This window comes from Arachis hypogaea, chromosome 15 (genome assembly GCF_003086295.3).
Source record: "Arachis hypogaea cultivar Tifrunner chromosome 15, arahy.Tifrunner.gnm2.J5K5, whole genome shotgun sequence".
Taxonomy (NCBI): domain Eukaryota; kingdom Viridiplantae; phylum Streptophyta; class Magnoliopsida; order Fabales; family Fabaceae; genus Arachis; species Arachis hypogaea.
Genome location: NC_092050.1, coordinates 52412020 through 52484108, shown reverse-complemented (window position 1 = coordinate 52484108; position 72089 = coordinate 52412020).

Here is a 72089-nt window from a genome sequence, read left to right as displayed (position 1 = left end):
CTTCAGTTTAGGAGTAGTACCACTCTCTCTCATTTCCCTCAAGAGAAAACGGGAAGGCAGTTAACAGAATAGAAGTTTCATTTGCACCTTGACGCCTAACAGTAGAACAGGCTGTCTGAAAATCCCTGAGGTGCTTAATGGGATCCTGAGCAGGTAAGCCATGAAACTTGGGCATCAAGTTGATTAATGCAGTCTTCAGTTCAAAATCTGCAGCCAGAGTTGGATGATTTACTTGATACGGCTGCATTGTAAAATCTGGGGCTCCAACTTCCTAGAGAGTAATCCTCCTAGGTGCTGCCATTCTATCTGCACGTGTATCAACTAAATCAGTAGTAAAGGAGATTGTTTCGCTCTCAGATGGTGGTTCAGATTCGCCCTCAGATGAGACTGGTGAATCGATAACAATCATTTCACCATCCTCAGAGGCTAACCGACATTGAGCTCACCTAATACGTGAAATAGTTCTTTCAATTTCAGGATCAAATGTGGCTAAACTCGGATCAGACAGTGAACGCGTCATTCAATGAGAGAAATGTATAGCTCATGGTAATAAAATAAAAATAAAATATGCAAATAAAAATAAAAATACGCACACCAATTAATAATTTAGCACACAATTGCAACTCCTCGGCAACGGCGCCAAAAACTGGTGCGTGGCAGAAGTTAGGCCAATTAAGAGATTGTAATGTAAGAACAATGTTGCGAGTATAGCTCTTAACCAGCTAAAATCCGCGTCACCAATTTAGAAAGGCGTCACAAAAATTAAGAATAAAAAAAATACTGGGAGTATGAGTCCCAGGTCGTCTCCCAATGAGTTGCAAGAAAGGATGCTATTTTATTAATTATGAATTTCCAAGAGAGTTTGAGTTTGGTTGATAAGCAATTAAATACTTGTAAATTAAAGCAATAAAAACTAAGGATGATTATTAATATTCTAGATAAAAAGCCTTGACTGGGGGAATGATTAATTGGAAGTTCTATCCTTGTTGGGATCTCTTAAGTGTAGTATTAAAAAGGTTTGTTGTTTTCACTTAGTTAACCCTTACTAAATAAAGGAAAGTCAAGTGATTGAGCTAACTTTTATTCGCAAATCCTAGTCCACTCCCTTGGGAAGGTCTAGCATTAGTAAATATAGAACTAGCCAATAACTTCCAGTTTAATCAGCACTTAAGACTTCTAACTCAGGTGTCTCCTTTTAATCAACCCCATGTCAAGTATGGAGTTTACTCCATTCACATGAATAAAACGCTCATAAAAATATAAGAAGAAAACATGATAAATTAAATAAGATGGGGCTTTAAAATTAATTAAAAGTAAAAGTAATCCTTTGCATTAACAATCCATGAAAATAATCCAATTACTACTCTAAACAAGAATTAAGAATATGGAATAAATAAAAGAGTAAGTAAGGAAACAAACTAGAATAGTGTCTTCAACGGAGGTAATGACTCTTCAATATCCAAAAGCAAAACTAATAAACTATGAATGCAAAAGAGAACCTAGAGGGAAAGCAATCCTCTCTAAATTCATATCTAAAAACCTAAAAAACTATCCTAATGAGAATATGTCAATGTGTATCTCTCTGTGTGTTGAGTCACTTCTTCTTCCCTGGCTTTATTCTGTATTTTTGGGCTGAAAACTGGGTCAAAACGCAGCCCGAAATCACCCCCATCATTTTCTGTTATTTCTGCAGATTGCGCAGGTCACGCATGCGCGTCATTCGGCGATTTTCCTTGTCACGCATACGTGTCGTCCACGCGTGCGCGTCATTCGTGCAGACTCCAATCCGCGCGTACGCGTCAGGCATGCGCACGCGTCGCTGCGAATTTCTCCATGTCGCGCGCACGCGTGAGCCATGCGTGCGCTTCGATGCTTGCTGGTCATCTCCTTAATTTCTTGTGTTCCTTCCATTTTTTGCAAGCTTCCTCTCCATTCTCTAAGCCATTCCTGCCTTATAAAGCCTGAAACACTTAACACATGGATCACGGCATCGAATGGTATAAAGGAGAATTTAAAATACACAAATTAAAGATCTTTAGGACACAAGTTTTGAACCATAGAACAAAACTAGGAAGGAATTATAAAATCATGCAATTAGTATGAATAAGTGGGTGAAGACTTGATGAAACCACTCAATTAAATACCAGATAAATCATAAAATAGTCATTTATCACGCGTGCGTATTCCCAAGAAAGTAACCCCCTCGAGAAACAAATGCAACAATAAAGGAGCGAAAGTAAAAAAAACCTTCGCATTTAAATACAACTCGCGAACAGAAGAACAGATGGGACCAAGATGCTTGAGCACGACTTCCCCAAAGAGATTGAAACTCAGAAAGCACAATCTCACGAAAAGGTCCGAGCTCAGGCAGGGGCACTGTTCATACCCTGGGTCGAGCTATGCGATCCGGTTGGATGAAGACCAGAACGACCGACCTCTTATAAGGTTGGCTCGTCACCGACCTCTTCCTAAAGAGCTCGGCCAAATATCCATGGAGGCCCAAGCAGGCCCAAAGCAGAGGATTACAGCCCACCCGTAGGTGGCTGACCAAAAGATAAGTGATATCACCCACAAAAGATAAAATAAAGGTAATTAACTTATCTCAAGGTAGGTCACTCAACACTACTATAAATACACTGGAGCACCCAAGTATAACTCACACTATAATTCTACACAAAAACCTACCTAAAGCCCGTGCTAACTTAAGCATCGAAGTCTCTTCCAGGTACCATCACCCTCTGGTGACCAAGGATCAGCAGCATCTCAAGATCCAGCAAGTCGGACCCAACAGCTCCGATCAAACCCGAAGATCTCATCCAAGATCGACCTTCAGTTTCAGGTAACCCTCGGAACACTGAGGCTCAAGTTATGATTCGTAAAAGGTCACCAAAAATTCATTTTTACCAAAATTGTACAAGTTCTCAATTTCCCAATTTCACAACCAACATTAAACCACCATCTCATCAACTCCCAAAACACACCAGGTTTCACACTTTCCATACCTCAATTCACCACTCCACCTTATGAAAACATCAATTCCCATTATAAAATACATAACAATACATTCATGTTTCAACCAACACATTAATCAAACATCATTCCACCATTACCAACAATCATCAGAATCAATTTCAACCTCAATCTTCAATACCATACTATCAACATCAACATTTTAATTCATCAACAACCCAAATCATCAATTCAACATATGTCATTATACAACAATTTCAATAATCAATTTAGTTCAATCCTATCCTATTGGGTCACTAGCCTAAGTGTCCAAAAATATTATATACTACATAGAGAAAACCAAAATCATACCTTGGCCAATTTCCAATATGCACAAAAACCCAAATTGAGTGCAAACCAAGCTTCCGACCACAACCAAGTCACCAACCAACTTCAACAAGCATCAACAATCATTCCAAAGCTCCAATAATGCCAACAATAACAATCTCAATCTATATACACATAATTTACAACAATTCAACCTAGGGTTCATCAAATTCACAAAACCACAAGAGATTTGAATTACTCACCTTACCCAATGATGATTGGGGCAAAACCCAATAGTAATCAAGTGCTAGAGTGTACCTAAACACCCAAAATCATAAAATTTCACTCAACACAAAACCCAAAAACTCAAAATTCTTAGGGCAGGAAACTGGATAGAGGATTTCGATAAACTTGCCATAAGGCTCAGCTAGAAGTAACGGGCTCGGCAAGAGCTTCGTGTAGCCACTAACGGCACGCAAATCGGAGCACCGTAGCTTGAGATACAAGCGAAAGAAGTTGTATGTAAATAGTGCTCTCTCTCTTCTCCTTCTCCTCTGAATGCAGCTGTGTTTTGTGTTTGTGGGGGAGTGAATGAGTGCTGATGAGTTCATTTAAGCTTATATATATGTTGGGCTTGGGCCCAACTTGGGCCCAGTCCAACCTGTTAGCGTTTTTAGACCGTTTGGCCCAACTTTGGGCCAAATCTTTAAAATTTACACCCGGTTTTCAATTTTTGATATTTTCCTAAGGTTTTCAACTGTTTTTAATTTGTTCTCGCACTGTACCGGACAAACATAAATCGGTTCGACCGGTTTGGCTGCCGGTTCGCAGTTTTACTTGGTTTTTCACAGAAAATATATTTTGTAACTCAGAAAAATCTACTGAGTCCAAAAATCATATTTATATCCTCTAATTCTCATTCTAAATTTTTGAATCCTATTTTGGAAAATACTAATTATTTACTTAGACGATTAATTACTCTCGGTTCTTACATGAAGTATGTCAAACATGACATCTCTAAGTACTTGCAGGCGCTGATTCTCCAACTAAAGCATGTGAACCCTTATCGTGGAAGCCATTCCATATTTACGTGTGTTCCCGTACAATCATTCACATACAAAGCCCAATCCTTTGGCACCATAACCAAACTATCGTCACCCTCTCGTGACCTCATAATCACACGTGCCGATTTACCTTTAATTCAGTCTTTTGATTATCAACATAAATAAATCAAATTATCTTCACACTATTCTCTCATCCTTTACTAAATATCTTATAGAAAAGAATCATAAGGTTCTTTAATTAAGTCGGTGTTCTGTAAGGCTTTAAGATTACTCTGTTATTTATTGAATTATATTCCGACTTAACTCAGCAACCTTTGTCTGAGTTTGACTTCTAATGCCATAACCTTTGTAAGCAACCTCTGTGTTACAGGTGCGACTCTCTTGAGCCGATGTACACAAACATAATATCCGTAAGCAACCTCGATCTTACAGGTGAGGCTCTCTCTGGCCAACGTACGTATTGATAACCTCTGTAAGAAACCTCTGTCTTACAGGTGTGACTCTCTTGAGCCGATGTACGCAAACAAAACCTCTGTAAGAAACCTCGATCTTAGAGGTGAGGCTCTCTCTGGCCAATGTATATACTGATAACCTCTGTAAGCAACCTCTGTCTTATAAGTGCAACCATCTCCTGGATTGGCCGATGTATCTCTAGAAAGCAAATCTCGGTGGACTCACCACTATATCTCTGCTTATCTCGTTTTCTTTTCGTTCTTTCATTCTTTTCTTTCTTATCATTCCACAATATAAATTATCTTTGCAATATTCCCTCGTCTTTCCCTATGTGTTTTGTGGAAAAAGAATCGAGGATTCTTAATTTAGATTTGTCTTTCTAAATCTTTTAGGACAGTTCTTTGCATACCCTTTTAGTATATCATAAGTATAATAATATCTTTTAAATAAAATACTAATATATAATATATTTCATAAATACATTGATAATAATCTTAATAAATTAATAACAATAATAATGATTTTTTTTGTGACCTAAAAACTTATTAACTTGAATTTTATTATTAATCTTTTATAAATTATTCTGTATCTTTGAGCTTTCTAAAATATTTATATTTTTTACCCTAAAATATTTTATAATTTATTAAAATATTCTTACATATAATATAATTACTAAAATAATCTTGCATCTTTTATAAAATACCTATTTCATTCATGAACTTCTTAATTATTACCCAAAATGCCCTAAAAGGTATATAATTATAAAACTAACTTCAGGTTTTTATTAAATTACTATTTCAATATCAAATATAAGTTTTGTTTCCATGATTATAGCTTTACCAAAGGACCGAACCCCATTTCCAAAATTCTTCAAGTTTTCTTCTTGATTTTTAAGTCTACTTTTAAGCTTTACAGTTTTGTCCAAAACATCTATAGGTAAGGTGAGGAACTTCTATCCCTTGTGAATATTTTAATTTTATAAGGTTAGGTATTGAAATTGTGGCAATGTATGAAATTATGTGGTGTTAGATTGAATTTTTATGAAATTATAGTAAAAATGGTGAACTAGAACAAAGTTGTGGTGGATGCAAGCTGGTTAAGTTGATGTGAAGACCTTGAGGCTTGTAGAGAAGAGAATTTGTGGCGTTTGTGGATTAGGGAGGAATCAGCCAAGCTATGATTTTGGTTTCTCGTAGTTAATTTATAATGTTACGTGAAAACTTAGGTTAGTTATCTTAGGATAGTATTGAATGTTTGAATGGTTGAATTTATTGGGATTAATGTATGTGTATGTATGAAATGAGTATGATGCTGAATTTCATAGTGAAGTGGTTAAATTTAATGCCATTGTTGTTTATGCACATATATACGATGATTTTGATGTTGAGTTGATAATGAAATATTGGTATCCTTGGGTAACAAAATAATTGAGAATTTATGGAATAGTGTTTGGCGATCATGAGAAGGCTTGAGATGGATTTGGTTAAGATTTGGTTGGTTGTTAAATTGAAATGTTTGGAAAACTTGAGGTTTGAGTTTTTGGTAAAAATATAATTTTTACCAACTTCGGTGGGCCAAAACACAGCTTCCAGACCCCCAAATTTTGTGAAACTTAGTTTGAATGAAAATTATATCCGTGAAGTTTTATAATGTTCGAAGAATGAACTAAAAACAATTTAACAAAAAAGTTATGCGCGTTTAAAGTTTGGATTTAAAAACACAATTTTGCAGAAAACCAAAATTTCTGGTTGCGTGTGTACGCACATTGTTGTGCACATGCAAAGACCAGAGCGCTGATGAGACACGTGCATACGCATGAGGGGGTATGCGTATGCACATCTTGGGGATTTTGTAAGTTATACGTACGTACACTATGATGCGTATGCACACGAAAGGAAGTTCGTCTGGTGCGTGCGTACGCACGGCGCCCTATTTTTACTAAAACCTTATTTTTAACTGTTCGACCTTCCCAGCAAGCTTGTAACCCTCCGAAACCACCGTTTTGTTACAAATTCACAATTTTTGAACTATCAACCATTCTTCTGATTTTTCCAAAGCTCTGAAATTCTGTTTAAGGTCCAATAACCAGGTTTTAGGCTACAGAGTAAGGGTAAGTATGTTAAGGAAGGTAGGATTGGTATTGAAGGAGATTTGAGAAGTGAATGATTAACATGATAAGATATTAAAAGTGATGAATGAGACAAAATTGAGAATGATGAGGTTTGATTTGTGACTGTGAATGGAAAGTTTATTGATTGCCTAGCAAGAATGGTGGCATAGTTTTGCTTGCTCAATGCGTGATAGATATGGGAAAGGTGGAAAGACACACTCCTTTGTATTATTTTTTTCCACATTTTTCTCTGATTGCAAGGTAGAAAGGCATACTCCTTCGATGTGGAAAGGCACATTCCTTCGTGATATCTCCAGGAGAAGGTGGAAAGGCACTCTCCTTTGATTATGATTCTCTGGGGGATGTATAACCTAGAGACAATATCCGAGTTAGCTATTAGGTGTGTTGGGTTCTGGCAGTTTAACCAACACGTAAGCTCATAGCTGGTAGGATTAGGCACTTCTCTTATGCATTTGAATGTTTTGTATGAGTTTGCCTCTATTTTGGCTTGCCTAATTGCTTATCTGTAGTTAATTGCTATCTGATCTATTTGTAGTAACTGCTATTTATTCTTGTGCTTTCTTTGTCTATTTTGTATGTGTTTATTTTCTGAGAGACCCCTCATGTGGTGGAGGTGTGATGAGGGTTGTTTTATATATAGTGGTTGTGAGATTTAAAGGCAACGGGAAGTGAATAGTTAGATTAGAGTTAGAATTCCTTAGATAGAATATCGAGATTTCTGGTTTAGAATAAATTTTAGGTTTGATTTATGTGTCGGAGTTCTAGAAATGCCTTTGACTTTCTTGGGACCTTATATATTATCTTTGTAGGCACCTTTACTATGCCGAGAACCCCCGGTTCTCATTCCATACATATTCTACTATTTTTAAGATGTAGGTCGAGAGGCACCTTGTTGAGGATTCTGGAATATCTTGGAAGCGAAGAACTCGGTTAGGGCGGCTAAAGAGTTAGAGCTGATGCAACCGAAGCAAGGCTCAATGACTGTAGCTGAAAGCATCAACAAGTTTCAGGAGCTATGTCAATTTTCGAGAGTTTGCCAAGGTGTTCTAGAAGGCTATGAGGAGTAAAAATGTATCAAATATGAGGGTGGACTCCGAGATGACATTATGAGCTTTGTGGTCCTAATGTAGAATAGAAGCTTTCCTGAGCTAGTTAACAAGAGCTGACTAGTAGAGGAGTGCTCGAGAAAGATTGTGATAGCAAGGAATGATCGTTTGGAATTCCGTGAGAAAGATCAAGGCAAAACTTTAGCACCAAGGGGACAGAACTTCAAGAGAAATGGGAGCTACTATGCTGATAAGCAGCACAAGAACGGACTAGGTTTGTGTTACCGGTGTAGGTTACCAGGGCATCTGGTTAGGGACTATCCCAGTCCATGTGGAAGGAATCAGGATAAAGATCGATCGCAACAATAGGGTTGAGGTAATTATAGTATATGATTTTGGAACACTGCATTTATTCTTAGTTAATGACAAGAATAACAATTTAAGACTGAAAACGTCAAGCTTAGTGTTAAACTTAGAACCAAACTGAATTGTGCCGAGTAGGGTATTATCGTTAGAGCATGCAGAGTTTAAGGAGATTTAAGTTGGTGTGGGGCAAATAATCAAATTCTTAACAAAAAATGAACCAAAGTGCGGCAGTGAAAGCGCGGTGATTGTGAAGACATTAGGACTACTACGATGAGGAGGAGGAGCGCGGGATACAAGGTGTTGTGGAGATTGGCAAAAGGTTGGGGAAACTGTGAGTTGAGTTAAAAGAGAACCACTCTCATCTACTTTTGTGGGGATTGATATTTTCGATGGTGAAAATTTTTATTAGGTTGGTAGAATATATACTTCGGTAATTAATATTTAAAATATGAATCTTGACACTAATTTTAAGGATTTTGGTCCAAAATCAGGCCAACAGGCCGAACCAATTAAATTGGGCCTATATTGGGCCCAAGGCCTAACATATATAAGGCAAAAAAAGCCTTCTTCTCCTTCATTTCCTTTGTTTCATGCTGAGAAGAAGAGAGATTGTGGGGGGGGGGGGGGGAGAACCCTAGCCAACTCCACTTCCAAATTCAACCCATCATAACTTTCAATCTGCAACTCCAATTGACAAGCCATCAACGACCACGCGTTTGTCTCAGAATTCTCTTCAAAACCATCTAAACAAAGTGGTAAGAAATTGACAATTTTTCACCCAGCCTTCTTCTATTTTCAATTTTGAAAATTTTAGATTTTGGTATTGAGGAATTATGTAAATTTGATCATTTCGGTGAACTCTAGCAGCGCGTAATCACCGGATTTTATCCCAAACGTCCATAGGTAAGCTGAGGAACTTATATCCTTTGTGAATTTTTGATTTTATAAGGTTAGGTAATGAAATTGTGGCTATGTATGAAATTGTGTGGTGTTAGATTAAATTCATATGAAATTAGAGTCAAAGTGGTGAACTGGAACAAAGTTGTGGTGGATGCAAGCTGGTTGAGTTGATGTGAAGAACTTAAGGTTTGTGGAGAAGAGAATTTATGGCATTTGTGGCTTAGAGAGGAATCGGCCAAGGTATGTGTTCATACCCTGGGTCGAGCTATCCGACCCAGGCTGACTGAAGATAAAGCGACCGACCTCTTCAGGTCAGGTCCTCCGACCTCTTCTTTAAAGAGTTTAGCCAAATCGCCATAAGAAGCCCAAGCAGGCCCAAACGAAGGGACACAGCCCAATCTAAAGGCAGCTAAAGCCTAGAAAGATAAAGGCGGTTCCCCTTAGAGATAAGATGACTTCACTTAAAGATAAGATAAGATAATTAACTTATCTTATCTAGAAAGGTCAGTCCACACTACAATAAATACACTTGAGCACCCAGGTATAACTTATACTCTAAGTTTATACAAAATACCTGCTAAAAGCCAGTTACATCAGGTCAGACACGTCAGCTCTGGCCACCATAGCAGATCTCATCCGAGATCGACCTTCAGTTTTAGGTAACCATCAGAATATTGGCGCCATTGCCGGGGAACCTTGACAACGACCACGACTCTGATTTGGAAAATAGAATGCTGCATAAGAACGCGAACATCACACTAAAAGATACGTCTCAACCAAACGGAGATAAGCATTGACTAAATACAGAAATTCTGGATGCCCTACAAGCTTAACAGGAACGTCTCAAACAGCACAAAAAAGAAGTCGAACACCAGCGCAAAGCCGAAAGGAACCTCCGGAGAGAAACTAGACGACGCCGAGAGCTGGAAGACAAGCTCCTAAAGCTCGAGGCTAAACTCAAAGCTAAAACAGTTCAATCCAATCGCGATGACAACTCCCACAGAGATCAAGACCCATTAACCAAAGAAATCATGAAAGCTAAAATTCCAAAGGACTTCAAAGCTCCTGATATGATCTTATACGATGGCACATCGGACCTAAGCCATCATCTCAGCAACTTCAGAAGCAGAATGTACCTCACTGACGCCTCGGATGCCATTCGATGCATGGCCTTCCTGACTACTGAAGAGACAAACTTTTGCGTGGTCTAGATTTCAGAATAAATTCCCGTTGCAAGTATAGGTTCTAAACCAACAAAAGTCCTTTCTTACAAACGTTTTGGTTGTCACAAGTAACAAACTCCTTTTAAATTGATAACCGAAGTATTTAAACCTCGGGTCGTCTTTTCAAGGAACTGCAGGGAGGTATGTTCTTATTATTGGTTATGAGTTTTGTAAATTTGGGGTTTTGAAAGTAAAGAACAAGTAATTTAAATGACAAATAAAATAAATAAATAACTATAAAATAAACTCTTGGCAAGGTATGAGAAATTGGAAGTCCTATCCTAGTTATCCTTATCAATAGTGATGAGAATTGAGTTTTAATCCCACTTAGTTAGCCTTTACTAAAGCAAAGGAAGGTCAAGTGGATCAATTAGTTTGATCCTCAGGTCCCAGTCAATTCCTAAGAAAGGACTGGAATTATTGAAGTTCAATTCAATTAGCAAAGACAACAATTATCAATCACGTTGAGTTTGATAACTCATGAGTTACCAATTACTTAACCAAGGCCAAAAGGGAAGAAGTAAACTTACTTGAATAAAAATATCTGTAGATTGGAAGCAACAGTAACATAAATAAAAGAAAGCAATCATAAACTAAAATACCTCAAATAACATTAATTAAGAGAATCATATGTAACATGGAAGAGTTCATAAATTAAATTGTCAAAGCAATTAAAAAAGAACATTGTACCTGATAAAGAGTTGCAATACTAACTTGAAATAATAAGATATCCTAATCCTAAAACCTAAGAGATAGGAGAGAACCTCTCTCGCTAAAAACTACATCTAAACTATGAAAAGTGAATAATTGGAGACCGCCCTCCTGAATGGATGCATTCCCCCACTTTATAACCTCTAATCTGTGCCTTCTGGACTTGGATCTAGGCCAAAAAAGGTTTTAGAAATCGCTGGAAGCATTTTCTGTATTTTTTGGTGCGTGGCGTCTGTCACGCGTCCGCGTGGGTCACGCGGTCGCGTCATCTGTGTTCTGCTCATGGCGCGCGTCCGCGTCAGTCACGCATTTGCGTCGCTGCCTTTTCGCGTTGGGCATGCGACCGCGTCGTCCATGCGTTTGCATCGATGCCAGTTTCTTCAAAAACTCCATTTTGTGCTTTCCTTCCATTTTTGTATGTTTCCTTTCCATCCTTTAAGTCATTTCTGCCTTAGAAGATCTGAAACTACTCAACACACAAATCACGGCATCGAATGGTAATAAAAGGTAATTAAAATAAATAATTTCAAAGCATAGGAAACATGTATTTCACATATATCACATAATAAGGAAGGGAAAGTAAAACCATGCAATTTACATGGATAAGTGGGTGAAGGGTTAAAAAAATCACTTAAATTGAGCACAATATATATCATAAAACATGGGTTTATCAACCTCCCCACACTTAAACAGTAGCATGTCCTCATGCTAAATCCAAGATAAAGAATAAGGTAAGGTTAAAGTGGTGGAATCTCATGCAATGCAATCTATTCTAAATGCAACTACCTAAATGAATCATGCAATTCTAATTGTTATTCACTTGTATATAAAACTTACATGTAGTTAAATTAGTTCACATTCTCAAGGAATCATATATACATAGCCAAACCCTAGATAATGTTAAAGCACTTTTACAATTGATATGGGTAAAAATATTTTTCAAACTTGCAAGACAATTAACAATTCAAGCATAGATATATGGTGATGAGCTATTGAACCCTCACTGGATTTTGTGTTTACTCTATAGTCACTCAGTGTTTATTGGGTTAATCACTTTATTTTTCTTTTTATCCTTACTTTCTATAACTTTGTTCTTAATCTAACCAATCAACAATTATAGAATATAGGCATACAAAAATCATGAGGTCTTTTTCAAGGTTGCAATGGGGCTAAGGTAAAGGCAAGTGTATATGTATAAGGCTAAGTGAGCTAATAAGTGAATCCTTGATTAGTCAAATGATGGCCTCAATCATCTCTTAGTATGTATCTATACTCCATAATTGGACATATAAATTAAAACAAAGCAAAGAACATCAGAATAAAAAGAAGGGCGAAACACACAGGAATGAAATTTATCGTTTGAATGTAACCATACAATTAAGCTCAAAACTCACAGGCTGTGTGTTCTCTAGCTCAAAAATCATATATCAGTTATACATGTCATGCAAGTAGAAATTAAGAGTTCCCATTATTCTCAATGTAAATTTTTTTTGGGTGGCTTTAAAGTTTTAGTGTTCCTCCTTGATGAAATGTTGTTAACTAACTAACATGTTATGCTATATATACAAGGTGTGTGGATTGTTTTTTATTATGTTAAAGTCTCTAGTTTACTTCCTTTTTATTTTCAATTTAAACCAAACTATCATATGCTAAAAGGGTAAACTATACTAATTAATCCACATATTCTATAACTAATAAATTTAGAATTGCAACTAAACTAAATGGCTAAATTATGAACTAAGGTGCAAAATGCAGAAATAGAGTAAAAATACATGAAAAGAACAATGTATAAGTACTGAAAAATAAAAATAAAGATAAAAGTACAAAAAAATAAATAAAATAAGATAGAAAGAGTCTGTAGTGGTTCACCAAAAAGAAATACGACAGGGATGGCAAGCTCCCCACACTTAAAATAAAGCATCGTCCGAGATGCTCACTCAAGCTGGGTGTGAAGGAGTGTCATCACTGGAAGGATGGGCTGCTGGAGTCTCGGTGGCGGCCTGAGGATTTGCAGACTGGATGAGGGTAGGAGGATCTGTCTGCTGTAGTGGAGGCTCTGACTGGATAGGAATCTCTGGATCTGCGGCCTAGATCTGATGTGGCTCCTCCTGCTGTGGCGCAGCCTGCTCCGGGGCTGCTTGCTCAGCCTGGGCATGTGTCTCCTCCTCATGAGCGCTTGCCTCTGCCTCAGATGTATCAGAAGGGGTGTCAGGCTCGGAGGGGATGTCACCGCCGGATCGGATCATCAACTTAAGGTGCTCATAGCGTCGCTTGTTGCGACACTCCACACAGTCCAAGTGGGCGAAGAGCTGATGCACCAAATGGTAAATAGGCTCAGGAGTAGGTTAAGGTACAGTGGGTGGGGCTGGTGCAGCAGTGGAAGAAGAGAGGGCAGCTGAAAGTGTGGCTGTCTCAGTAGAAGCGGTGAGGAATTGAGGTGTATAGCCTAAATCCGGAAACTTCCTGCTGTGAGGGATAATCTTCCTGCAGTCCGTAGCAGGTGGCTTCTCATCAGCATCCTCCCAAGGCATGTCAGCTCGACGGCCGAGCTGGGTAACCAGGTAAGGAAAAGGAAGGGTGCCTCTGATATGGACCCTGGCCATAAAGTGCCGGATGAATCGTGGCAAATACAGGTCCTTACTCTCCATAACGCACCAGAGAAGTGTGATCATAGTGGTAGGCAGCTCCGTCTCATGAGTGCTCGGCATAACAAAGTTGCTCAGGATCTGGTGCCAGAGCCGAGCCTCATCATTCAGATACATAAGCTTGATTCCTTTAGGCATTGTGGTGTTCGTACCCATGACCCATGGGACAGTAGGGTCAAGGGCTATCCTCTCCTTGACAGTATCCCAGTCGAATCTCAGAAACCTCATATCCTCTTCAGCCTTTTGGTAACTGTCAGGCTGATCTGACTTAGGCTGAAGGTGCAGAATATCCTCAATGGCCTCTTCAGTGACCAGTATCTATTTCCCTTGGAGGTGCACTGCATCTAGGGAAGTCTTGAAATAATTGCAGTAAAACTCTCTTACCTAGGAAGCATTGACCTCAGTCAGGTTTCTCTCCAAAAAGAACCAGTCTCTCTGTTTGATGTGATCGGAGGTGTATTGCTGTAGTTCTTCTGGAATTTTTAGAGTCCTCTCCAGGTACAGATTTCTAGAGGTAGCAAACACTGGATACTTTAGCTCACAGTAGCGGTTAGCAAACTTAATTGGATCATTGGCAGGGAGGAGCTGGTCAGCCTTCTCCTGCGGGGTAAAGTGCTTTTTCCGCTAGGAGTCATCATGCATAATCTCCAGGATAGACATAGAGGATTCACCTCTTTTCTGTTTGCCAATTGTTGCCTTTCCTTTTCCCTTTCTTTGAGGGTCAGACATTCTGAAAAACAGAAATCTAAGATACAATAAAAGTAGGAAAATAGGTAGCAGATAACAAGATAAGCACAAAGTGGCAAAGGAGGAGTAGAATTATGAAATGAGTTAAAGAAATGTATATTTTGGATTGTTTCGGAGGTAAAAATCTTAGATGAGAAATCACAAGCCAAAATATTTTATGAGTGGAATACTTGTTAAGTAGGAGCAACAATAATTATGCCATGAGTTAAAAAGTTGAAAGAGTTAGTCAGGAAGCAGAGGGGGAAGTTAGGAAGATAAAAGTGGGTAAAATTGAAAAAGAGGTTAGAAAGTGAAAATCAGTGAGTTAGTAAAAAGAAAGTCAGAGTAAGTGGCATGATGATTGGTTTCTAGGTAACAAGAATTTCACAATTTAAAGCAACAGTCAACTCATATTCAAAAAATAGCAGGTTGTTGATGATTCATATAGATATAGAAATAGCGAAAGGTGAAATCTAATCATCAATAATGTGATTTATTAACTGGGAAAACAGAGGAATAAGAATGCTGGCCCGTGCATTCATGAATTGGTTTGGTAAAAGCTGAGGAGTGCCAAATTCAAATTGCCAAAACCAAAACATGAATGAATATCAAATAAAATTTACAGAAATTTGGGCAGCATTCCGGCTAAAATTGGATGGTCCCGGGTGATGAGATATTTTGGAGGAAAATTAAATCTCACCCAAAACACACAAATCTAACCGGCAAGTGTACCGGGTCGTATCAAGTAATAAAAACTCACGGGAGTGAGGTCGATCCCACAGGGATTGAAGGATTGAGCAATTTTAGCTTAGTGGTTGATTTAGTCAAGCGAATCAAGATTTGGTTGATGGTTTTGTGACTTGCAGAATTAAATTGCATTAAAGTAAAAAGAACAAGAAATAAATTGCTGAAACATAAAGGACAAGAAATTAAATAGCAGAAACTTAAAGTGCAAGAAATGTAAATTACGGAATCTTAAAGTGCAAGAAATGTAAACAGCTGGAATTGTAAAGGGAATTGGGGAATGGATTTGCAGAATTTAAACAAAGAAAAGTTGAATTGCATTAAACAGAAGAGGGAAAGGGAATTGGGATTGAACCGGATATGAAGCAGAAAAGTAAATGAACATAGAAAGGAAAGAAACAGAATGTAAATTGGGGATTTGGATCTCAGGGCCCAGAGACTAGAAAACCAAGTCTAGATCTCAATGCCTTCCTAGATCCAACAAGAACAATTGCAAGGAAAATGTAAATTGCAAAGAAAAGAGATGAAGAGCAATTAACCGGAAATGAAATTCAATTAGCAGTAAAGAAACAGAGATCCAAGATTGAGATTGAAACAGAATTTCTTCAATTCTCCAATCCAGGATCCAAGACAAGTGTAAAATGAAATTGAAAGCAATGAAAGCAAAGAAATTAAAGTTCACTAAAGCTCTCCGAAAACTATTATGAAAATTCCAAAAAGAAAGCTCCTCGAAGAACTTGAATTCTATCCTATTTATACACTTTCTTCAAATGATCTTCAAGCCTTGAGTTGGGCCTTTGCTCTTGGTGGAATTGGGTTGAAAGAGGCCTTGGTTGATTGCTCTTGAAGTTTGGAGAAGAACCGAAGTGAACCAATTGAACCGGTTTTGAGGTTAGCAAAAGTTGGACCAAAAGTTTGAGCCAAAGTTAACTTTGGCTCCAACTTTTCATAGCAGCAAACACATTTTTCTGGTATGCACGTTGGTGCCAACGTTAGGGGTCTAACTTTGACCCTAACGTTGGCCTTCCCTTATATGCTAGTGGCGCCAACGTTAGCCTCCAAGTTAGGGGGCTAACGTTGGCGCAAACGTTGGCCCTTCTCCCTTATGTTTTCATGTGCCAACGTTAGCCTCCAAGTTAGGGGGCTAACGTTGGCGCAAACGTTGGCCCTTCTCCCTTATGTCTTCATGTGCCAACTTTAGCCTCCAAGTTAGGGGGCTAACGTTGGCGCAAACGTTGGATGGCCAGGGAGGAATTCATGTGCCAACGTTAGCCTCCAAGTTAGGGGGCTAACGTTGGCGCAAACGTGGGATGGCCAGGGAGGAAATTTCAAGTTCCAACGTTAGCCTCCAAGTTAGGGGGCTAACGTTGGGGCTAACTTCTTGCTTCCTGGTTCAATTTCACTTATTCCATTGTCCTCTCTTCACTCGTAGCCATTTCTCTTTGCTTCAACCTTTCTCCAAGCTTTCTTCACCTATCATTAATCAACCAAACTCATCAAAGCTATGCTCAAAATCATGAGATATTCATTCTTTCATAATATGCAACAAATATAGCATAAAACCTCATGAAATGGCATAAATTCATATATGGTTAGTTCAATCAAGGGAAACATGAAAATCTACTCAATTAGCTTGCTTGTAGCTCAAGAAAGTGCATAATTCTAATGAAAACAAAAGAAAAAGACTAGTTAAAATAGGCTAGGATGACTTGTCATCACAACACCAAACTTAAAGCTTGCTTGTCCCCAAGCAAGAAATGAATTATTGAGAAGAAAGAATGAAATGGAAGAGGAAGTTCATTCTAGCAGAGTATTATTGATAGTTCATGGGGTTTTGTGTGGATATGCAAATACTCACTTCTTATTGACTCCTAGGCCTAGAAAGTCTCCTTCAAGCTTCAAGTGACATACTGCTATGACTTCTCATTATTCCTTTATCCTTGGCTATTACCTTGTTCATAAGCTTTATTTGAGTGTCATGTGTAGCAAGTTCATTTTCTTTTCTTTATACTTGAAACATTATTCACCATAGACACTTGGCTCACATTCCTTCTTAAAACATTGATGCCCAGCACCTCTTTGGGCTACTAAATGCCTTGTAGTTAGGTTGCTCTTGATAGTGGACTTTCAGCTGATGATCCCGGGTTAGTTAACCCAAGTCACCAAGTGTTGAGGCACTCCTAAGAGCTTACTAATCCAAGCAGATCCTAGTACAAAGACATCACAGGCATATATTTTAAGGTTCAAGCTATTGGTGTCCAGCTTTGTTTCTTTTTGTTTTTCTTTTGTTTTGCCACTTTTTGGCTATCTTTTTCTTCTTTCCTTCTTTTTGTTTTTCTTTCTAACCAAGGAATTTAATTCAATTGAGATTCCTAGACAGTAGGCCACTTCTTTACTTAGAAGGAGATATCCTAGCTCTTTATTCACTAAGAGTGAGCTATTATACAATCACACACTTACCACCATTTACTTTTATTCCACTTCTAACTAACATAGATTATCTTGCTTCACATTCAAACTGTTCTTTTATTGAATTTAAAGATGCAGGGGACAACACATGCTTCTTGTCAAGTGAAAATAAACACACAAGCACACACATAAACTAGCCTACTTATTTTAAAAGAAACAAACATAAATGATGCACAGATTACTACACTAACAGTTACTGTTAAAATGGGCATATTCACACTTCCAATTTAGAGCAATTCAATGCTGATGGAGTTAAGTGACAATACAACCTCTTGGTGGTTTCTTCTTCTTTCTCTCAGCTAATGGTGTATAGTCCTCCCAAGAGAGTGATTGAATTCCTGTAGTGTTAATGGAAGTTGCTTGTTTCTCAAGCCCTTAGATGACTGGTTAGTGTGCAAGACTTTCTTGTAGGCGTTTGAACTTACTTTGGTGTGTGAACACCAAACTTAGTCCCTTGCCATGTTTCTTATGCATAACTATATGAGAAAGCCTAAGTCTTTGCTAAAGATAATAAAACTAAAAACTAGAAACAGACAATGATTAAATGATTTATCAGATTACTTGGAGCTAGTAACCCTTTGAGCAGAAGGTGAGAATGTGCTTTTAAATGAGATTTTGGTGGAACGCCAAACTTAGAATCCTTTATTCTCCCTTAAATTGTTTTAGTGTGAAACACCAAACTTAGCTCCTTGCAATACATACCAATCATTTAACCTTTTTATTGAAATAACTATGAAAAGAAAACTACCTCAGGTTGGGTTGCCTCCCAACAAGCGCTCTTTTATTGTCACTAGCTTGACACCTTTCAATTCTTTTTAAGAGGGCTGTAGGTGTTGAACCTCTTTTTCCTTAACCCATTGTCCTCCCAAGTACAGCTTTGCTCTGTGACCATTGACTGTGAATTGATTCTTTGTTGCCTCATCTAATAGTTCGATATTCCCATAGGGAAAAATCTTTGTCACCAAGTATGGGCCAGTCCACTTAGACTTCAGTTTGCCAGGGAAGAGTTTAAGCCTCGAATTCTACAGGAGCACTTGTTGTCCTGGCTTGAATTCCTTCTTTGTGATCTTCTTGTCATGCCACTTCTTAGCTCTCTCCTTGTATATCTTCGCACTTTCATAAGCTTCCAGTCTAAATTCATCCAGCTCATTTAATTGTAACAACCTTTTTTCTCCTGCAGCTTGGGGATCAAGGTTGAGGAGTTTAGTAGCCCAAAAAGCTCTGTGTTCAAGCTCTACAGGGAGGTGGCAAGATTTGCCATACAATAGCTGGAAGGGTGACTTGCCAATAGGAGTTTTAAAAGCTGTTCTATACGCCCACAATGCATCCTCTAGCTTTCTAGCCCAATCTTTTCTTGTGATTCCCACTGTTTTTTCTAGGATCTTCTTTAATTCTCTATTTGCAAGTTCAGCTTGGCCATTAGTCTGAGGATGGTAAGGTGTGGCTACTTTGTGAATTACTCCATACTTGTGGAGGAGTTTCTCCATTTGTTTGTTGCAAAAGTGGCTACCGCCATCACTAATAAGACCCTTTGGCACTCCATACCTAGTGAAAATGTGTTTTTTTAGAAATTGGAGGACAATCTGTGCATCACAGGTGGTTGTGGCTATGGCTTCCACCCACTTTGAGACATACTCCACTGCTACCAAGATGTATCTAAAAGAATAAGAAGGAGGAAAAGGCCCCATGAAATCAATTCCCCATAGATCGAACAATTCTAATTCTAAGATAAAGTTTTGAGGCATCTCATTCCTTTTTGTTAATCCTCCTGCTTTCTGGCATTCATTACATTGGTGTACATATTCTCTGGCATCCTTGAAGATAGTTGGCCAATAGAAGCCACTCTGCAGTATTTTTGCAGCTGTTTTTTCTGGGCCAAAGTGTCCACCATAAGCTGAACCATGACAATGCCACAAGATGTCCCTAATTTCACTTTCGGGAACACACCTTCTGATTACTCCATCAGAGCACCTTTTGAACAAGAAGGGTTCATCCCATGAAAATTTCCTTGCTTCGTTGATCAACTTCTTCACTTGTTGCTTAGAGAACTCTTGCGGTATCTTCCTTCCCACTTTGTAATTAGCTATGTCAGCAAACCAAGGTGCTTGCTGGATTTGCAGTAGGTACTCATCTGGGAAGCTTTCATTTATGGGCTGGGATGCTCTTTGACTTGTTTCATGTGGTAATCTCGACAGATGATCAGCGACCTGATTTTCAGTGCCCTTTCTATCTCTTATCTCTATGTCAAATTCTTGTAGGAGTAGTATCCACCTGATGAGTCTTGGTTTAGCATCCTGCTTTGACATCAAATACTTAAGTGCAGCATGATCAGTGTAAACCACAACCTTGGATCCTACTAGATATGATCTAAACTTATCAAATGCATAGACTACAGCTAGCAATTCCTTTTCTGTTGTGGTGTAATTTCTTTGGGCCTCATTCAACACTTTACTTGCATAATATATGACATGATGCAAATTTCCCTTTTTTTGCCCAAGTACAGCACCAATTGCAAGATCACTTGCATCACACATGAGTTCAAAAGGTAATTCCCAATCTGGAGGTGTGATGATTGGTGCTGTTGTGAGTCTATTTTTTAAAGTTTCAAAGGCGTGCTGGCAATTTTCATCAAAAACAAAAGGGTTATCAAGCATTAACAGATTACTCAAAGGTTTGGCTATTTTTGAAAAGTCCTTGATAAACCTTTTGTAAAATCCGGCATGCCCCAAGAAACTTCTAACAGATTTCACATTAATTGGTGGAGGGAGTTTTTCTATGATCTCAACATTTGCCTTATCAACCTCTATCCCTTTTTTTGAAACTTTATGGCCAAGAACAATCCCTTCGGGTACCATGAAATGGCATTTTTCCCAGTTTAAAACCAAATTGGTTTCTTGGCACCGTTTCAAGACAAGGGTTAAATGGTTTAGGCAAGCATTGAAATTATCACCAAAAACAGAGAAGTCATCCATGAAAACTTCTAAAAATTTTTCGACCATATCAGAGAAAATGGAAAGCATACACCTTTGAAATGTGGCAGGGGCATTGCAGAGCCCAAAGGGAATCCTCTGATATGCAAAAACTCCAAATGGACATGTAAAGGCAGTTTTCTCTTGGTCCTTGGGGTCCACCACGATTTGATTGTACCCAGAATATCCGTCCAAAAAGTAGTAATAGGCATGGCCGGCTAACCTTTCCAGCATCTGATCAATGAATGGGAGAGGGAAATGATCCTTCCTGGTGGCATCATTCAATCTTCTATAGTCTATGCACATCCTCCACCCAGTCACTGTTCTAGTAGGGATCAATTCATTCTTCTCAATAGTGATGACCGTCATTCCTCCCTTCTTTGGTACAACTTGAACCGGGCTTACCCATGGGCTGTCAGATATTGGGAAGATTATCCCTGCATTCCACAACTTTATTACTTCCTTCTGGACAACTTCCTTCATTGTGGGATTTAATCTTCTTTGCGGTTGAACCACTGGTTTGGAATTATCTTCTAAGAGGATCTTATGCATACATACTGCAGGGCTGATTCCCTTCAGGTCATCAATGGTCCATCCTAAAGCATCTTTGTGAGCTTTGAGTACATCAAGAAGTTCTCCTTCTTCCTTCTTTGTCAGGGATGAATTAATGATTACTGGGAAGCTTTCCAATGTGCCAAGGAATGCATATTTGAGATGGGTGGGTAAAGGTTTCAGTTCTTGTCTTCGTACATCTTCCTTCTTATCTTGCCTTTCATCTTGCTCAGTAGAGGTCTCAGCCACTTGTTCCTCTGTTGCCCCTTGATTTCCTTCTTGCTCATGAAAATTTTCTTCCAATATTTCTTCCACCAAATTGTCTATCATATCCACTCTCACGTAATCCTCTTGCTCAGGAGCGTTTTGCATTGATTTGAACACATTTATGATCATTTGTTCATTATGGACCCTGAAGGTCATTTCTCCTTTTTCTACATCAATAATGGCCCTTGCTGTATGTAGAAATGGCCTTCCCAGAATGATTGAGTCGTTTCCTTCTTCTTCAGTGTCCAAAATTACAAAATCTGCTGGGAAAATAAACTCCCCAACCTTCACCAACAGATTTTCCACAATTCCATTAGGTGTCTTGATTGATCTGTCAGCCATGACTAGTGACATCCTGGTGGGTTTAAGTTCTTCTATGGCAAGTGTTCTCATCATTGAGAGAGGCATTAAATTGATGCTGGCACCCAGGTCACAGAGAGCCTTGTTGAGAATTATCTTGCCAATAGTGCATGAGACTACAAAGCTTCCCGGATCCTTAAGTTTTGGTGGAATACCCCGTTGAATCACAGCACTGCATTCCTCGGTGAGTAATATAGTTTCCCTTTCAACCCAACTTCTTTTCTTATTGATAAGATCCTTCAGAAACTTGGAATATAGAGGCCTTTGTTCAAGTGCTTCAGCCAAGGGAATATTGATTTCCAGCTTCTTAAAAATCTCAAGGAATTTGTGAAAATGTTGGTCTTTAATCTCTTTGTTAAACCTCTGGGGATATGGCAGTGGAGGTGTGATGATTTTTCCTATTTGCTACTGTCCCTGAGCTACTTCCTTCGGGCTGTGAGGCTTGTTATCCTTCTCTTTAGGTTTCTCAGTGCTTTTGTTTGGCATCACAACTTGCTCCTTATCCTCATCTGCCTTTGTTTGATTCTCATCCTCTGTTGGGTTTTTGATGTTCTCTGCTTGCTTCTTTGTAGAGTCATTGTTGCTTATCAATGTTCTCTCACTCCTCAATTGTATTGCCTTGCATTCCTCCTTGGGATTTGAAATTGTGTCACTGGACAGTGAGTTTGAAGGTCTCTCAACAGATACTTGCTTGGAGAGTTGCCCCATCTGTCTCTCTAGGCTCTTCATAGAGGCTTCCTGATTCTTGGCTACCATTTCTTGGTGTTTCAACATTTTGTCTATCATGGCCTCCAAGTGAGTGATTCTTTGGGCTTCAGGTGATATTTGAGGTGGGTTATGAGATGTGGGTGGTGGATGGTAGGCATTTTGGTTGGTAGGTTGGTTATTAGGTTGGTATTGGTTGAGGTTGGGGTAGTTGTTTTGAGGTTTTCTGTAGGGGTTTTGGTTAGTCTGCTGCTGGTTGTGATTTTGGTTGCTTCTTGGGTTGTGTTGGTTTGAGTTCCTCTGCCATGGTTGTTGGTTTTGGGCATGGTTATCTCCCCATCTTAGGTTTGGGTGGTTCTTCCAGGATGGATTGTATGTATCACCATACACTTCATTTGGTCCTTGGTTGTGCATATACTGTACTTGCTCTTGTTGTTGTTCTTCTTGAGTTTCTTCACTCTGTCCCCATGTGGTTGATGATTGGCTAGTGTTGACTGCTGCAACTTGGAGATTATCAATTCTCTTGGCCATTTGCTCAAATTGTTGCTGAATTTGCTGCTGCATCATCTTGTTTTGAGCTAGGATTGAATCCACTCCTTCTAGCTCCATTACTCCTCTCCTTTGTGATGGTTGGCGGCTTCTTTGATGAGCAAAGAAATATTGGTTGTTGGACACCATATCAATGAGTTCTTGAGCCTCTTCTGCAGTTTTCATGAGTTGCAAGGAACCTCCAGCTGAATGATCCAAAGCTTCCTGGGATTTCAGTGTCAAGCCTTCATAGAAGTTTTGAAGCTTCTCCCACTCATTAAACATGGCAGGGGGACATTTCCTGATCAGAGCCTTGTACCTTTCCCATGCCTCATAGATGGGTTCGGCCTCCATTTGTGTAAATGTTTGTACCTCAGCCTTTAACCTTATAATCCTCTGAGGTGGATAAAATTTGGCAAGAAACTTAGTTACCAAATCATCCCAGTTGTTGATGCTGTCCCTTGGAAAGGATTCCAACCATTGAGTGGCCTTGTCCCTGAGAGAAAATGGGAATAGCATCAGCTTGTAACTGTCAGGGGGCACTCCATTAGTTTTGACAGTGTTGCATACCCTCAAGAATGTGGATAAATGTTGGTGTGGGTCCTCAAGTGGTCCTCCACCAAAAAAGCAGTTGTTCTGAACCAAAGTTATGAGTTGTGGCTTGAGTTCAAAATTGTTAGCATTGACATTTGGAGCCAAGATGCTGCTCCCACAATGTCTAGGATTTGCAAAGGTATAGGAAGCCAAAACTCTCCTCTGGGGTGGGTTGCCATTGTTGTTGTCTTCTCCACCTGGTGGATTGGTTAAATGTTCCTCCATCTCTTGGAATTCTTCGTCTGATTCCTCTTCTCCAACAATATTTTTCCCTCTTTCAGCTCTTCTTAACCTCCTGAGAGTTCTTTCGTCTTGTTCATGAAAATTGAGTATGGTTCTTCTTGTACCTGACATACAAGCAGAGCATGAGGAATGCACAAAACTAGTGACACTTCAATTTACTGCCAGATTGAAGTGTTAGTTAGTTTAAGCAAAAAATCAAACAGTTAGTGGGTTAATCAAAATTAAAGAAAAAGTGCTTGATCTAGATTACCACCTCACTTAATCATTGTCAATCTAATCAATCCCCGGCAACGGCGCCAAAAACTTGATGAGATATTTTGGAGGAAAATTAAATCTCTCCCAAAACACACAAATCTAACCGGCAAGTGTACCGGGTCGTATCAAGTAATAAAAACTCACGGGAGTGAGGTCGATCCCACAGGGATTGGAGGATTGAGCAATTTTAGCTTAGTGGTTGATTTAGTCAAGCGAATCAAGATTTGGTTGATGGTTTTGTGACTTGCAGAATTAAATTGCATTGAAGTAAAAAGAACAAGAAATAAATTGCTGAAACATAAAGGACAAGAAATTAAATAGCAGAAACTTAAAGTGCAAGAAATGTAAATTACGGAATCTTAAAGTGCAAGAAATGTAAACAGCTGGAATTGTAAAGGGAATTGGGGAATGGATTTGCAGAATTTAAACAAAGAAAAGTTGAATTGCATTAAACAGAAGAGGGAAAGGGAATTGGGATTGAACCGGATATGAAGCAGAAAAGTAAATGAACATAGAAAGGAAAGAAACAGAATGTAAATTGGGGATTTGGATCTCAGGGCCCAGAGACTAGAAAACCAAGTCTAGATCTCAATGCCTTCCTAGATCCAACAAGAACAATTGCAAGGAAAATGTAAATTGCAAAGAAAAGAGATGAAGAGCAATTAACCGGAAATGAAATTCAATTAGCAGTAAAGAAACAGAGATCCAAGATTGAGATTGAAACAGAATTTCTTCAATTCTCCAATCCAGGATCCAAGACAAGTGTAAAATGAAATTGAAAGCAATGAAAGCAAAGAAATTAAAGTTCACTAAAGCTCTCCGAAAACTATTATGAAAATTCCAAAAAGAAAGCTCCTCGAAGAACTTGAATTCTATCCTATTTATACACTTTCTTCAAATGATCTTCAAGCCTTGAGTTGGGCCTTTGCTCTTGGTGGAATTGGGTTGAAAGAGGCCTTGGTTGATTGCTCTTGAAGTTTGGAGAAGAACCGAAGTGAACCAATTGAACCGGTTTTGAGGTTAGCAAAAGTTGGACCAAAAGTTTGAGCCAAAGTTAACTTTGGCTCCAACTTTTCATAGCAGCAAACACATTTTTCTGGTATGCACGTTGGTGCCAACGTTAGGGGTCTAACTTTGACCCTAACGTTGGCCTTCCCTTATATGCTAGTGGCGCCAACGTTAGCCTCCAAGTTAGGGGGCTAACGTTGGCGCAAACGTTGGCCCTTCTCCCTTATGTTTTCATGTGCCAACGTTAGCCTCCAAGTTAGGGGGCTAACGTTGGCGCAAACGTTGGCCCTTCTCCCTTATGTCTTCATGTGCCAACGTTAGCCTCCAAGTTAGGGGGCTAACGTTGGCGCAAACGTTGGATGGCCAGGGAGGAATTCATGTGCCAACGTTAGCCTCCAAGTTAGGGGGCTAACGTTGGCGCAAACGTGGGATGGCCAGGGAGGAAATTTCAAGTTCCAACGTTAGCCTCCAAGTTAGGGGGCTAACGTTGGGGCTAACTTCTTGCTTCCTGGTTCAATTTCACTTATTCCATTGTCCTCTCTTCACTCTTAGCCATTTCTCTTTGCTTCAACCTTTCTCCAAGCTTTCTTCACCTATCATTAATCAACCAAACTCATCAAAGCTATGCTCAAAATCATGAGATATTCATTCTTTCATAATATGCAACAAATATAGCATAAAACCTCATGAAATGGCATAAATTCATATATGGTTGGTTCAATCAAGGAAAACATGAAAATCTACTCAATTAGCTTGCTTGTAGCTCAAGAAAGTGCATAATTCTAATGAAAACAAAAGAAAAAGACTAGTTAAAATAGGCTAGGATGACTTGTCATCACCGGGTAATAAACAGCAAGCAGAATAGTTCATATAAATTACAACAAATCCGCAAATAAACATAAATAATATGAACATGAATGAGCAGTCACAATAGTAGCATGAACAGTAAGAATATCATATGAACAATACTAACATCATAGCAACAGCAGAATTGCAAAAATTATAAAACAAGTAGCAAGAACAGCGCAATTAATCAAGCCTAAATCCACTAACCACATCCTAGATACCTAACTACCTAGAATCCACTACAACATGCATCTCTAACTAGCCTAATTTGAACATAATTGGAAAAATATGCAACTAACTACGAAGGAAAGGAAAATGGCATTCGACGAAACTTGGTAGGCGTATGAACGAAGCTAGGGAACAGAGAGATGGAGGGGGTGTGGTGGTGGTGCTTGGAGGGGGCACGGCGGCGTGGTAGTGGAATAGGGCAGTGGTCGGTGGCTGTTTGTGGTGGCAGGGGGGTAGGGTTAACGGTGGAGGGGTGATTTAAGAAAATGGGGATGATGTTGGTGGTGGTGGGAGGTGCGGCGGTGATGGCGTAGTGGTAGTGGTGGTGGTTGGCCGCGATGGTGGAGGGAAGAAGAGAAGAGAAGGGGAAGAAAGGGAGGGAAGGAGGAAGGAGGAAGGAGGGGGCGGGCATCGCGGTCGTGGCTGGGTGGTTGGCGCTGGTGCGGTGGTCAGGGGTGGTTGGGGTGGTGGTGGTGGTTGTAGGTGGCGGGGGGAGGGGCAGAGAGGGAGCAGTGGGGGGGGGTTTGGGGGGAAGAATGGGGCGCGATGGGGGTAGGGTTTCGCGTCACTGGGGGTTAATGAATTTGAATCCACGCGATCGCGTGGGGCACGCGGTCGCGTGGCTAGGTTGGAATGGGGTTGACGCGATTGTGTGACGGACGCGATCGCATGGGATGGGTAAAAGGATGAATGGCGCGGTCGCATGAGGCATGCGACCGCGTCACTTGAAATTGTGTTAAACACACAATTCCAGCGTCGTTTTAGCACAACTCTCTGTCTCCTTTAGGGTGTTTTACAATCCACGCGACGCGAACGCCTCTCTTACGCTTTCGCATGGGATAGGTGTTTTGCAAGTGACGCGTTCGCGTGATGGACGCGAACGCGTGAGCCGTTTTGTGCTAAACGCACAACAGCCGCACGATTCCAGCCCAGATTTCTGGGCGTTGGATTTTTACGCCGATATCGAGATCACGTGGCCACGTGAATGACGCGGACGCGTGGGAGGTGGTTTTCGCAACTGACGCGATCGCTTTAGCGATGCGGTCGCGTCGCAAACCTCCCCTTTTTTTTTGGATATGCAATTATACAGTTATACAGTATGTAATGCCAATGCAAATACTTACGAATAATATCCAGGTTCAATGAAAATAAAACAATATAAAAATGAACAAAACGAAATAAAATGGAAACAGGAACGCTCATACCATGGTGGGTTGTCTCCCACCTAGCACTTTTAGTTAAAGTCCTTAAGTTGGATATTAGATGAGCTTCCTATTATGGTGGCTTGTGCTTAAATTCATCCAAAAATCTCCACCAATGTTTGGAATGCCAACAGCCTCCGGGGTCCCTAACTAGGCATGTGAAGCTTTTGAGCAGCTTCAAACAGGTTCTCAGGCTCCCGGGGTGATGAACATCAGAATATTTTCCAGAATCCCAAACTTTGCTTTTAAATCCGCCTTTGTTTTGATCTATATGCTTCCATCTGGGCAGTTCAGAAATTGTATTCTCACCAGGGTGACCAAACGCCTTCCGAGACCCATTCAATTGAACTTGGTACCAATCCGTGCACTTCGAATTGAAGCGTGGGACCTTATTGAATCTTGTACACTAGCTCTGAATACGAGCCATGTCCCCCTTACTCTTAAAGCCACAGAGAGCTCTAAGCTGGCCATCTGTTTCAAGCAAACCATATTCAAGTGGAAAAGTAAAGATAAAGGTTAAGGATTGTACCCACTTGAAGCTTGTATTAGGTGGTAATGGCCTTGGGATAGGTGTTTCCAGTGGTTCTGCAAGTTCTAATCCCTTGTAATCTTCTGTGAATTCCTCCACTTCTTTGCAAAATTCTTCAGCTGCAACTGTGTCCTGATCAAAGTCTTCCTCATCACTTAAGTCATATGTTGGAGGTTGAGAGAAATCTACCTCGACGTCACCTTCATATTCACTTGGGTAAGGTTCTTCAGGCTTAAGGAATTCAGTTGCAGATGTGAGTTCGTGACTAGGAGAGCTTGATTCAAGATCGTAACTGCCCATGGAATCAACTTCTTGGTCTGTTCCGTCCAAATTTTCACAAGGCATATGCTGTGGAGGTTGTGCACTGTCCTCCTTGGCATCAATTTCGGACTTCTCCGCAGAATCCTTTACGATTCTTGATTCCCATGCAGGTTCAGCATCTCCTAAATCTTCAACCACTTCCTCCTCTACAACTATCATGGCTTTCTCTACTCGTTCCAGTACAAAGCCATGCTCCTCATTGTCCACCGAGGTCTCTAGTGTCTCCTTCATGCTACGCTCTTCTTTTCATTCTCCATATGCAGCCATGGGAGTACCTTGAGTTCTCAGACATCGGGAAGCTATTAAATTTACTACCTCAGTTACGGCAGTAGTGAGTTCCAGTACGCCCTTTTCTATCTTTGCTTGCCCTTGAAGAAAAACACGAAGTTTGTCATTTACTGGAGGTTGGGGTGGGTATGAGGGTTCATTGGTTGGGGGAGAGGGTTCAAAATAAGAATGTGGTGGTTCTTGGGAGTAATTGGATTGGGATTGTAGTGGATGAGGGTCATATGGTGGTGAATGGTGAAAAGGAGCTTGTGAGTGTGGTGGTTCAAATCTACGTTGAGAGGATGGTCTATAAGCACATGGTGGGCCTTGTTGGTAATTGCAAGGTGGTCTACCATGTCTATTAGCTTGGTATGCATTGTAAAGTGGTCCTCGTCTGTGATACTGTAGAGGGTGTTGTTGCCTAAAGGGTTGATCAGATCCTCGTGGCTCCATCCATCCTTATTGCTCTGACCTTGATGCATGTTCCTGCTATAACTTTCGTTCCTCTCAACAATATTAGAACCAAACTCAAAGTGAGAGGGGTGAGAATTCATTGTAGCTAATAAAAATAAAAAGGGAAAAACAAATAAACAAATAAACAAATAAAAGAAAAATATTTACAATAACCAATAATAAGGCACACATTTGCAATTCCCCGGCAACGGCGCCATTTTAAAGAGATGAACTTTTGCGTGGTCTAGAATTCAGAATAAATTCCCGTTGCAAGTATAGATTCTAAACCAACAAAAGTCCTTTCTTACAAACGCTTTGGTTGTCACAAGTAACAAACTACTTTTAAATTGATAACCGAAGTATTTAAACCTCGGGTCGTCTTCTCAAGGAACTACAGGGAGGTATATTCTTATTATTGGTTATGAGTTTTGCAAATTGGGGGGTTTTAAAAGTAAGGAACAAGTAATTTAAATGACAAATAAAATAAATAAATAACTATAAAATAAACTTTTGGTAAGGTATGAGAAATTGGAAGTCCTATCCTAGTTATCCTTATCAATGGTGATGAGAATTGAGTTTTAATCCCACTTAGTTAGCCTTTACGAAAGCAAAGGAAGGTCAAATGGATCAATTAGTTTGATCCTCAGGTCCCAGTCAATTCCTAAGAAAGGACTGGAATTATTGAAGTTCAATTCAATTAGCAAAGACAACAATTATCAATCACGTTGAGTTTGATAACTCATGAGTTACCAATTACTTAACCAAGGCCAAAAGGGAAGAAGTAAACTTACTCGAATAAAAATATCTTTAGATTGGAAGCAACAGTAACATAAATAAAAGAAAGCAATCATAAACTGAAATACCTCAAATAACATTAATTAAGAGAATCATATGTAACATGGAAGAGTTCATAAATTAAATTGTCAAAGCAATTAAAAAGGGAACATTGAACCTGATAAAGAGTTGGAATACTAACTTGAAATAATAAGATATCCTAATCCTAAAACCTAAGAGAGAGGAGAGAACCTCTCTCTCTAAAAACTACATCTAAACTATGAAAAGTGAATAATTGGAGACCTCCCTCCAGAATGGATGCATTCCCCCACTTTATAACCTCTAATCTGTGCCTTCTGGTCTTGGATCTGGGCCAAAAAGGGTTTCAGAAATTGCTGGGAGAGTTTTCTGTATTTTCTGGTGCGTGGCATCTGTCACGCGTCCGCGTGGGTCACGCGGTCGCGTCATCTGGAGTTTTCCTTGTCACGCGTTCGCTTCGGTCATGCGTACACGTCATCTGTGTTCTGCTCATGGCGCGCGTCCGTGTCAGTCACACGTTCGTGTTGTTGCCTTTTCGCGCTGGGCATGCGACCGCGTCGTCCATGCGTTCGCATCGATGCCAGTTTCTTCAAAAACTCCATTTTGTGCTTTCCTTCCATTTTTGTATGTTTCCTTTCCATCCTTTAAGTCATTTCTGCCTTAGAAGATCTGAAACTACTCAACACACAAATCACGGCATCGGATGGTAATAAAAGGTAATTAAAATAAATAATTTCAAAGCATAGGAAACATGTATTTCATATATATCACATAATAAGGAAGGGAAAGTAAAACCATGTAATTTACATGAATAAGTGAGTGAAGGGTTGAATAAATCACTTAAATTGAGCACAATATATATCATAAAATATGGGTTTATCAACTACCTTAACAAAGATAGCAATAAAGTGGTTCGACAACCTACCCCCTATATCTATCACCAGTTTTGACGACCTAGCCAAAAAATTCCTCGCCAGGTTCTCCATCCAGAAGGACAAAGCCAAACATGCTCCGAGTTTACTAGGAATCAAGCAAGGGGATCGGGAAAGTCTTTGCAACTATATGGAAAGACTCAACAAAGCATGTCTAGACATAAAAAGTCTGCCAACAGAAGCAGCCATCATGGGTCTGATCAATGGCCTATGAGAATGACCTTTTAGTCATTCCATATCAAAAAAGCATCCAACATCCCTGAACGAGGTACAAGAATGGGCAGAGAAGTATATCATCATAGAGGAGAATTCTCGATTAGGAAGGACTTCAAAATCTGGATTCTCCGACCCCTCTCGAGACAAGAATAAAATACCAAGAAAAAAGAAGATCAACCCAGTGAGAAGCCCAGAAAATACTACAACTACACCCCTCTTGTGGATGTTCACCGGGAAATATGCAACACTAAAAACATCCCACCACCCCGCTCAATTTAAAGCAAGAAAGGAGGAGGAAATTGGATAGAGTACTGCGAATACCACCAAATTTACGGACATCCTACTAACGAATGCTTCGACTTAAAAAATGTCATAGAAAAATTGGCGAGAGAAGGTCGACTAGATCGATACTTAGCCAACAAAGCAGATGAGCCATGAAAAAGAAGAAGGGACGAAGAGGTCGGACAGACTGAACGACCACTTCACATTCCGGAGAGACATGTTCATATGATAAATGGAGGATTCACAGGGAGAGGGATCTCTAAATCCGCGCAAAAAAGATACCTTAAAGAGATATATCATGTTGGGGAAGGAGAGAGGTCATCCGACCTCCCCACTATCACCTTCACCCGAGAAGACGCAGCAGGCATCATCCCGGGACATGATGATCCCATGATCATTACTATCATACTGGCCAACGCAAATCTCCATCGAACACTAATAGACCAGGGAAGCTCCGCGGATATCTTGTTTAAATCCTCCTTCGACAAGCTCGGCCTACAAGATAAAGAGCTCAGAGCATATCTGAACAACTTGCTCAGACACTCCAATACAACCACTTGGATATATTTCACTTCACACGACCTTCGGAAAGGGAACCCGGTCAAGGACACTTAACATAGACTACATCGTAGTCGACGTAAGCTCAGCGTACAATGCCTTGATAGGTCGGACAACACTGAACGAGCTCGCCGCAGTAGTCTCGACTCTACATCTATGCATGAAATTCCCAACCCCAGAAGGGATCGCCACGATAAAAGGAGAACAGAAAATCACGCGACGCTGTTACAACGAAAGTCTGAACCTTAGAGGCAAAGGAGAAGAGATCAACACTATCGAACTTGGAAGACTTCGAGGTCACAAGGAACTTCGTCCACAACCTGAAGGCGAGACTGAAGTGGTCCAAATCGGTGATGCCATGGATAAGACAGCAAAGGTTAGGAAAACCTTAAAGGGAGACTTAAAGGAATCTCTGATATAGTTCCTAAAGGATAACGCCAACCTCTTTGCATGGAAGGCCGCAGACATGCCGGGCATAGATCCCAAACTAATGTGCCACAAACTAGTGGTATATCTAGGATCTCGGCCAGTACAGCAGAAGCGTAGGAAACTCGGACCGGAAAAATCCCAAGCTGTGGAAGAACAGGTGCAAGCCTTGCTGGAGGCAGGGTTCATAAGGGAGGTCAAATACCCACTATGGCTAGCCAACATTGTCTTGGTAAAAAAGTCAAACGAAAAGTGGCGGATGTGCATTGACTACACCAATCTCAATAAAGCCTGCCCAAAAGATCCCTTACCACTCCCGAGTATAGATACTCTAGTGGATGCATCTTCCGGATACAAGTACCTCTCCTTCATGGATGCTTATTCAAGATACAATCAAATCCTGATGTATCCACCCGATCAAGAAAAGACCTCGTTTCTAACCCCCAAAAGCAAATTACTGCTATATCGTCATACCGTTCGGACTCAAAAATGCAGGAGCTACCTACCAAAGATTGATGAACAAAGTCTTTGCAGAATACAATGGGAAACTAATGGAGGTTTACGTGGATGATATGCTGGTAAAAACACAAAGTGAGGAATCTTGGTTGCCCGACCTTAGCAAAGTGTTCGACACCATCAGGAAGCATGGTATGCGACTTAATCCCGTAAAATACACCTTTACGGTAGAAGCCGAAAAATTCTTGGGTTTCATGCTCACACAAAGAGGAATTGAGGCGAACCCAGATAAATGTCAGGCGATACTCAACATGAAAAGTCCGACCTACGTCAAGGAAGTACAATAGCTCAATGGAAGACTTGCAGCCCTATCCAGGTTTCTAGCCGGGTCAGACATCAAATCTCTCCCCTTTTACGCTACATTAAGGAAAGGAAAGAGGTTTGAATGGACAACAGAGCGTGAGAAAGCCTTCCAAGATTTCAAAAGATTCTTGGGGCAACCACCCATTCTTTCCCGACCACGGGAAGGAGAAGTACTCATATTATACCTCACAGTGGGAAATTGGGCAATCACTTCAGCACTAGTCAGAAAAGACGAAGGTGGGCAGCAACCCATCTACTTCATCAGCAAAGCTTTACAAGGGGCCGAAATGAACTATCAAAAGATAGAAAAGTTCGCCTACGCACTCATGCTCACTTATCGACGACTCCGTCCGTATTTTTAGGTGCACACTATCAAGGTTCAGACCAACCAGCCCATAAAAGGCATCCTATAGAAGACATACTTAGTAGGAAGAATTTTGCAGTGGGCAGTCAAGTTGTCCGAATTCGATCTTCAGTATGAAGCTCAGACCGCAATCAAATTACAGTATCTGGCCAACTTCATCACCGAGTACACTGATACCCCGGGAAATCCCACAAAATGGAATCTCTACGTGGACGGCTCTTCAAACAAGACCGGGAGTGGCACAGGTGTGATAATAGAAAGTGATTAGGGAATCCAAATCGAACTCTCACTAAAGTTCAAATTCTCTGCTTCAAATAATCAAGCTAAATACGAGGCATTACTGGCTGGTTTAAGGCTGGCTAAGGAGGTAGGCGTTCAAAATCTCACCATCTTCAGTGACTCACAAATAGTTACCTCACAAATAGAGGGGAGCTATCAAGCTAAGGATCCCACCATGAAAAAGTATCTGGACAAAACCAGAGAACAGCTCAGACAACTCGGGGAATATGAGGTCCAACATATACCACAAGAACAAAATGCACGAGCTGATGCACTCTCAAAGTTAGCCAGCACCAAACCAGGGGGCAATAATAGAAGCTTCATTCAAGAAACACTGCAGAGCCTATCAATCTCAGAAAAAAAAAGTCCTAACCGTATCAGGTCAGTAGCAAGAGTGGATGACCCCCATAATCAATTACCTTAAGTCAGAGGCACTTCCCACAGATGAAAAGGAGGCAAGGAGGTTGATGCGAGAAGCACAGTACTACACTATAGTGGGCAACATCTTATATAGGAGAGGGATCTCAACACCCCTCCTAAAATGCGTAGCGCCTTCAAATGCAAGGGAAGTCCTGGAAGAAGTACACAGTGGCATGTGTGGTAACCACTTGGGGGTACGAGCTCTTTTCGAAAACATACTCCGAGGTGGATTCTTCTGGCCAACCTTACAAAAGGAAGCAACAGAGTTCGTCAAGACATGTCCACCATGTCAGAAACATACTAACTTCCACATCGCTCCACCGGAAGAGCTCATCAGTGTAATGTAACCTTGGCCGTTTGGGAAATGGGGACTAGACCTCCTCGGACCCTTCCCCTAAGGATCGGGACAAGTTAAGTTCCTCATTGTACGGGTAGACTATTTCACAAAATGGATTGAGGCAGAGCCACTAGCTAATACCACTGCCCGAAGAAGTCGAAAATTCCTATACAAGATCATTATTACAAGGTTTGGGGTCCCTTACTCCATTACCACAGATAATGGCACACAATTCACTGATACAGGATTCAGGAACTTGGTAGCTGACTTGAAAATAAAGCACCAATTCACATCCGTAGAACACCCACAAGCTAACAGACAGGCAGAAGCTGCCAACAAAGTCATACTAGCTGGGTTAAAATGGAGACTACAGGATGCAAAGGGAGCTTGGGCCGAAGAGCTCCCACAAGTCCTATGGGCGTATCGCACAACTTCGCATTCCACCACAGGAGAATCACCCTTCCGACTTGCTTACGGAATGGAGGCAATGATCCCTGTGGAGATAGAAGAAGGATCCCCCAGGATGATCCTCCACAATGAAGAGGCCAACCCCCAAAATCAACGGGAAGAACTCGACCTACTTCCAGAAGTCCAAGAAAGAGCTCGGATTAAAGAGGAAGCGTTGAAGCGTCGAATGATTGCAAGGTACAATCAGAGGGTAATTTAGTGAAGATTCACCGACAACAACCTCATTCTAATCCGAAAGGATATCAGAGCAGGTCGGTCAGGAGAAGGGAAGCTAGCAGCTAACTGAAAAGGACCTTACCGAGTTGTAGAGGTACTAGGAAAAGGCTACTACAAGGTGTCCGACCTCGAGGGACGAGACTTACCAAGGTCATGGCACGCCTGTAACCTAAGAAGGTACTATAGTTAGAAAGTAATAAAGATCTTAGGCCAAGGTGCACTCTTTTTCCAGAAAAGGTTTTTCAATGAGGCGCCAAGCCAAGATATACAAAATTGCCCAACTTAGAAGGATAAGCACTCACATGTATATATATTCCTGTCAATATGCCTATTTTCTACTTGAATAAAGTTTTTCAGATTCGAAACTTTGCTACCAAGACGCATTAATCTGAGCGCAAAAATTCATCGCCGATTTCGACAAGGTTGGCAAAGATGAAAACCAAATTCATCGCCCGATTTCAACAAGGTCAGCAAAGATGAAAACCAAATTCATCGTCCGATTTCAACAAGGTCGGCAAAGATGAAAACCAAATTCATCACCCAATTTCGACAAGGTCGACAAAGATGAAAACAGAATTCATCGCCCGATTTTGACAAGGTCGGCTAAGATGAAAGCAGTAAAAACAGATTAATGCAAGAAGTTATAAAAAGTAATCCATAAAAAGTGGCCTGACGAGATCTTACTAAAAATGGATTACTAAAAATAACTTAGGAAGGACCAACAAAGGAGAAGTCGGGCCAAACCGACCAAACACAAGAGTTATAAAAAGTAATCCATAAAAAGTGGCCTTACGAGGTCTTACTAAAAATGGATTATTAAAAATAACTTAGGAAGAATCGACAAGAGAAGTTGGACCAACGAAAAGCGTGCGCTAAAAGGGACATAGCTTTGCCCAAAAAAGCCATGACTACACAAACAAGGCTATCAAAATTGTTCAAAGACTAACTAAAAGTTCTACCAGAACACTAGAAAGTGTCAGACAAGTTAGCCCCAAGGGCCATTTCGCCCAACCAGAAGATAGATGAAACAAGATCTGATCAAAAAGAGGTTGGACAAGTAGAGTACCAACACTTTATAAAGATCTATAAAGATGCAAAAGCATGAACAAGTATGTCAAGAAAAATATACCCATCAAAATAAAACATTAAAAGGCTCAAAAGGCCACCTAAATGGCAGCCTTAGAGTTTAAAAATGTTTTGTTTTTCCAAATAAAGTTGCACAGAAGCAACTAGGGTCAAGAAGTATATCACATCAAAAATTTACAAAAAATAGAGTCAAAAGCCCACAAATCAGGTTGTAGAGATAAAACAAAGAATTCATAAGGGGTGCGAAGTGTCCCCAGTAGTAGCATCAGTAGCCGAAGGAGGGGGAAAGATATTCACAGGGGTGGCGTCCACGGTCCCATCCTCACGATTAAGAATTTAACAATCCGGATCAGGTTGAGAATGGTCGACCTCAGAAGAAGGAGTTGAAGAAGTTGTGGTTGCAGAAGATTTGACTGGGGGTGCAGGAGGAGGAGGCTCGTCATCTTCATCATCTGGGGCGGGCACTATTTTACCATCTTCCACCATATTGTCCAGGCTAAAGAGAGTCAGGTCAAGTTCAGGAGCAAGAACTCGGACTTGTGCCTTTAAATTTTCATAAGCACTCATCACAGTGTCTACCAGATGACCTTGGAGATCGGCGTAATTCACAAGGGCAGATTCAAGCCTCTCCCTTAACTCCAACACCTCATCATAAGTGCGGGTGTAGCTTTCCTTATGTTTCTTCGCCATCTCCTCCGCCAAGTTTGTAGCCACCTCAGCCCTGGTAGCTCGAGACTTCTCCTTCTCCAAGTCCAGCTCTAGCTTGGCCACCCTGGCATCCAGCTCGTCCTTCAGGCCCTTAATTCTGGTAAACTCCGACTTGGCATCCTCAAGAAAAGCTTTCGTCGCATGGATTGGGGATCCTTGAACAGTACGGAATAAAGCTGCCCCCATGTGGGCCATTCGAATACTGTTATTGGTAATATAATTCAGGTGATGTAGGATGGATGCATCATCCATCGAAAGTCCACCATAAGGAGCAATTTGATTATCAACAAACCCCACAACATCAAAATCAGGGACGTCCAAGTCATAAGGCTCCACAGTCTTCTGTTTCTTGGGAGGAGGACCAGCCAGAGGAGAGGAGGCAGCACCAGAGGATGACTGGAGAGGAGCAAATGAAACCACACGAACTTGAAGAGTAGGGATGATCTTTCTCGGCCCCGAAGTGTCCGAAGTCGGCCTCTTAGGAGGAACTTGGGCAGATTCTTCGCCAGAAATCTTCGCCGAGATGTTTTGAGCAGCTGTTGCTTTCTTAGCCCGCCGGAAGTGTTTCATTGAATCTGTAGACTTCACCATCTCTGAAAAAGAAAAAAGCGAAATCAAATTGCAAGAAAAAAGGTATAGATCGGCAAAATAAACAAATACAGAGAAGTCGCCATACCCAATTCAGCCTTAAGAAGGGAAGGGTCCCCTAGAAATTTTTTCGTATTAAGATGGGGAGGCTCTCCCCAATTTTCTTCTAACACATTCACAAAGGCCTGCTCGACCTCATCCAAGCTTTCCCAAGAATACCTAGCTACTACCACATTCTTTTGCCAGCTTAATGGGAAGGTGGGCTCATTGTTCTCATCCAAGAAAAAAAGGATGAATACCCTCAGCAGCCCGGACCTTGAAATAATAGTTCTTAAAATCCCTAAAGAACTCATCATACATAGAGAAAACTTTCTTTCCTTGAGTAGCTCGGAAAGAAACCCAGGAGGCTTTCTTCTTCGCTACCCCAGGCTTCGTCAAAACAAAAAGGTAAAGAAAGAGAGTTTGGGTAGGTCGGATATCCAGTTCTTGACACAGCAATTGGAAGATTTTTATGAAGCTCTAAGAGTTCAGGTAGAGCTGGGAAGGAGCTACGTTGTAGGACCACAGTAACTCGGTCTCAAAAGGAGTAAAAGGAATGGTAATATTCAATTGACTAAAGAAATAGTCGTAAGCGTAAAAAAAGGGACGTTCTTTTGGAATCAAAGGTGGAAAACTAACCCTCTCCTCAGGGTCAGTGAGACTAACTCATAATTTTTCTCCCGATCCCTATCACAACAAATCCTATGGTGCCTTCTAAGTCACACGTAGTACTCAGGGTCAGCAACCGTAACACACATCAAAACAATAGAATCTAGACAGTCAAACATGCCTTCCGGGATCTTGGTAGACATCTCAACAATGTTTTTGCAAAGAGACATGGGACAACTATTCCTACAACAAGAAAAAGGAAAATGGGTTACTACCAAAGAACTCGGACAAATAAGGAAGTAACTCGGACAATAACATATAAACATCAAGAGTCAGATACGGCAGTAAAAGGGAAGCCCAAAGATTTACACTAAAATCCAGGGGCACCCTTTGGAGGCAGTAACAAGGTAAGAACCAGGAAAGAAGACGATCTATGCCCTAAATATCTCACAATAAAGAAAACACAATCATTCTCTAGTCATCATCACCAACAACAACATCAAAGTTACAACCTTTTCTTCTGACAGTTTATCATCAAAAGATTGTTTAGCCAGAAGAAGAAGAAGCCAGACAACGCTGAAAAGAAACAAGAATAATAACAAAAACCCTACGCAAGATTACCAGAAGGCACACATTCTTCTAAAAAACGAGCAACAAGGAAAAATCACAAGCCAATCTAGCCCTAGAATAACTTCTAAATCACATAGAGGCAAACAGATTAAATCATGTATGAAAGTCCTATTCCTAATAGTAAATGGTACTTGCAGGCACACTAAACTGGTCAAAGCATTTTGGGATGCAGGTGTCTTGACAATTAAATCAAAATTTAACTCAGAGAAATCTAGTCCCAACTCACGAGCAACAGTTAAAGAGATAAAGGAATGCGATGCACCCGAATCATACAGTATAGTTAGAAATCGATTTTTGACATAACACTGACCTTGGATCAGGGCGTCTGATTGCATAGCATCACCAGCAGTCATAGCAAACACTCGACCATGTTGCTAGGTTCACATTGGATTCCGAACAAACTTTCTTGGGTAGGTCCTAGCTGTGTGTCTAGATTCCTCACAAGTAAAACAAGCATTCGTTCCCTACAACATCCAAATCTAACATAGCCATAGCCATGGAGATCATAACAGCTATAAGGATAGCTGTACCTCGCATCGATTTGTCGTTCGGAGCTCGATTAAACTATGCCTATTCGCAATCATTAAGGTCCTATCCGCACCAAACAATCAACATTAAGGTGATCAGTCTTAAAATCTAAAGTTAAGCACGAACATTCCCAAAATGAGCACTCATAGACATTCATGCCAAATGTATCTTGAAGATACCCTAACATCATGAGACACACAAGCAGAGTATGCAATGAAGCATAGTCAGTCCACTCCACAGGCTCTACTGGGAACGAACTGCTTTGACACCAAATTGTAACGACCCAACTCCCAGTATGTCATGGTCATACAAGAAGCCAAGTGTTACCAACTTGTTCTTCCAATTATTAACTATTACTTTTACTTAACATATGAGCCTGTTCCTTGTTAGAACGTTGCCAATTTTACGAGTATCTTTTTTTTTTATTTATATCGTTGCGAGCGAGGGAGTAAAATAAATAAGCACACACTGATAAAAATTATAAGGAAGCATAAAGAAACATATAACTTAGCTAATATTATACATCATGTACACTATAACAAAACATATAGCGTTCACAAAAGATCAAGTCAGTTTACATCCTCGTCATCCTACGTAGCTAATATATATACACGACACTCCCAGGGACTGGCCCAAACAAAAAGCCGCTACACTGGCGCCTAGGCTAGCCTAACCACTATATAGCTCCTTGCTCTCGAGTGTACTAACACAAGTGAGAGACTAACTACACATACTGTCAGACTAGAGTGTCATCAAAAGAATGCCCCTACTGCTGTCAAACTATATCTACACGTGGCCGTTCGGAAGATTGTCGTGAGGCTCAACCATCTCCTCATCCTGTTCTATCTCTATCTCAGGATCCTCTTCCTCCTCATCATCCATCGCTACAGCTATACCCTCAGACCCACCAGAAGCACTGCTGTCACTATATATAAAACCATTCGCGAGCACAGGTCCATTTACGTATATAGGAGCTACCCCATCGTCCGGTAGTGTCGGCTCCTCAGGCTGTGGAAAGTTAGGGATCGGCTCAGGGGGAAAGTCTCACTCTGGTGGAATTACAGGTACGTAGTCACCAGCTAACTCGGGCTCATCAGGAATAATAGGTTCGGGTTCCACCACATTCAAAGGATGAGCTAGTATAGGGTATCTGGGACCTTCGGGAAAAGGATGTCCAGGTGAGTCAGTGTGTAACCAGGATAAGGGAAAGTCGTAAGGAACATCAGGGTCAAAATGCGGGCTATACAAAGGATGTTAGAAAGGACGGTTTTGTAATACGTAATGTCTCATACGAGGCTCTGCACTCAAAATGTAGTAACCATAGTAAACTGGATCCTTGTAAATATATAGGTCTTCAACTTCATAGAATATCACGCCCATCTCCATCTGGAGGGGAGGAAGGGAGAGAAAGGGGGTAAGAATTGGGGAGTTATTAGTTAAGTTCCTTAATCCTGTGTTGTTTAGCAGATAAATAGCAGAATACCGAGAAGCAGTAAATAGAAGAAACAGATAAATAGAGAAAATAGAGAAAACAGAAAGCAAAACACAAACAAAAAAATACAAGAAAACAAAACACAGACGCAGTGAATAGAATACAAACAAAGAAAGCATACATTCAAACAACAATCATAACAGAGGAAATACACAACCAAGTATGATGCATGTCTGTCCTATGCAGGCCATGAGCTCACGTGTCGGTTTACACCCTGCTGCCCCACATTACCTAGGAACAAGTCCTAGATATAGTTTCCCTTTGTGTCCTTAGTGCATACGTGTCGGTGGTAATATTACCACTCCTTCGTGACTACCGGCAGTCAGTACAAAGCTCGACCCCATAATATACGCACAAGAGGAAACAATGATCCTCAGTTTGTGGGCGTCCCCGAGATCAACACACAAACAAAACAAAGATCCTCAGTTCGTGGGATTCCCCGAGATCAACATACAACAAAACAGAGATCTTCAGTTCGTGGGTTTCCCCGAGATCAATACACAACAACACAAAGATCCTCAGTTTATGGGTTTCCCCGAGATCAATACACAAAACAGCGATCCTCAATTCGTGGGTTATACCCGAGATCAACATACAACAGTTCGTGGGTTATTCCCGTAATCAATGATTATCAATTCGTGGGTTATTCCACATTTAAAACAAATAACAATTTATAGGTTTCTCCGAGATCAATGATCATTCAGTTCGTGGGTACTTCCCGAATTTAACCAATTATCAATCTGTGGGTTTTACTACTTGTTCATACCCTGGGTCGAGCTCTGCAACCCGGGATGTTTGGAGACAAAGTCAACCGACCTCTTCTCAAAGACCTCAGCCAAATCTCCAGGAAAGCCCAAAAAGGGCCCAAACAGAAGAACACAACCCAAATCCAAAGGCAGCCCAAGCCTATAGAGATAAGGGTGGTTCCCTTGAAGATAAGATGACTTCACTCAAAGATAAGACAAGATAAGATAAGATAACTATCTTATCCCCAGGAAGATCACTCTACAAACATTATAAATACATTGGAGCACCCAGGTATAACTCATACTCTGATAAGGGATCAGCAGCACAGCCAGTTAAACAAGTCAGACACGACAACTCCGGCCGCCACCCACCAGCCGGACACGCCATCTCCGACCAATACAGAAGTCATTGGCACCGTTGCCAGGGAACCTGGAAGTCATTCCATCATCATGACAGACAACCTTGACAATGACCACGACTCAGATCTAGAAGATAGAACGCCGCACAAGAACGCGGACACTACACCAAAATATATCCCACAACCTAACGGAGACAAGAATTCACCAAACACGGGAATCATGGAGGTGCTTAAGACAGTCTAAAACAACTTGAAAAAGAAGCTCAACATCAACGAGAAGCTGAGAGAGACCTACGAAGGGAAGTAAGGCGACGCCCAGAATTAGAGGACAAAATCCTAAAGCTCAAAGATGATCTGAAAGCTAAAACTACTCGATCCACTCATGAGGATAGCTCCCCACAAGGACCAAGATCCATTCACTAAGGAGATCATGAAGACCAAAATCCCAAAGGACTTTAAACTTCCCGACATGACTTTATACGATGGCACGGCAGATCCCAGCCATCACCTCAGTAATTTTAGAAGTTGAATGTACCTCACTGACACCTCAGATGCAGTTCGCTGCAAAGCCTTCCCGACTACCTTAACAAAAAATAGCGATTAAATGGTTCGACAATCTACCCCCTAGGTCCATCTCAAGCTTCGACGACTTAGCCAAGAAGTTTTTAGCCAGATTATCTATCCAGAAAAACAAAACTAAGCACGCCCCAAGTCTATTAGGGATCAAACAAGGGGATCGGGAAAGTCTCCACAGCTACATGGAAAGATTCAACAAAGCATGTCTGGACATACAAAGTCTGCCCACAGAAGCAGTAATTATGGGTCTCATTAATGGCTTACGAGAGGGGCCTTTTAGCCACTCTATATTGAAAAAACATCCCACATCTCTGAATAAAGTACAAGAGCGAGCAGAGAAGTACATCAACATGGAGAAAAACTCTTGATTAGGAGAGACCTCAAAGTCCGGATTCTCCTACTCCTCCCGATATAAGGATAAAGAGTCCAAGAAAAAAGAAGATCAGCATGGAGAAAAGATCAAAAAATATCATAATTATACCCATCTTCGGGTGTCTCTTGTAGATGTCTACAGAGATGTTTGCGATACTGAAAAAATGCCCCCAGCTCGACTACTAAAAAGCAAAAAAGGAGGAGTAAATCGGACTGAATATTGTGAATACCATCGAATCTTTGGACACTCCACCAACGAATGCTTCGACTTAAAAAATGTGATAGAAAAATTGCTAAGAGACGGGAAATTAGATCGGTACTTAGCCAGCCGAGTCGATGAGCAAAGAAAAAGAAGAAGGGACGAAGATGTCGAACGAACTGAGCGACCACCTCGTACACTAGAGAGACACGCCGACATGATACATGGAGGATTTGCGGGAGGAGGGGTCTCCAAATCATCTCGCAAAAGATATCTTAAAGAAGAATATCATGTCGAGGGAAAAGAGGAAGCACCTGACATCCCCATAATTACTTTTACTAAAGAGGACGCGACTGGCATCATCTCAGGACACGACGATCCCATGGTCATCACCATCATATTGGCTAACGCAAATCTCCACCGCACACTGGTAGACCAGCGAAGTTCCGCTGACATCTTGTTCAAAACTGCCTTCGACAAACTCAGCCAGAAAGAAAAAGAACTTAGAGCATATCCGAACAGCCTGTTTGGGCTGGAGGCCACACCAATCCAACCACTAGGGTACTTCTCACTACACACGACCTTTGGAAAAGGAAACCAGTCAAGAACGCTCAAAATAGACTACATCATGGTCGACGTGAGTTCAGCCTACAATGCCTTAATAGGTTGGACAATATTAAATCAGCTCGGTGCAGTAGTCTCAACTCCACACCTATGCATCAAGTTCCCAAAAGGAAAAGCTACAATAAAAGTAGACCAGAAGACAGTGCGCCGCTGTTATAACAAAAGTCTAAACCTCAGAGGCAGATGAGAAGAATTCCACACCATCGAGCTCGGTGGAGTTCGAGGGCGGGAAGAACTCCGTCCACATCCCGAAGGCGAAGTAGAAAAGGTCCAGATCAGAGATGTCCCAGAAAAAACAACCAGTATCGGCACGATCCTAAAATAGACATAAAAGAATCACTCGTACAGTTCCTACGAGATAATGTTGATCACTTTGCATGGAAGGCCACAGACATGCCAGGCATAGACCCTAAGTTAATGTGCCTCAAGCTGGCAGTTTACCCAGGATCTCGGCCAGTACAGCAGAGACGTAGAAAGCTCAGGCCAGAACGATCCCAAGCTGTGCAAGAACAGGTACAAGCTCTACTGGAGGCAGGATTCATAAGAGAAGTCAAATATCCACTATGGCTAGCTAACATCATTTTGGTGAAAAAATCAAATGGAAAGTGGCAGATGTGCACTGACTACACTGATCTCAACAAAGCCTGCCCAAAGGATCCCTATCCACTCCCAAGTATCGACACTCTGATGGATGCCTCCTCCGGATATAAATACCTCTCGTTTATGGACGCTATTCGGGATACAATCAAATCCCAATGTACCAACATGATCAAGAAAAAACTTTATTCTTAACCCCAAAAGCAAACTACTGCTACATCGTCATGCCTTTTGGACTCAAAAACGCAGGAGCTACTTATCAAAGATTAATGAATAAGGTCTTCACAGACCACACAGGGAAAATCATGGAAGTCTATGTGGATGATATATTAATAAAGTCACAAAGTGGAGAAACGTTACTGTCCGACCTCACCCAAGTATTCGACACTATAAGAAGGCATGGCAAGTAGCTTAACCTTGCAAAATGTACCTTCGCAGTAGAACCTGGAAAATTCTTGGGTTTTATGCTCACACAAAGAAGAATCGAGGTGAATCCGGACAAATGCCGGACCATACTCAACATTAAGAGCCCAACCTGCGTCAAAGAAGTACAATAACTCAATGGAAGGTTAGTAGCCTTGTCCAGATTTCTAGCTGGATCGGCAATAAGATCTCTCCCATTCTATGCCACTCTAAGGAAGGGAAAGAGATTTAAATGGACAACGGAGTACGAGCAGGCCTTCAAAGATTTCAAAAGATTCCTGGGACAACCCCCTATTCTAACTCGGCCACGGGAAGGAGACCCACTCGTATTATACCTCGCGGTGGGAAATCGGGCAATAGCTTCAGCATTGATCCGAGAAGATGACAGTGGACAACAACCTATATACTTCATCAGCAAAGCATTACAATGGTCTGAATTGAACTATCAAAAGATAGAAAAATTCGCTTATGCTCTCATACTAACATTTCGACGACTTTGCCCATATTTCCAAGCCCACACCATCAAGGTTCGGACCAACCAGCCCATAAAAGGCATTCTGCAGAAAACAGATCTAGCAGGAAGAATTTTGTAATGGGCAGTCGACTTGTCCGAATTCGACCTTCAATATGAAGCTCGGACAGCCATCAAATCACAATATTTGGCCGACTTCATTCCTGAGTTTACGGACACTCCAAAAATCCCTACAGAGTGGAATCTCTACGTAGACGGTTCCTCAAACAAAACTGAAAGTGGTGCAGGCGTGATAATTGAAAGCAACCAGGGAACCCAAATCGAACTTTCCCTCAAATTCGGGTTCCCTGCCTCAAATAACCAAGCTGAGTATGAGGCACTACTTGCTGGTTTGAAACTGGCTAAGGAGGTTGGAGCTCAAAAGCCTATCATCTTAAGTGACTCACAAGTAGTCACCTCACAAATAGCAGGGAGTTACCAAGCCAAGGATCCTACCATGAAAAAGTACTTGGACAAAACCAAGGAACAGCTCGGACAACTCAGGGAATTTGAGGTCCGCCACATACCCCGGGAACAATAGAAGCCTCATCCAAGAGATGCTGCAGAACCCGTCAATCTCAGAAGAAGACAAGGTCCTAGCCATAACAGGTCTGGATCAAGGATGGATGACTGCCATAATTAATTACCTCAAAACAGAAACACTCTCTACAGATAAGAAGGAGGCAAAGAGGTTAAAACGGGAAGCACAATACTACACCATCATAAATAATACTCTATACAAAAGAGGAATTTTAACACCACTATTAAAATGGTGCCGACTTCCAATACAAAGGAAGTTTTAGAAGAAGTACACAGTGGCATCTGTGGCAACCATCTCGGAGCACAGGCACTCACCAAGAAAGTACTCCGAGCTGGATTTTATTAGCCGACCTTACAAAAAGAAGCAACAAAATTCGTGAAGACATGTCCACCATGTCAGAAACATGCCAACTTTCACATCGCCTCGCTAGAGGAGCTCATCAGTGTAACCTCACCCTGGCCATTCGCAAAATGGGGACTCGATCTTCTCGGACCCTTCCCTCAAGGATCAGGACAAGTCAAATTCCTCATAGTGGGGATAGACTATTTCACAAAATAGATCGAGCCAGAACCCCTAGCTAACGCCACTGTTCAAAGAAGTCAAAAATTCCTATATAGAAACATTGTCACAAGGCTTGGGGTTCCATACTCTACAACCACAGACAATGGCACTCAATTTACAGATGCAGGCTTCAGAAAGCTGGTGGCCGATCTAAACATAAAACACCAATTCACATCCGTAGAACACCCCCAGCCCAATAGACAAGCAGAAGCTGCTAAGAAAGTCATATTAGCCAGGCTAAAACGGAGATTACAGGATGCATAGGGAGCCTGGGCGGAAGAGCTCCCACAAGTCCTATGGGCATATTGGACAACCCCACACTCCACTACAAAGGAATAACCCTTCCGATTAGCTTACGGAATGGAGGCAATGATCCCAGTGGAGGTCGAGGAAGGGTCGCCCAGAGTAATCCACTACAACGAAGAGGCCAACTCCCAACTTCAAAGGGAAGAACTCGACCTACTTCCAGAAATCCGAGAAAGAGTTCAGATCAGGAAAATGGCATTAAAACGTCGAATGGCTTCAAGATACAATCAAAAGGCAGTGCCGCGAGGTTTTACCGAGAACGACCTCATCCTAATCCGAAATGATATCGGAACAACTCGACCTGGAGAAAGAAAGCTGGCAGCAAACTAGAAAGGACCCTACCGAGTCATAGAAGTACTTGGAAATGGCTACTACAGGCTGTTCGAACTCGAAGGGCGAGAGCTTCCAAGGTCATGGAACGCCTGCAACCTACGAAGGTATTATAGTTAGAGGTAATAAGGATCTTAGGATAAGGTGCACTCTTTTTCCTGAAAAGGTTTTTTAACGAGGCGCTTAGCCAAGATCTACAAACCACCCGACTTAAAGGAAAAAACACCCACATGTATATATTTGCATATTTTCCATCTTGAATAAAGTTTTTTCAGATTCTATACAAATCCTCTTTTACAAGACGCATTAATCTAAAACACAAAAAATTCATCGCACGATTATAAAGCTACAGATCGGCAGAAAGTGAAAATCAAATTCACTGCATTATCACGGTAAAGACCAACAAAGATGATAACCAAATTCATCAAAAGGTCGACCAAACAGGGATCAAACACAATCTCTACGAAATCGGCAAAGATGAAAAGGCGACAAAAACAGAATAATGCAAGAAGTTATCGAAAGTGATCCATAGAAAGAACCTGTCGAGGTCTTAATAAAAATAGGTTACTAAAAATAACTTAAAGACTGGCCGACATAAAAAAGTCGGACCGGTCGACCACAATAACCAAAATTATAAAAAGTAAATCCCTGGAAAGAGGCCTGGCCAACGCTAAAAAAGAGGATTACTAGAAATAACTTAAAAGGGACCGACGTGATGAAGTCGGCGCAGAACAAAAGTTATAAAAAGTAATCCCTGAAAGAGACCTGACAAAGGTCCAAAAAATAGGATACTATAAATAACTTAAAAGGGACCGACGTGATGAAGTCGGCCCAGAACAAAAGTGATAAAAAGTAATCCCTAAAAGAGACCTGACAAAGGTCCAAAAAAGAGGATTACTAGAAATAACTCAAAAGGGACCAACATGATAAAGTCGGCCCATAACCAAATAAGTTATAAAAAAGTAATCCATAAAAGAGACCTGACCAAGGTCCAAGAAAATGGATTACTAATAATAACTTAGAAGGGACCGACATGATGAACTCGGCCCATAACCAAAGAAGTTATAAAACAGTAATCCATAAAAGAGACCTGAATAAGGTCCAAACTAAATGGATTACTAGAAATAACTTCAGGCCAAGACGAAGAAGTCGGCCAACAGAAGGCACACAAGTTGGATCCCGAAATCCACGATCTCAAAAGAATCACAACTATGAAAATACAAAGGCAACCAAAAGAGGTCGGACAACAAGGTTCCAATGCGTTCAAAAACCTAGAAGGTGTCAGATAGGGGCAGACAAGCATATTACGAAAGGAACAAGTTATAATAATAATAACAAGACTCAGGAGGCCACCAAAAATCAGCCCCAAGAGCTTAAGAAACTACTTTGTTTTTTAAAAGAAAGTTGCTAACAGAAAAGCAATAAAAGGTGTCCAGCAGTTAGAAACCACAATTTACAAAACATAAAAAGTTTAAAGCCCACAAGCCGGGCTATATACAAAAACATACAGAATAATCATAGGGGATCCAAAGAGTTCCCAGTCACAGCATCATGAGGTGAAGGAGGACGAGTCTGAAGAGGCACCGCATCTACCGTCCCATCATCCCGGTTCAGGACCTGACAATCAGAATCCGACGCGGGATGACCAAGTTCAGCTGAAGGAGTTGAAGAAGTCGGAGCAATAGAGACCTTGGCAGCAGGCACATGAGGAGGCTCGACGTCGTCATCATCATCAGGATCATCAGGGACAATATTACCGTCCTTCACAATGTTGTCCAAGCTGAAGAGAGAGAGGTCAAGATCGAGCGCAAGAACTCGAACTTGATCCTTCAAATTCTCATAAGCAGCATTGACATTGCCCACAAGATGACCCTGGAGCTCGGCATAATTAGCTCGGGCAGACTCCAAATCCTTCCTAAGATGCATCATCTCCCTATAGGTCGTGACATAGCTCTCCTTATGCTTCAACGCCGTATCCTCAGCCAACTTTGCAGAAGCCGCCAAGGCAATAGCTCTAGTCTTTTCACCCTCCAACTCTTTCTCCAACTTGGTCTCCTTCACCTCGAGCTCCTCCTTTAAACCCTTAATCCGGTCAAACTCTGATTTGGCCTACTCCATAAAGACCTTCACTACATGGATAGGAAGATCTTGGGCAGTTCGGTACAGAGCCGCCCCCATATGTGTCATCTTAATGCTACTCCGAGTTATGAAATCCAAATGACGAAGAAGAGAAACATCATCCATAGGATGAGCACCATAGGGACCGATCTTCTGGTCGACAAACCCAATAGCATCAAAATCAGGAGCGTCTAGATTGAAGGGCTCAACAGTCCGAGGTCTTTTTGAAGGAGGAATGGCCGTAGGAGAAGAAACGGCAGCAGAAGACTGGGGAGGGTCGAGCACATGGATCCGAGGGGTAGAAATCATTCTCCTCGGTCCAGGAGAGCTCAGCACTGGCTGTTTGGGAAGAACATGAGAAGACCCTTCCCCAGCCACCCTAGCCGAAATATTCTGAGCAGCTGTAGCCTTCCTTGCCTTCTTAAAGGCCATCATGGAGTCATTATTTTTAACCATCTCTGAAAAGAAAAATCAACCACAGAAGCAGATTACAAACTGGAACAAGAAGAAAGCAGAGTAAAGTAGAGCAAAATATAATAAATACCCAGCACGGTTCAGACAAGGGATGGATTCCCCAAAAACTTCTTGGTATCAAGATGGGGAGGTTCCCCCCAAATATCCTTCAAGACATTTACAAAAGCTTGCTCGACCTCGTCCAACATTTTCCAAGTATACCTAGACACCACTACGTTCTTCTGCCATTCTAAGGGAAAGCGGGGCTCACCATTCTCATCCAAAAAGAAAGGACGAGCTCCTTCAACAGCTCAGATCCTAAAAAAGTAATTCTTAAAATCCCTGAAAGACTCATCGTACAAGGAAAAAACTTTATGTCCCTGGGCTGACCTAAAAGAAATCTAAGAAGCCTTCTTTTTGGTAGCCCAGGCTTGGTCAACACAAAAAGATACAGAAAAAGAGTTTGAGAAGGTTTAACATTAAATTCTTGACAAACCAACTGAAAAATCTTGATGAAACCCCAAGAATTTGGATGAAGCTAAGATGGGGCCACATTACACGACCATAACAGGTCGTTCTCAAAAGGAGTGAAGGGAAGGGTGATGTTCATCTGGCTAAAAAAGAAGTCGTATGCGTAGAAAAAGGGACGCTCCCCCTGGGTCAGAACAGGGAAGCAAACCCTTTCATCAGAATCAGGTGCTACCAATTCATAGTTGTTCTCCTGATCCAAACTACTACAGATTCGGTGATGTTTTCTAAGCTCCACACATAATTCAGAATTAGCTAGAGAAACAGATAGCTACACAAGGGAGTCCAACCAGTCGGACATCCCCTCAGGAACCTTAGAAGACGCCTCGATAATATTTTTGCGAGAAGACATGGCCAACTAGTCCTACAAACAAGAAAAGAAAATGGATTACTAACCAAATACAGCTCGAGCGATATCAAAACAACTCGGACAATGTCTCAGAGCAATACAAACAGTAAAAGGAAAGCCCCAAGACACACACCAAGGTCCAGGTGCATCCTTTGGAGGAAGTGACACATAGTTAAAGACTCAGAAATGCCTACAGAGGCTAAAACATCCCAGCAAAAGACTCTAAGCAACGCCTCAAGAAGAAAGACACAAATCAAAGCAAGATTATCAAAAGACCATTGTCCTCTATAAAGCTATCCCAACAAAGAAAAACCCTCTCTCAACCAACACTGCGAGAAGAAAAAACCAAATAAAGCCACCTCTCAACTACAGTTTCAGTCTAACAGCAAAAGGAACTGCCAAATAACAGAACATGCCCAGGGGAAATCATCAAAGACGCAAACCTTTTTTCAGAATCAAAATGAGCCACTATCCCAAAAGCTACAAAATCAAAAAAGATAGAAGCAGGCAACAAATATGCAAAGCCCTAAAAAGCTTCAACCATCGGGAGAAATGCCAAGAGTATACATAAGGTCGAAAAGGAAGCCAGGAAAAACACATCACAGAGAAAAACAAGCACAAAGAATACGAAAAGGATCAAGCTTTCCAACATACACTCAAGCAAAATAAAAACTTCATCAAGAAATAAGAACAATGCAGAGGAAGAATAACAGAAAAAAGAACCTACCTGAAAAAAGGAGAAAGCTTCGAAGAAATTGAAGACAGAGAGACAGAATCGCCTTTCGAGCAAAGAAAAGCACCAAAAATCACCAAACGGTGTCATGGAGAGAAACGCAAAAATGCAAGTCTCAGGCAAAACAGAAAGGTAGAAAGAAAAGGGGAAAGTTATGGCAAAAAAATAGAGAAGAGAAACCGTTTTTTGTGAAAAGTTTAAAATGAACGTGAGAGGCAAAGAAATGGAGCATTAAAAGAATTAATGAGGTTATTAAACCCTCGCGCATTCCAAAAGCAAGGAGACACGCGTTTTCAAAAGAATGAAAATTCAAAGAAAAACGTTCGGCATTCAAAGGTGAATTTTACAAAGAAGAAGTCGACAAAATGCTCGAGTTCGGCTTCACCATAAAAGGATCGAAGTCCTAAAACTAAAGACTCGACCTCAAAAGGAAAACCGCACTCGGCTTCATCAATTTAGCATGCATTTAGATTTCCTTCCTAAATTCAGTACATGTTTGAAAATTGCCTCCTAGAGACTTTAATTATTTATTTTTAATTCTCCTTTATTCCATTCGATGCCGTGATCTGTGTGTCAAGTGTTTCAGGCTTTATAGGGCATGAATGAGATGGAGATTGGAGAGGAAGCTAGCAAAAATGGAAGGAACACAAGAATTTGAGGAGATAACCAGCGAGAAGTGATGCGGTCGTATGGCTCATGCGACCGCGCGAAGGAGCACAAATCGCAGTGACGCGGCCGCATGGCCTGCGCGGCCATGCGGATTGGAAAGCCCAAGCGACGCGGTAGCGTGGACGACGCGAACGCATGGAGAGGAAAAAGCGCAAGTGACGTGTCTGCATGGACGACGCGATCGCGTGACATGTGCGATCTGCATAATCTGCAGAATCCGCTGGGGGCGATTTTGGACCTTAATTCGGCCCAGTTTTCGGCCCGGAACAACAGACTAGAGTCAGGGAATATGCAGAAACAAAGGGGAGACACTCATTTAGTAGTTTTAGATCTAGTTTTTCACTCTCTTAGGTTTTTCTCTCTAGTTTTTATGATTTTAATTTTCAATTGGTCTTAGCATTGGAACATTGAGAAGAGTTATTTCCTCATCAAGACTTCATAATTCTAGTTTGTTCTCTTAACTTGGTTTTAATCTTCCATGTTCTTTGTTATGTTCAATTTTGTCATTCAGATACTTTTATGATTAATTAATGCAAGGATTATTTCTTTTTAATTCAATTTCTATTCCAATAATCGTGTCTTCTTTTAATTCCCTTTCATATGCCATGGATTCTTTATTTACAATGCGTGAGTAGTTTCCTTACTTGATGGGGAGTTGATTAAAAGGAACTCTTGAGTTGGAAAGATTGAAAGAAAATTTGTAATTGGGTTAAATGTTGGATTGCTATCCTATCACTGACGCCAATCCCTTTGAACTAAGTGGGTTGCAACTTGTGAACAGATCTGGCATTTCCACTTGTTTGACTTTACCTTACCTAGTAAGGGAAAACCAAACAGAACAACCATTAATTATAAATTAATCTTACAATCACACCATCAATGATAAAGATTCTAACCAATCGATTCCCAGTCAAGGCTTTTATTTATATTATTTAAAATTCCTCAATTTAATTTCCAATTTACCTAGCTCAACTTCTTGGAATATCTGATTAATAAAACAGCACACTTTTCTGCAACTCGTTGGGAGACGACCTGGGACATAAAACTCCCAATAATTTTAATTTAAACTTTCTGTGACACATTTCTAAATTGATAGGCAGATTTTCGGTGAGTTAAGAACTATACTTGCAACGTAACCATTTTAATAAATTTTTAATTCACCAGCTTCTGCTTCCCATCAATTTTTGGCGCCGTTGCCGGGGAGTTGCAATAGAGTGCTAATTTTATTAATTAGAATTTATTTATTTGCATTTTATTTAATTTTGCTACTATGAGCTGCATGTTTCTTCCGTCAAATGACACGTTCACTTCCTGATCTGCGCTTGCTAATATTCGATCCTGAAATTGAAAGAACAATTTCACGAATAAGGCGAGAACATCGTAGGTTAACCCGCTCTGAGGGCAGATCTGAAAGTGAATTTGAGGAAGAAACCAGCCCCCGTTCTACTGATTCGGTTGTTCTTCGTGCAGAAAACATGGCAGCTAGAAGAGTTACCATTCTGGAGGAAGGAGCTCCTGATTTTACAATGCAACCGTTTCAAGCGCATCATCCAGCGGTAGCTACAGATTTTGAAATAAAGACCGCACTGCTAAATTTGATGCCCAAGTTTCATGGCCTACCTGCTCAAGAGCCTATCAAGCACTTGAGAGATTTCCAGGCAGCCTGTTCTACTGTCAGGCGTGATGGCACTGATGAAACTTCAATTCTGCTGAAAGCTTTTCCGTTCTCTCTTGAGGGGAAAGCGAGAGAGTGGTACTACACTCAACCTATAGCAAATGTATCCAACTGGGATACACTCAGAAAGGAGTTTCTGGAGAAATTCTTTCCATCTGAAGTTACTGATAAACTGAGGAAGGATATCTCTACAATTGTTCAGGACGACAATGAGACTCTCTTTGAATACTGGGGGCGCTTCAATAATCTTCTGGAAGCATGCCCCCACCACATGATCGACAAGATCGTGCTACTCAGCTATGTCACACAAGGAATGAGGCCCCAAGATAAGACCACATTGGAAAGTGCCAGCTATGGGTCTATGAAGAAGTACAAGACTACTGATGAAGCTTAGCAATTGATCAGTGATTTAGCTGAATCTACTCGGAACCACAGACAAAAGCAAGGCTGTTCAAGGGCCGTTGCAGAAGTATCTTCTGGCAGAGACTGCTACTCTAAATCGAAGCATCTGTGAAATGACCAACCTACTGAAGAAAATGCAGTTAAATCAACAAGCTCAGCAAACTCAACCGCAGCAAAACCAACAACTAGTCCCACAAAGAATTTGCGGAATTTGTGCTGATTACAGTCATTACACTGATGAATGCCCGCAGCTCCAACAAGAAGACAACATGGTGGCATCCACTCACAACTTCTATGACCTCTACTCTGAACCCTAAACCCTAAACCCTAAACCCTAAACCCTAAACCCTAAACCCTAAACCCTAAACCAAGGGTACAATCAAAGTAGAAATAATAACCATGGATGGCAGGACAATTCAAACCAGAATTGGAGAGACAACAATAATAGGGGAGGCAGAGTTAATCAGGGAAATCAGAGGTGGAATAATAACAACAACAGGCAGCAAAATTAACCTTACTGAACACCTCACCTAAGGCAAAACCAAGGACCACCGAACAATCAGCAGCAAACCTCTCAATTTACTCATTCTTCTATATCTTCTAATGAAGATTTATTACAAGCTTTTGAGAAAAGACAACTGGCCATGGAAAATACCATCGTGAACAGTATTAATGCCAGTCTGAATGGTTTCACCTCTACTCTGCAAGCTTTGATGACACAACTTGGTTCAGCACAAAATTCCAGTAACCAATCTTCAAGCACCACTGGAATCCCCTCTCAACCATTACCCAATCCAAAGGGAGGCATTAATGCCATCACCCTGAGGTCCGGAACCATACTGCAGGAGAGGAATCAGAAGGAACCAAGCTCACCAGAATACGCCTCAGCTGAAGAGGTGGTAGAAATCGAAGATGTTGAAGAAGAAGAAGACATACAGGACATAGCTGAAGAAGAGATAGCTCCACCACAGGAAGAAGCACAAAAAGGCGCAGGCACCACAGAAAACACTACTCCCATTCCATTTCCACAACTTGCAAGGAAGCCCAGGAAGCAGCTGGAACCTGATCCTAAAATGGTAGAAATATTCAAAAAGGTTGAGGTAACTGTTCCCCTTTTTGATGTTATTCAGCAGGTACCTAAATATGCAAAGTTTCTAAAAGACTTATGTATCCATAAAGACAAAATTAATGAATTGGAAACTATTCCTTTAGGTAGTTCTATATATGCTTTAATGGGAGGATTACCTGAAAAATGTAGTGATCTAGGTCCTTGCATAGTTAGTTGTACTATTGGTGGTGTAGTAATTTATGATTGCATGTGTGATTTAGGAACATGTGTCAGTATAATGCCTTTGTCTATATATGATGTTTTAAGGCTCCCTCCCTTAAAAAGGTCGGCAGCTCGTTTTGTGTTAGTAGATAAAAGCATTATTACAGTGGCTGGAGTTGCTGAAGATGTTTTGGTGAACATTAAAGGGCTCATATTTCCCACTGATTTTTATATCTTGGAGATGCCCCATAATGATTCAGATAAGCCATCATCAATCCTACTTGGAAGACCATTCCTGAAGACTTCAAAATTCAAATTGGATGCTTTTTCAGGAACATACTCCTTTGAAATAGATGGCCGCATAGTGATCTTCAATCTGAATGGAGTCATTGACAACCCCCCAGAAGATCGTTCTATCTTCCAGTGTGATGTCATAGACGAAAGTGTGGCTGAAGTTCAAAAAGAAGAGTTTGAAGAGAGGCACACTGGACAAGGTCCAAGTGTGGGGACCCTCTTAACTGACAATGAGGACACTTCGCCATTTTCACAAGCCCCAGATAATCCAGAGCCTACCCATGATCAGAAGTTAGAATTGAAACCTCTCCCTCCACATCTCAAATATGCTTATCTTGAGGATGAGCAGAAGCTTCTGGTTATTATTGCAAGGGAACTGACTTCTCAACAAGAAGAGTAGTTACTTGATGTACTGAGGAAGCATAAGAAGGCAATTGGGTGGAGTTTGGCAGACATAGTGGGAATTAACCCTCAAGTATGCGAGCACAGAATATTTTTAGAAGAGGGAGCAAGACCTGTCCGTCAACCACAAAGAAGATTGAATCCCACCATCTTGGAAGTTGTCAAAAAGGAAGTGACCAGACTATTGGAAGCCAGTATCATATATCCCATTTCAGACAGTGAATGGGTAAGCCTAGTACAAGTGGTGCCCAAGAAGTCCGGAGTCACTACAGTGAAGAATGAGCATGGAGAGCTCATAGCAACTAGAGTTCAGAATTCTTGGAGAGTCTGCATTGACTACAGGCGTCTCAACCAAGCTACCCGTAAGGATCACTACCCACTTCCATTCATTGATCAAATGCTGGATCGCCTATCAGGTAAATCACATTATTGCTTTTTAGATGGTTACACAGGTTATTTCCAGATTCATATAGCTCCTGAGGATCAGGAAAAGACTACTTTTACATGTCTTTTTGGGGCTTAAGCTTATAAGAGAATGCCCTTTGGCTTGTGCAATGCACCAGCTACTTTCCAAAGATGTATGATGAGTCTTTTCTCTGATCTTATTGAGGACTGTATGGAAGTTTTTATGGATGATTTTAGCGTTTATGGTGATTCTTTTAACCTTTGCTTAGATGGATTATCTAGAGTATTAGATAGATGCGTTAATACAAACCTTGTATTGAATTTCGAAAAATGCCACTTTATGGTAAAGCAAGGGATTGTATTAGGACATGTGGTATCTAATAATGGCATTTCTGTAGACCCAGCAAAGGTGAATGTTATTTCTAGTTTACCTTACCCCTCTTCTGTGAGGGAAGTCCGTTCGTTCCTTGGCCATGCAGGTTTCTACAGGAGATTTATTAAGGACTTTAGTAAGGTGGCACTTCCCTTATCCAGATTACTGCAGAAGGACATTGTGTTCGAGTTCAGTGAGGATTGCAAACAAGCGTTTGATAAGCTGAAGACCGCTCTAACTCAGGCTCCAATTATGAGAGGACCAGACTGGAGCCAGCCATTTGAAATCATGTGCGATGCTTCCAACCATGCAGTAGGAGCAGCGCTGGCTCAGCGTGAAGGTAAGGACCCTTTTGTTATTGCCTATGCATCTAAGACTTTAGACACTGCCCAGTCCAATTATACTACTACTGAGAAAGAGCTACTTGCTATTGTTTTCGCTCTGGATAAATTCTGAGCTTATTTACTTGGTACTAGAGTAGTAGTGTATTTGGACCATGCAGCTCTAAAGTATCTATTAGCTAAAAAAGAATCCAAACCAAGACTTATACGTTGGATACTACTGTTACAAGAATTTGATTTAGAAATAAAGGATAGGAGTGGCAATCAAAATTTAGTAGCAGACCACTTGAGTCGCCTTGAACATATTAAGGATGATTCTACTCCTATAGATGATAATTTTCCTTTTGACAACCTGCAAGCAGTATCTGAGGTAGTCCCTTGGAATGCACCTGTTACTAATTATTTAGTTAACCGCACATTTCCTCCATATTTCTCTAAACATCAAAGAGACAAGCTGAAAAGCAAGTCTAAATATTATATATGGGATGACCCATATTTATGGAGATGTGGCACTGACCAGATAATTAGACGTTGTGTACCTCAATCAGAATTCCAGTCCATTTTAGAGGCCTGTCACTCATCTGAGAGTGGAGGATACTTTGGCCCTCAAAGAACAGCTAGAAAGATCTTAGACTATGGATTCTGGTGGCCTACTCTTTTTAGAGATGCTGCTGAGTTTTGTAAATCTTGTCACCCATGCCAGTAATTTGGTAACATATCCAAGAGGGATGAGATGCCTCAACAATATATGCTTTTCTGTGAAATTTTTGATGTATGGGCATTGACTTCATGGGTCCATTTCCAAATTCTAGTGGATATTTTTATATATTGTTAGCTGTGGATTATGTTTCCAAATGGGTGGAAGCAATTCCTACCCGCACTGATGATGCTAACACTGTTGTTTCCTTTGTGAGAAACCATATTATATGCCGCTTTGGATCACCACGAGCGATCGTGAGCGAACAAGGCACCCATTTTTGTAACAGGAGACTAACATGATTGATGAAGAAGCATGGGATAATCCATAAAGTTGCAACAGCTTACCATCCCCAAACCAATGGGCAAGCCGAGGTGTCAAACAGAGAAATTAAGCGTATCTTGCAGAAGATAGTAAAGCCTCATAGAAAAGACTAGAGCACCAGACTACAAGATGCACTGTGGGCATATAGAACAGCATACAAGACACCCATTGGGATGAGTCCCTTCCGCTTGGTTTATGGAAAAGCTTGCCATCTCCCAGTTGAAATAGAACACAGAGCCTTCTGGGCAGTTAAGGAGTGCAACATGGGAATTGAGAATGCTGGAGCTGAAAGAAAGTTGTAACTGCAGGAACTGGAGAACCTTCGCCTGGAAGCTTATGAGAACTCCAGAATATACAAGGAAAAGATGAAAGCTGTGCACGATCAAAACATCAAGAAGAGAGAGTTCCAACCTGGAGATTTTGTTCTCCTTTACAAATCTCGAATGAGGCTCATGATCGATAAGTTGAGATCAAAATGAGAAGGTCCATACAGAATAGAGAAGGTTGAACCGTACGGAGTTTATCACCTAAGCCATCCTTCAAGCTCTGAACTTATTAAGGTTAATGGACAATGTCTAAAGCTGTACCATGGTGAAAAGGTGCAGAAAAATAAGGAGCTTGAGATCTTCCGCTTGGAAGATCCCCACATCGCAGCAGATTGAGCTATTGGAGTGTCCAACTTACGGACGTAAAACCAAAGTGCTTGGTGGGAGACAACCCACCGCGGTATGATCGTTCTTTTCTTCACTTTTAGTTTTTCTTCTTTAAATAACTCTTCTCTTTATTCGTGCTTTCGTGCTCTTTCATATGCATGACTTTATCTTTCTTTTTAAAAAAAAAATTAAATAAATAAATATTTCGCCGCGCGACGCGATCGCACCAGCGACGCGTCCGAGTGGCAGGAGGAGTACAAAAAAATAAAAATGAACAGAAAGTTACGCAGGAGGAGCGCTGGAGTCGTGCCAACGGCACAAATTGACCCACGCGACCGCGTCGCATGGAAATCATGGCCTCCCAGGCGACTGCGTGCCCCACGCGGCCGCGTGCCCTGCATTTTCGATGTAAAAGGGTGCACAATGCTATATTGTGCGAGAGTGGCGCTGGATTGGTGCTGGAAGCACAATCCTTGTCACGCGACCGCGTCAACGACGCGGCCGCGTGATTATTCTCTGACGCACACTCACGCGATCGCATGACCCACGCGATCGCGTCACCCAATTTTGGCAATTAAAATAAATCAAACAGAGAGTTGTGCTAGAGCGAGGCTGCACTCGCACCAGCAGCGCAACATAGGTCACACGACCGCGTAACCGACGCGATCGCGTCCCCTTCCCTGACGCGTGCCCACGCAAACGCTGCCCCAGGCGGCCGCGTCGCATGCGCACACAGCTAAACCTCAATTGCCAAATTATCTTATCTTTCTTTCCTCCAAATCCTAATTTTTTCTTTTCCCTCCTTCTTTCTTCTTTCCCCTTCCCCTTCTACCTCACCTTTCACTCTCTATCTCTCTCCCCACCATTAACAAGGTCTTACCTTCTTCTTCCTTCTTCTCTTTTCTATCATTCTTATTATATTATGTATATATTATTATACTCTTTTTCTTTTCTTTTTCTTTTCAAACTTTTATTTTTCTTTATTCTTCTTTTCCCTTTTTACATGGTGTTAGAAATTTTTTAAGTCATTATCCCTCATTATATGCTTGTGACTTGTTACAATTTAATTGACGATTATTACTTTTAAGGGATTGCTTGCATGTTCAATTTTATACTTTTTATATCTTGTTTAACATGCATGCCATGTGTTTGTGAAAATGCCCATATAGCATTATGCACTTCTCTATATTACTATACTATTTAATGCTTGCTTTTGACAACTTTCCCTTATTATTTTATTAATTGAATTCAATTGTCAATACAAACGTGATGATTTGTTACAAAGTAATGCTTGGTCTACGCTACTCATGCCTTTGCCTGCATGCCAATAAACCTCTTGCATTCCATTGTCCTACATGCACTTGCTATATTGCCAGTGATGAGCTTTTCACATGTAATCCGGACCATGTGTTAATGCCATTTATCTTTATTGTGCATTGACTATCACTTACAATACCCTCTTCCTTGCTCTATCTCTTTGAATTTAAATTCCTTTATCTTCCCTTCTTTCAGGATGGCCACTAAGAAAGGAAAAGAGAAAGCTACTTCCAAACCACCAGCAAGAAGAGGAACTAAAAGAGCATTAGTGGCAGAGCCTTCTTCAACCGCAGTCAAGCCCTCAACAAAAAGAGTTAAGAGGATAATAAAGGTTGACGACAAGGAGAAAGCCTTTCCAGCAAAGAACACTGCGCGATTTCCCAATCGCTACTGTGAGCAGATGTTCCCTATCCTAGCCGAAAGGGACTATAACAATGAATACCTTCTTATCCTCCCGTCCAATATTGCCGCCTTTGTTGAGCCGCAAATTGAGCGAAGACAATGGGGTTTCCTACGGAGACAGCCAAGGCAGGTCAATCTCTCTTGGGTAGTTGAGTTCTACTCCAACTTTTACATACCGACCCTGCAGTCTGTTTATGTCCGGCAGAAGCAAGTCCCCATCACAGAAGAGGCCATTCAGCAAGTTTTGAATCTTCCCCCTATTCCAGCAGGAATGGACGCTTTTCAAGAAGCCACCCTTCAGCGCCAGAGATACCAATTTGACTGAGACTCTGTTCTCGGAGTCATTGCATTACCTGGCAGCCGTTGGATCTACGGATACCACCGTACCCGCCCTAAGGAAATCTTGGCTTCTGCACTTACCTTGGAGGCTCGCGTATGGGCACAGATCATGTCTCATTACGTCTTTCCGAGCACTCATGAGTCCTCTTTCACTGCAGACATGGCTGTTCTACTATGGTGCATCCTTACACACCAACCTCTGAATCTCTCAAGACATATCCAGAATGCTATGGAACACGTACAAATTAAGAGCAACTTACCTTTCCCCGCCTTGGTCTCAGATCTTGTCTCAGCAGCCGGAGTCTCCTACAGAGTTGGGGACACCAAAGCCATGCTTCCACGGGATGATCAATATGTCCCTAACAGGAAATACCTCAGACTTTCAGCAGCCACTACAAACCAGCCTACTGAGCCTGTTGAAGATAATCCTTCTTCAACACCACAAGCATCTACAACTGAGAAATTGCTCCAGCAGATAATCGAACGGTTGGATCGGCAAGGACAGAAAGCAAAGCTGAGAGAGCACCGTAACGAGCGCCGATTCAAACACCTCAAGGAGCTACTCAAGGGACGCTTCAGACACTCAGACACCCCGGACTCCACTTCCTTTACTAGCACTGGGAGCCATGACGGTCCCGACTGTGGAGATACTGCCACCAGCCCACCCCTGTTCCTGACAGATGGCACCGAGGACGGTGCAAAGACTTAAGTGTGGGGAGGTCGGTCAGTACCTGACTTCCGGAGGTAAATTCTCTTCTCTGGCACCAATAATTAGGATATTTTAGTTAGATTTTCTTTCTTTTATAGAATAGAATAAATTGCATAGGTTAGAATAGTTGCATGCATGTTCTACTTGATTGAAAAGACAATAAGTTTCTATTAAAAATCTATCTTTGGAATAAAATTTCACTAATTTTTAAAAAATTTTTTATGATAAATCTGCTTGAGTTGTATTTGGAACATGATGTTTGAGCCAAAGAACACACAACCTGTGAAAAATTTGAGCCTTTATGTATGGTTACATCATTTAACCATAATTATTTTTTTCTTGTGTGTTTACTTCTCTATGATTGTAATCTATATTTTGTTTTATCTTATATGTCCAATATTTATTATATTTACATGCTTGCACATGATTGAGGCCATTATTTGTTTAAACTCACTCATCCAAATCAAGCCTACCCTTCTCAATTACCTTTGTTAACCACTTTGAGCCTTCAATTTCCATTTGTTCGATATTTTACCACATTACTAACCTTAAGCCGAAAAATAATTATATGTCCCAAATTGAATCTTTGGTTAGCTTAAGATAGAATTGTGTGTGCTAGTTATGTATGGGAAATTGCGGTCATGAAGATTTAAAGGGAAGTTGGATACCTACTCATGTGAAAATATAAGAAAAAAAAATTCTATGTGCATTGATAAGCTTTATTTGTTCAAAAACAAATCAATAAATAAGGGGACAAAATTACCCCAATGTTAAATTCAGAATTCAAAGATCAATGCACATAGGATAGAATTAAAATACAAAGTTGAAACATGAGTATGGGTTGAAAAAGGGAATTATGGGTAGCTAGGCATGAATTTAAAAGTATATAGAATATATGTATGTTGGGTGAGAGCTTAGATTAATTAAAGATTCAATTTACAAAGCTCACTTAGCCATATGTATACCCTTACCTGCACCTTGGCCCCATTACAACCCTAAAAAGACCTCATGATGTTTGCATTGGTATATTAACTGTTGTTGATTAGTTAGGAGAAGAACAAAAGTTAGAAAACATGACTGGAGAAGAATAGAGTGATTACCCTATACACTAAAGATTAGAGCGTACATACATTATCAGTGAGGGTTCAATGCTTAAAATTTCATGTTTCCTGCTTTCATAAGCTATCTTCTTGCACTTTTATCGGTTTTATTGTATAATGATAGAATTAGTGGAATTTGAGTTGTAATTGTTTTGAAGGGCTTATTTACTTTTAATCAAGTGGACAATAATCATATAGTTGCATTTATTTATATACGTAGGATTGCATTGCATTTCATGAGTTTCTGCATGTTCATACTTATTTCCTTGCCTCCTTTAATTTAGCATGAGGACATGCTAATGTTTAAGTGTGGGGAGGTTGATAAACCGCTATTTTATAGTTTATATTGTGCTTAATTGTGTGGTTTTGTCATGATCCTTACCCACTTATTCATCAATTTAGCATGCATTTAGATTTCCTTCCTAAATTCAGTACATGTTTGAAAATTGCCTCCTAGAGACTTTAATTATTTATTTTTAATTCTCTTTTATTCCATTCAATGCCGTGATTTGTGTGTCAAGTGTTTCAGGCTTTATAGGGCATGAATGAGATGGAGATTGGAGAGGAAGCTAGCAAAAATGGAAGGAACACAAGAATTTGAGGAGATAACCAGCGAGAAGTGATGCGGTCGCATGGCTCACGCGACCGCACGAAGGAGCACAAATCGCAGTGTCGCGGCCGCATGGCCTGCGCGGCCGTGCGGATTGGAAAGCGCAAGCGATGCGGTAGCGTGGACGACGTGAACGCGTGGAGAGGAAAAAGTGCAAGCGACGCGTCCGCATGGACGACGCGATCGCGTGACATGTGCGATCTGCATAATCTGCAGAATCCGCTGGGGGCAATTTTGGACCTTAATTCGGCCCAGTTTTCGGCCCGGAACAACAAACTAGAGTCAGGGAATATGCAGAAATAAAGGGGAGACACTCATTCAGTAGTTTTAGATCTAGTTTTTCACTCTCTTAGGTTTTTCTCTCTAGTTTTTAGGATTTTAATTTTCAATTGGTCTTAGCATTGGAACATTGAGAAGAGTTATTTCCTCATCAAGACTTCATCATTCTAGTTTGTTCTCTTAACTTGGTTGTAATCTTCCATGTTCTTTGTTATGTTCAATTTTGTCATTCAGATACTTTTATGATTAATTAATGCAAGGATTATTTCTTTTTAATTCAATTTCTATTCCAATAATCATGTCTTCTTTTAATTCCCTTTCATATGCCATGGATTCTTTATTTACAATGCGTGAGTAGTTTCCTTACTTGATGGGGAGTTGAGTAAAAGTAACTCTTGAGTTGGAAAGATTGAAAGAAAATTTGTAATTGGGTTAAATGTCGGATTAATATCATGTCACCGACGCCAATCCCTTTGAACTAAGTGGGTTGCAACTTGTGAACAGATCTGGCATTCCCACTTGTTTGACTTTCCCTTACCTAGTAAGGGATAACCAAACAGAACAACCATTAATTATAAATTAATCTTACAATCACACCATCAATGATAGAGATTCTAACCAATCGATTCCCAGCCAAGGTTTTTATTTATATTATTTAAAATTCCTCAATTTAATTTCCAATTTACCTAGCTCAACTTCTTGGAATATCTGATTAATAAAACAGCACACTTTTCTGCAACTCGTTGGGAGATGACCTGGGACTTAAAACTCCCAGTAATTTTAATTTAAACTTTCTGTGACACATTTCTAAATTGATAGGAAGATTTTCGGTGAGTTAAGAACTATACTTGCAACGTAACCATTTTAATAAATTTTTAATTCACTAGCTTCTGCTTCCCATTACCTACACATACATTTTCCAGTGATACCATGGCCAACCCAAGATGGAAAAGTAAGGCCATCATACTAAAAAGTGGAAGAGTTGTAGAAGAAGCCCCCTAAGCCAAAGTAACCAAGAAGAAGAAGCTACAAAGGAACCTGAAACCAAGAAAGAAGAAGATATCCCTGCACCATCCTCACCAAAGCAAGTCTTGAAACCCTATGTGCCACAAGCACCCTATTCACAAAGGCTGAGGAAGGATGGGAAAGATCGCCAGTTCTCTAGATTCCTAGAAATCTTTAAGAAGCTCCAGATCAACATACCTTTTGTTGTGGCACCAGAGCAAATGCCACTCTATGCTAAATTTTTAAAAAGGAACTGGGGTGAAAAGAAAACCATAGTGCTAACTGAGGAATGCAGTGCCATCATACAAAAGAAGCTTCCTCAAAAGATGAAAGACCCTGGGAACATCCAAATTCCCTGCATCCTAGGTGATATCAACATTGAGAAAGCATTGTGCGATCTGGGGGCTAGCATCAACCTCATGTCCTTGGAAATGATGAAAAGGATGAGGATTGAGGAGGCCAAACTAACCAGAATGGCACTCCAATTGGCTGACAGAATATTCAAGTTTCCTCATGGGGTAGTGGAAGACATGTTAGTGAAAGTAGGAGAGTTCATATTTCCAGCTGAATTTGTTGTTCTTGACATGGAGGAAGAAGCCAACACATCAATTATCCTAGGAAGGCCATTCCTAGCCACTGCTAGAGCTATTATTGACATTCAAAAATGGGAGCTAATCTTGAGATTGCATGAGGAGAAAATGGTCTTCAGTGTCTTCAAGGCCATGAGTTACCCAAAGGAATCCATTGGAGAATGCATGATAGTGGACACAATTGAAGATCTCGTTCAAGGAGTCTTAGAGGAAGAACAATGTGAAGTAATCAAAGAGCAATATCAACAAGCTTCATGTGATGAACTACCATTAGAAGCTATAGAAGGACCAATCATGCTGGACAAGACAAGTAACTTGGAAGTGGAGGCACCAAAATTGGAACTAAAAGCTCTGCCTCCAAGGTTGAAATATGCTTACTTGGGTAACATCAACACACACCCAGTGATCATCAATTCAAGTTTGGATGAACAATAAGAAGAGGAGCTAATCCAAGTGCTGAAACAACACAAGGATGCTATAGGGTGGACACTTGCAGACCTAATGGAAATCAGCCCTTCAATGTGCATGCACAAAATCTTACTTGAAGAAGGTTCCAAGCCCTCAAGACAGCAACAAATAAGGCTAAACCCAACAATGAATGAAGTAGTGCAAAAGGAGGTGCTAAAGTTGTGGCAAGCAGGGGCGATTTACCCTATCTCAGATAGCCCCTGGGTAAGCCCTGTCCTAGTAGTCCTCAAGAAAGGAGGGATCGTTGTTGTACCAAATAAGAAGAATGAGCTGATACCAATAAGAACAGTGACTGGTTGGCGCATGTGCATTGATTATAGAAAGCTTAATGAAGCCACCAGGAAGGATCACTTCCCCCTACCTTTCATGGATCAGATGCTTGAAAGACATGCGTGACACCAAATGAGAAGAATGAGCTGATACCAACAAGAATATTATTGCTTCTTGGATGGTTATTCTGGTTACAACAAAATAGGTGTAGACCCCAAATACCAGGAGAAAACCTCATTTACTTGTCCCTATGGTGTCTTTGCTTATAGGAGAATGCCCTTTGGATTGTGCAATGCACCTGTAGTATTCTAAAGGTGAATGCTCTCCATATTTTCAGACATGATTGAAAGATTCATTGAGGTGTTTATGGATAACTTTTCTGTATTTGGTGATTCATATTCTAAATGCTTACATCACTTGGCCTTGGTGCTAAAGAGATGCCAAGAAACCAACATCGTTTTGAATTGGGAGAAGTGCCACTTTATGGTCACAAAGGGGGTGGTTCTTGGTCATAAGATCTCAAAATGAGGCATAGAGGTGGACAAGGCTAAGGTGGAGGTGATTGAGAAGTTACCCTCACCTTGCAATGTCAAAGCAATTAGAAGTTTTCTAGGACATGCTGGCTTTATAGAAGGTTCATTAGAGATTTTTCAAAGATTGCCAAACCTTTAAGTAACCTACTTGTCTCTAATGTACTTTTTGTCTTTGATAGAGAATGCATGCTAGCCTTTGATGAGCTCAAGAGCAGACTTTTCTCTGCACCTATCATAGCACCACCATGCTGGGATTTACCTTTTGAGTTGATGTGTGATGCATCAGACTTTGCTGTTGGTGCTATTTTAGGACAAAGGAGAGATAAGTTGGTGCATGTTATTTACTATGCTAGCAAAATCCTCAATGAGAATCAAAGGAATTACACCACTATAGAAAAGGAACTTCTTGCCATAGTCTTTGCATTTGTTATGTTTAGATCATATCTTATTGGCTCTAAAGTTACTATTTTCACTGGTCATGTAGCCCTCAAATATCTACTGACCAAGCAAGAATCCAAGCCAAGGTTGATAAGATGGGTCTTGCTACTTCAAGAATTCAACATAGAGGATAAAGATAGAAGTGGAGCAGAGAACAAAGTGGATGACCACCTATCAAGAATCCCACATGGAGAGGATGAAGCACAGCAATTTGAAGCGAATGAAAGATTTCCTGATGAGTAGTTGATGATGATTCAAGAAAGCCCTTGGTTTGCTGATATAGCCAACTTCAAGGCTATTGGGGAGTTTCCCACCAACATCAACAAATACATGAGGAGGAAGCTACTCAATGATGCTAAATATTACATCTGGGATGAGCCTTATTTGTTTAAAAAGGGTGTTGATGGAACCTTGAGGAGATGTATTTCACAAAAGGAAGGGTAAGAAATGTTGTGACAGTGCCATGGATCAACATATGGAGGCCATTTTAGTGGAGAAAGAATAGCAGCTAAGGTGCTCCAATGTGGGGTTTTTTGGCCAACAATATTCAAGGATGCAAAGGAGTTGGTGTCAAGGTGCAATGAATGCCAAAGGGCTGGCAATCTACCCAAGAAGAATGAGATGCCACAGAGGTTTATAATGGAATTAGAATTGTTTGACGTGTGGGGAATTGATTTTATGGGACCTTTCCCATCCTCCTACTCAAATAATTATATATTGGTGGCTGTAGATTACGTGTCAAAGTGGGTAGAAGCCATAGGCACAGCAACAAATGACAACAAGGTTATGATAAGCTTCTTGAGAATAAATATCTTCAGCCGATTTGGAGTTCCTAGAGCCCTTATTAGTGATGAAGGGACACACTTCTGCAGTAAGCAACTTAAGACTCTCCTACTCAAGTTTGGAGTCAAGCATAAAGTGGCAACTCCATACCATCCACAGAGCAACAGGCAAGCTGAAATATCAAACAGAGAACTCAAGAGAATCCTTGAAAGGACTATTGGAAATTCAAGAAAGAAATGGTCCAAAAAGCTGGATGATGCATTATGGTTGTATAGGACAGCCTTCAAGACACCTATTGGGATGTCTCCATACCAACTGGTGTTTGGAAATGCTTGTCACTTACCAGTGGAGCTTGAACATAGAGCATTTTGGGCTCTAAAAATGTTAAACTTTGATGGTCAAGCTGCTGGAGAAAGAAGGCTAATGTAACTCAATAAGCTAGAGAAATTCAGAAATCAGGCATATGAGAATGCCAAGATTTACAAGGAAAACACAAAGTTGTAGCATGACCAAAAGATAGCAAGGAGAGAGTTCACAGAAGGTCAGAAAGTACTGCTGTATAATTCAAGGCTCAAGTTCTTCCCAGGGAAGCTTAAGTCCTGATGGTTTGGACCCTTCACCATCCTTAAAGTATCACCCTATGGTCATGTAGAGCTCCTGGAGGACAAAACACGAAGAACGTTCACTGTGAATAGCCATAGACTCAAGCATTACTTGGGAGACTCACTGGATGAGCAGACAGTGAGCTACAACCTCAGCTAAAGAGGGAAGAACGTCAAGCTAGTGACGATATAGAAGTGCTAGTTGGGAGGCACCCCAACACTTATTTCCTTTTGATTTATTGTTGTAGCTTAAATTTGTCAATTTAGGTAGTTTAAGTTCCAGTTTAATATTTTTGTTTCATTGCTTTCTAAAGGTAGATTGTAGGTGGTAGATTAGGAATTTTAAATATCAATTTTTGGTAGTTTTAGAATCTTCAATTTGTTGTCCTTTTCTCTGAAAGTGCAGTCTGATGAACACATTTACTGATGATGAGTAATTGGGCTGAGAACTAGCCAAAAAGCTAAGTTTGGTGTGGCCACTAACCCACTTAATCTAGGCTTACAACTATTAGAATGAATTAATTTTGAGAAGTAAGCCTAGAGATTAAGTTTGGTGTTGCCACCACCATATGAAGATCACATTGTAAGCCCAATCAGATCCAAGTTTGAAAGCATTTATTAAATTGGTGGGTGTTTAAAAATTGGTTTTAATGTGTTCGGAAGGAATTAGAAGGGAAGGATGTGAAATGATTGAAATTATTTCACCCTTATGAACACATTAAAAACCCAATGATGAAGCCAATTTATTAGATGCAATGGGATTAAGTTTGGTGTCCCAAAGGACACTCATCAGTTGCAATTTCATTGGCTCATACTATAAGGAATATGAAAGATTCTTTTGTCAATACTGATGGGGTTTCGGTTTTTATTTTTAGGAGACAGGATCGGGCCCACATGATTGATATCTCATCAAGCAAGGAGTCAAAGTGTACTTGCACTTTGGAACTCAACACATGCAGGAAGCCAAATGGGATAAGGATTGGCGCCTCTTCCCACGCTAGGCGCCACTCCCCAAGTGGAAAAATATTGAATTGCTTTCACTTCCCACCCTTCCATACTACACTTTTTAATCCTATAAAAGCCACTAGCTATCCCACCTTTCTTCACACTTCAAACCCCAACTTCACACACGAAAAGAACCCCCACATTCTCTCTTTTCTTCTCATCTTCTTTACCACTCTTTCTTCTACTTGATTAGGGATAATCAAGTCCTAAGTTTGGTGTTGTGGAACAAACCCTTGCTCTGCTCCTTACCTTTTCTTCCAGTCTCCTCAACCTTTTTTTTTCTTCACCCTTTCAAATTCCTTTTCTCATCCCAATGGCACCACCAAGAGCATCATCATCAAAGAAGAGAAAGACCAAAGAATCAACTTCAGAGTCCTCAAGCCATAATGACTACAAGTTCCTCTCATCATTCAACCAAAACCAATTTTATGATTGGGTGAGTGAGAGGCAAATCATTCCAGAGGTTGACTTTCAATTTGGGAGGAACGAGCACCCTGAGATCAATAGGGAGATCAACAATAGAGGATGGGCACTTTTGTGCAACCCACTAAGGAAAGTGGTAAAAAGCTTGGTTAGGGAATTTTATGCCAACGCAGTGCCCCAACTCGAGAAACTCTATGGTTACCTAAGCTATGTTAGGGGGAAGGCCATTAACTATAGCCCCTCCAACATAGATAGGATGTTAATGGTGAAGCAAACAAGCTCCACCCGGAGCTATGAAGAGAGGATGAAGCAACAAGACCCAGGATTCGATGAAATCCTCAATGAAATTTGCATGCTGAATGTGCAATGGATAAATGATAAGGATGGGGGACCCAACCAGCTGAGGAGAAGGGATTTGATCCCCCAAGCTAGAGGGTGGCTGGACTTTATGAGAAGATCTCTCAACCCAACATCCAACACCTCTGAGGTAACCCTGGAGAGGGCTGTGCTCATATACAGCTGACGTTGGTATTTTTACCAGTAAAGAGAATCATAGAAACAGTTGCGTTGTAGATATAGTCTCTAAACCGACAAAAATCCCTTCGTACAAACATTTTGGGTGTCACAAGTAACAAACCCCTTTAGAAATTGTTAACCGAGTATTCAAACCTCGGGTCGTCTTCTCAAGGAACTGCGAGGAAGTATGTTCTTTTTATTGGCTATAAAGGTTGTAATAGGGGTTTAGAAGATGAGAATCAAGTAATTTAAATGACAAGTACAGTAAATGGTAATTAACATAAATAAATACTGTAAAGCAGACTTTTGGTAAGGTAAGGGAAGTTGGAGGTCCAACGTAGCTATCTCTCTCAACTATAATGAAAGTTGAATCTAAATTCCACTTGGTCAACCTTTACTAGGGCAAAGGAAAGTCAAGGGACTAATTAAATTGACCTTTGAATCCTAATTATTTCCTAAGAAAAGATTGGGATTACTTAAGTTCAGCTCAATTAGCAAGATAACGATTATCAATTATGTTGAGTTTAATAACTGTTGAGTTACTGAATTCTTAACCAGGGCCAAAAGGGGAAAAGGTAAAATTGATAGAATAATAAAAATATCCTTAGATGGGAAGCAATGGTAGCTTAAATCAAGAGAACAATCATAAACTGAAAATACCTCAAATATTATTAATTCAAATAACAGTCTGTAACATGGAAGAAATTCATAAATTCACTGATCAATTCAAGTGCTAGAATAAATAAAAGTAAAAGGAAGCTAAAACAAAGAAACGTAAAACCTGGATTAAGAGTCACTCTTAAAACAAGAAGAAATCCTAAATCCTAAGAGAGAGAGAGGAGAAGATCTCCCTCTCAACTAAATCTAAATCATTGAAAAGTAAAATATATGCGAGCCCTCTTTGAATGGATGCATTCCCACACTTTATAACCTCTGGTCTATGCTGTCTGTACTTGGATCTGGGCCAAAAAGGGCTTCAGAAATCGCTTTGAGCGTTTTCTGCAATTTTTGGTGCGTGGCATCTGTCACGCATCCGCGTGGGTCACGCGATCGCGTTATTCGGAGCTTTTCCTTGCCACGCGGTCACGTCAGTCATGCGACCGCATCATGTGCGTTCTGCTTAAGTCGCGCGGTCGCGTCAGTCATGCGGCCGCGTTGCTGCTGATTCGTGCTTGGCACGCGATCGCTTCGTCCATGTGGTCGCGTGGATACCAGTTTCCTTAAAGCTCCGTTTTGCCTTCTCCTTCCTATTTTGTAAGTTTCCTTTTCTATCCTTTAAGTCATTCTGCCCTAGAAAATCTGAAACTACTCAACACACTAATCACGGCATCGAATGAAAATAAAGGTAATTAAAATAATTAATTTTTAAAGCTTAGGAAACATGTTTTTCATAATATGACATAATAAGGAAGGGAAAGTAAAACCATGCAATTAATGTGAATAAGTAGGTGGAGGATTGAATAAATCACTCAAATTAAGCACAAAAGAACTCATGAAATATGGGTTTATCAACCTCCCCACACTTAAATACTAGCATGTCCTCATGCTAAATCCAAGGTAAATAATTAAGGTTAAAGTGATGGAATGTCATGTAATGCAGCCTAATTTAAATGCAACTACCTAAATGAATGATGCATCATGCAACTCTTATCTTATTCACTCATATATAAAGCTTACATGTAGTCAAGTTAATTCACATTCTCAAGGAGTCATGTATATATATATAGCCAACCCTTAAATAATAAAGCATTTTAGCAAATGAGATGGGAAAGAAAACATTGTACAAACTTGCAAAACAATTAGTAAATTTAAGCACAGATATATGTTGATGAGTTATTGAACCCTCACTGGATTTTGTGTTTACTCTCTAGTCACTCTGTATTTGTTGGGTTTATTCACTCTATTTTTCTTTTTATTCTTACTTTCTATAGCTTTGTTCTTCATCTAACTAATCAACAATTATAGAATATAGTCATAC